Source organism: Myotis nattereri, assembly GCF_964212035.1.
Source record: "Myotis nattereri genome assembly, chromosome: 2".
Classification (NCBI taxonomy): domain Eukaryota; kingdom Metazoa; phylum Chordata; class Mammalia; order Chiroptera; family Vespertilionidae; genus Myotis; species Myotis nattereri.
Window position 1 is genome coordinate 9,233,540 of NC_138076.1, and position 65,433 is coordinate 9,298,972.

At 41.3% G+C, this 65,433-nt stretch overlaps 1 protein-coding gene across 1 annotated transcript; it reads right to left on the minus strand.

Annotated features, from left to right (window-relative positions):
• Positions 1-21,800: 21,800 nt before the first annotated feature.
• Positions 21,801-54,861, minus strand: LOC308514062 (cytochrome P450 4V2-like). The gene is made up of 11 exons (XM_081084103.1): positions 54,603-54,861; positions 47,304-47,416; positions 45,826-45,911; positions 44,898-45,088; positions 44,448-44,517; positions 42,648-42,774; positions 40,407-40,592; positions 29,065-29,167; positions 24,721-24,855; positions 24,449-24,628; positions 21,801-23,068 (listed from the first exon to the last, which is right to left on the minus strand). The coding sequence occupies exons 1-11, from the start codon at positions 54,814-54,816 to the stop codon at positions 22,896-22,898; spliced, it is 1,578 nt and encodes a 525-aa protein (XP_080940229.1). The 5' UTR covers positions 54,817-54,861; the 3' UTR covers positions 21,801-22,895.
• Positions 54,862-65,433: the final 10,572 nt, after the last annotated feature.

Below are 65,433 nucleotides of genomic sequence, written 5' to 3' on the forward strand. Positions count from 1 at the left end.
TTAAGAAGAGGAGGAAGAAGAAAAAGGTAAAGATACAAGTTATGAACAACAAATATGCATCTATCAACAAGTGAATCTAAGAATCAAGTGAATAAATAATCTGATGAACAGAATGAACTGTTGATTATAATAGAATCAGGGACATAGAAAGGGAATGGACTGACTATTCTTGGGGGGGGAAAGAGGTGGGGGAGCTGCGGGAAGAGACTGGACAAAAATCGTGCACCTATGGATGAGGACAGTGGGTGGGTAGTGAGGGCGGAGGGTGGGGCGGGAACTGGGAAGAGGGGAATTATGGGGGGGATAAAAAGAGGAACAAATATAATAATCTGAACAATAAAGATTTAATTTAAAAAAAAAAGACTTTTATTGCCAACCATTTTCTCCTGTTTCAACATAAAGCAGCATCCACACGGAACAGAGACCAATATCTTTATTAAATGCCCAAGTAAAAGATGAGGTTGTGTTTATTTGTACTCATTTCCTGAACCCAGCCAGATTTGATGAAATCTGGATGTTTTTCCCTCCAGAGGAACTTTAACTCTTCAGTGGCCTATTGTGTGCTTTGTGAAGAACCCAGACCTCGTGGTTGTTTTTCAGCCCCTCCATCTTTAGCCTTTCCTACCACTGAGTGTCTCTGAGTGTGGAAGAAAAACTCCATCTCTCTTAGCAACTTTTCTATTTTTCTACTTAACCTACACAATATTTTATAAATGGTCACTTCTGTGTGAACGTACTTCAGCTTAATGTAGCACACCTGGTATCAGTATGGTTATCATGGGCAACTTGGAAATTTGTGTTACATAGATTTAAAATATATATATATATATATATATATATATATATATATATATATATATATATATATATATATATTTCAGAGAGGAAGAGAGAGGGAAAGAGGGATAGAAACATAAATGATGAGAAAGAATCATTGATCGGCTGCCTCTTGCATGCCCCACACTGGGGATTGAGTCTCCAAACTGGGCATGTGCTCTGACCTGCAAATGCTACACATTCCAACTCACCTTTGTGATTCTATATTCCAGGCATTGGTATAGAAAATGAAGAAGAGGCAGTTGGGGTGATAGGTGCAAATGGTTCGACAGACAAAAGCATCTGGAGTGATGACTCTGGCAACATCCACATCGGAAAATGCCATACTTTGGAACATGTTCATGTGGCAGCCTGTGAACTCACAGAGGGAAGGTGCTACTCAGGAAATGACGCAACGCTAAATGTACATGTACTTGGTCACCACAACTAAGGAAATTATGGCTATTCACAGCACTAAACATCTTAAGTAAAAAAATGTCAACATCTCCCCAACCTTGTTTGCTATTTTGAAGAAGGAAAAATTGGTCCAACTCTCATACAAGACAGATTCCTATGTCAGAGAAATAAAATAGCTCAACTTATGCTCATAGTTCTAGTCTAACAAATGCAAAATATATAGGATACTCAGCATTGGTTCGTATTTTCTTCATATTACCTTGACTCTGAATTCCAGGCCTTAGGAACATACGGTTTTGTGTTATATTTTCTTGAGTATTGTGCAGAAGATTTTAATAAAAACAGATTAAGAAAAATACCAGTCCCTGCCAGTGTGGCCTAGTGGGTGAATGTCAATCCATGAACCAGGAGGTCAAGGCTCGATTCCCTATCAGGGCACATGCCCAGGTTTTGTGCTCAATCTCCTGTAGGGGGTGTGCAGGAGGCGGCCGATCAATGATTGTCTCTCATCATTGATGTTTCTATCTCTTTCTCCCTCTTCTTACCTCTCTGAAATCAATAAAAACACATTTCAAAAGGAAAAGAAAGAAAAATATCAGTTAGCTAACAAAAATGCCATGTGCCCAATGAAATTAGAACAGAAGAAAATTCACTTTCATTATTCTTATTTAATGTTATTGTTAATCACATTTTGTGTTTATATTATTGTACTCAGTTTGATAGCACATAAATTCTATTAAAATTATAGAATTTAAGTAACAATGATAGCAATTGTGCGAGAGAAAAAAAATTAATTTAAATGCACTAATTTAGATCAGGAGAGAGCACTTTCCATAACATAATTATCTTCAAAGAGGCAGGCCGGGAAATTAGACTTCAACTATTGAAATCTTTAATAGACTCTTGAAACTGGGAGAGAACTTACAGGTCATCCATGCCAACTTATAACTACATCCTTTCAAAGATATCCCCAGCAAGTTGTCCAAGTTTTACTTAGACATTTACATTGATAAGGAGCTCGCTACCTAATGACAAAGGCCCATTTCTTTCTGAACCACTCTTAGTATTAGAAACTTTTCTTATTTTCTTCATGAAAACATTTACCTAGATCTCTCTTACAAAACCACACAAATTAAACTAATTTCTTTCCCAATGGCAATCATCAAAACACAGAAAAAATTAAGACAGTCATCCTGGCTCTTTTTCAAGTAAAATATCTTTAGCTTACTCCTTTAACCATTTTTAAAATTTCCCATCACTTCTTGATACTTTACCCTCCTGGTTATCCTCTTTTTGTGAATGCTGGTCCATTTGCGGCTCGGGTTCAGGATCTGAAGAAGGGGCTGTGCACAAATGAATACATTAGAAAAGAAATATGAATTTAGAAGGCATGGGGGAGCCAGGTAGAAACTTCCCTCTAGTGGAGAAGCTCCCTGAAAACTTGGTCCTCTCTGCTTTTTATTCACTTCAATACACATTTGCCCTTTAAGAATGCAAACAGGCATATCAAAGGTAAAGTTTGAGAAATAGTAGAAGGATTATCAGGTTATGGAATTGCCCTGAGCCATTTGGCCACCAGCAGAGCAATATTATACTGAATATCATATTAATATGCTAACTACTGTTGGTCTTAGCCTTTGGCAACTTTTGAAGTGAGAATACAATTTTTCAGTCACACCCTGAATGGAGAATGACTACCATTAGATTCAGTGTTTCTTCAGGGATGATGAAAATGTTCTGGGACTGCATAGTGGTCACTGTTGAACAATTTTGTGAATACAGTGAAAACCACTGAATCATAGATCTTAACAGATTTAAATTTATATTATGTAAATTATATATCAAATTCTAAAAACTATGAAAAATATATACTATATTAAAATATCACACTTGAAGAAACAGAAAAAAAGATATGCATATTAAAAATTGAAAATCAGTACCATTTGAACCAATAAATCTGCTACACATTGGGGGAGAGGGGAGGGTGGTACTGGGGAAGAGAAGGAACAAATAAGAAGAGAAATGCATTGTTGCTGACTTCCCAATCTTCCATGGAGGGGTCCTAGCCCAGCACCTACTATAGGGCTTGGTACAGAGTTGTCACTGGATACTTTATAGAATTGGCTATCAGTGATTTGATTTCAATAACAACTTATCATTCCTGCCCCGATAGGCTAAATAAGGTAGAACATCATGGCAATTTTCTGCAGAATTCAAACTGAAATTACTTGTATGTCTGAAACTACAGGGTTTCATGGATTCCTTATGCCAGAATCACGTGACTAAACAATGGACACCACCAAGAAATGACCATCTAGCTTTCTCTGCCGTATCACTGCACTAGCCTCCCATTGCTGCTTTAACAGATGACCATCAGCTTAGTGGTTTAGAACAACACATCTATTATCTCACAGTTCTGAAGAGGAGAAGTCTGAAATGGGTCTTACTGAGCTGCAATCAGCATGCTGTCAGAGCTTCCCTAGCCTTTCCCTTCTGTCACTGCATTCCTTGGCTCATGGACCCTTCTTCCATCTTCAAATCTCTCTCTCTCTCTCTCTCTCTCTCTCTCTCTCTCTCTCTCTCTCTCTTTCTCTCTGACTGATCCTTCTCCCTCCCTCTTTCTCTTATAAGGAAGCTTGTCACTTCATTGGGCCCATCCACATAATCCAGGATCATTTCTAATGTCAAAGTCCTGAACTTAGTCACATCTACAAAGCTCCTTTTGCCCTATCAGGTCACATAATCATAGGTTGTGAACTCATTTGGAGAGCTCTTCTCTGCCTACTACAATTATGTAGTGAAAGAGTAGCCATGGGATTACCAATTTCTGAGAGTGCACAGTACTTTCGGGAGAATCCAAATGTCATGTTTTCCAGTACCTTTATACTGGTTGGTGTTCCGGATGGACTGTGCTTTTAATAGGCAGTTGTTTCTGAAGGTGAAGAAAGGAGGTTACTTTCATCCATTTCATGTTGAAATGATCCATGGTCCGTGAAAAATAAACAAAATAATCTAAAAAATGACTGGTAATGAAATAAACATCCTCCTCCTCTAAAGAGGAAAGGTTAAGGAGAGAATGCAGTAGGAGAACCTTATTCTATAAGACATTTTTCTACTGAACCTTCATTCCACAAGCACAGGTATCTGCAAACCAAATGAAAATTACTCTCTTCAGGGAAAATGACACCAAAAGTAAGTATATAAGGAGAGTACTTAGGTCTAAAATCCCTGTTTAGTTTTTAGTTGGAAAATGAAAAAGGTTAAGAAGAATGCAATCCTATACAATAAAAGGCTAATATGCAAATCGACCAAATGGCACAACGACTGGTTGTATGACGTGCACTGACCACCAGGGAGCAGAAACTCAACATAGGAGCTGCCCCCTGGTGGTCTGTGTGCTCCCACAGCGGGAGCACCACTCAGCCAGATGCCCTGAGCCAGCCTCACAGATGGTGAGTGCAGGGGTAGTGGCGGGAGCTTCTCCCACCCCCACGGCAGCACTAAGGATATTCGACTGCCTGCTTAGATCTGCTCCCCATAGGGAGTGGGCCTAAGCCATCATTTGGACATCCCCCGAGGGTTCCCAGACTGCAAGAGGGTGCAGGCCAGGCTGAGGGATCCCTGAGTACACAAATTTCGTGCACCGGGCCTCTAGTTCAATCATAAAATCACTCTGGCAAAGAACAAACACTGAATTTTGCTCACTAGTCCACATTGTGAAATGTTTGCCTGGCGTAGGTGAAAAATTTGCAGTGAATGTTATTGGTGCACCTTTTTGGGCATTCTTCAACACTTTCAACTTTAGGCACATTAAAATTGACTCCTCTTATGTCAATTCTTTCATAAATGTCGCTATGGCAAACTGAACAAATAAGATGCATAGAGCAAACTCAGTTTCCCTTCTAGAAGCAGATCATCAAATTGGACAGTGTAGTTTTCAAGGGTGATATTCTGGTTTTGGAAATTGCCCTATTCATTAGGGGATTTAGAATTTTTATTACATCATTAAATGACCAAACTGCTTGAAATGAACACATTCCAATATGTGTTAGAGTACTGGCATGGAAAGGGGTTACTTTCCTTCTAAAACTGCAAGGTGTGTTCAGCAAGACAGGTAATACTTCCCTGAAATGGTCAATGAGCCGTGGGAGAGAGGCAGTAGCAGTGAGGCCCTGCTACTGTGCGCTAGGCAGTACCTCAGGAAAGCCTCGACCTCTTGCATTGAGTGAAGGAGCTTCTTATCTCTTTGCCTATCCCTTGGTTTTCAAATACTCCTCTCTGGTTGCAAACTGCATCTGTAAGCCCTGTGATTGACATCTATATGTCACATCATTATCATAAAATGTGGAGAGTTCTTTACAAGCATAGTGAAACCATTTCCCTCCTTGCTTTTAGGTTTTCTTAAATTCCACTTAACCACCCTTCCAAATCAAATGTATCTTATATTTTTTTAAAAGACAGATAATTTTTTTTACAGACAGGAACCAAATTTGAGTTAGGTTCTGTTTTTCCTTAAAGAAAAAACATTTATTGTATGTATTATTCCACTCCTAAGAGGTAAAGTTGAAAAAGTCCTAAAACTGGATTTAATGGTGGGAATGACAGAAAACACGCAAAGGATTAGAAATACAATATATTGAGGTGGGCAGAACCGTGGACTATTCACGGTGCTTCACACACACAGGAGTTTGCAGATTGCAGAAATAGAATATCTTATCAATTCTGCTGCATATGAGAAAAGAAACAGGCTAAGGCTTGGGATGGGATACTTCCAGACCAAAACTTTTCTTTATGGTTAGTTTAAAGCTATAAACCTACTTCTAAATGTTTTAAACTAAAATTGGTCCTGAGTTTAGAATCTTCATTTGCCTGGAATCATTTTTCACTTTAATTTTTTTAAAAGTTATTTGGGGAGAGTTAAAAGGGAACATTAAATCAAGCTTTGTGAGTAGGCTAATGGCGGGGTGGGGGGGGGGGCAATAAGGAGAATTGAAAAGGCACAATATTATTTTTCTTTAAATTTCACTATGATACCATAATTAAAAATAATGCTTACTTGCATAATTTACACTGAATTATATTAAGATATAAATGTGAGCTTATAAATTAGGAAATGTACTCCTCCTATTGGCTGAGTCAGGCCACCATGTTATAACTAAGGGCTGCTTACTTTACAAACAGCAGGCACAAAATGTTGTGTGCTGAGGGAGTGATGTTAATGGGGGAGGAAAGAATGGAAAGTTTGTAAACATCTGAAATTTGAAACTACGAGGTTAACTGTAGATAGGAAACATAGAACAGCAAAGGTGAAGAGGCACAACATGATTATTTTTAGTGTCTGCCAACCTGTCATTTAAGAGAACCTTTTTAGTACTTTTTTGTTTTCTGATCGGTCATGTGAGAGTTACAGGTCATTTGAATTAAATCTATGAGGATAGGGTTGGGAATTGTTTCCCAAGACATTAGTAGCAATAAGCATCAGCATTGAGGTTTCCTGGCCTCCTGGTCCTCACGTTTCTTCTAAGCAGTGTTATTTTTAGCAAGAATTACAGAACGCAGCCCTTCAGGGTGAGGGGTTAGCAGGGTTTCCTAACCTTGGCACTGTTGATATTTGGGGTACAGTCTCTTTGCTGGAGGTCTTCCTTGTGCCTGTGGAATGTTTAGCAGTATCTCTGATATCTACTCACTGGATGCTGATAGCATCATCCCCAAGTTGTAACAACTGAAAAAAGTCTCCAAACACTGTCAAATGCCCGCTGGAAATGTGACAACATCGCCCCGGGCGAGAATCAGGAAGCACCACTGGGGTGACCCCCTCTGTGTCCTCTTTAAATCCGCAATCAAGGGAAGACCGCTGTCTGGGTGTGTGTTTCCTTTCTGCAACTCTTACCCTAAAGTGCTAGCCTCATAAATAATAGAGGCGCGCTGAGCAGGTGTGGGCTAAAGACAAGAAGATACGTCCAGAGCACTGCCCCTCTCTGTCACCTTCCTCAGCGCTCCCTTCCACACATCTGCGGGAATATGGACTTGGCGCAGGAGCTACTCCTAGGGAGACTCATTATTCATGCAAATTGAGCTGAGGAATCCACACCTTACCACTTATTCGATGACCACATTGCTTTAAGGAATGTCCAGAAATTGCACTTCTCCGTGGCACTCTTGGCAGAACTCCTGTAACACTGTCTTTCCAGAAGCAACCAAACCTGTTTTTAAAAGCAGCGTCACTTAGGCAGTAGAGTAATAAACACACATTGAGCCCTAACTGGTTTTGCTCAGTGGATAGAGTGTCAGCCTGTGGATTCAAGGGTCCCAGGTTCAATTCCGGTCAAGGGCATGTACCTTGGTTGCAGGCACAACCCCAGTAGGGAGTGTGCAGGAGGCAGCTGATCAGTGTTTCAAATCTTCTATCCCTTCCCCTTCCTCTCTGTAAACAAATCAATAAAATATATATTTTTAAAAATAAACACACATTGAGGAAATGTCTAGCATTTTTGTACACTAATCAATAGAGTCAGCAATAAGAAAAACAGGGCAGCTTCCCTGACAGTTGCTGGAAAGAATATTATTAGAGGTAATACAATAATATTTAATGGTATTTGTAATACCTAACTTCAGTCTTGTTTTCCTTTACATTCACATTTTTAAGTAAAGAAAGTCAATTATATTGAAGAGTTAATGACTTTTCCTGAGGTCCTAAACTTTTGGTGAATTAAGTTCCTATCTGGTGATTATTTTTATATATGCTTTCATTTACTTAAGAAATAATTTCCTCCTCACCTATGTGGCTCAGGAGGTCACAGTTGGATTCCAGATCAGGAAACATAATCCGGTTACAGGCTTGATTCCCAGTAGGGAGCATGCAGGAGGCAGCCGATCAAAGATTCTCATCATTGATGTTTCTATCCCTCTCTCCCTCTCCCTTACTCTCTCTCTGAAATCAATTAAATAACAAAAAGTATATAGCCCTTGTCAGTTTGGCTCAGTGGATAGAGTGTCGGCCTGTGGACCAAAGGGTCCCGGGTTCGATTTTGGCAAGGGCACATACCTTGGTTGCAGGCCCAGGCCCTGGTCAGACCATGTATAAGAGGCAACCAATCCATGTGTTTCTCTCACATCAATGTCTCTGTCTTTCTCTATCTCTTCCAGTCTCTCTAAAAAAATCAAAGGAAAAATATCCTTGTGTGAGAATTAATCACAACAAAAAGAAATTATGTCAGTCATGAGAGTTGAATCTACACATGGTGTTTATCTTGCTTATAACTCCTTCTCGTCCACACCTGATGAAAGACTTTTTTCCATCTTTAATGTCAATCTTTATATATATATATATATATATATATATATATATATATATATATATATTATTGATTTTTTACAGAGAGGAAGGGAGAGAGATAGAGAGTTAGAAACATTGATGAGAGAGAAACATCGACCAGCTGCCTCCTGCACACCCCCTACTGGGGATGTTGCCGGCAACCAAGGTACATGCCCTTGACCAGAATCGAACCTGGGACCTTTCAGTCCACAGGCTGACCCTCTATCTACTGAGCCAAACCGGTTAGGGCCTTTAATGTCAATCTTAATGGTAATTTCATTATTGAGAAGTATTCTACAATCTAGCTCAGCTTTTTATTTATAAAGTTATAGTCTCTCACATCCAATATGGGTTTTCTGTACAAGTTTAACATGTAGAATCAAAGGATGATTGTCTAATTCCTATTTTTTTTAAATTCAAATGCAGTGAAGAGTAAAAAAGAATTATAAAATTGGACATGGGAATGATTAAGAAACATTCAGTCTGGACATTGATCAAAATTAAAGAAAAGAACAATCGAGCTATGGCTGTATTTAGGCAACTTTATGACCTAATAATATTTTTAATGTTATTAGTTCATATTTTTTCAGTGTCCTTACTTTTCCAAATTACCAGTTAAAAATATATATTCACTCCCCCTATGTACTCTCAATGACCCAACTGTCTTATTATAAGCACCATTCAGTCCAGGCCCCTCCCAAGGTCACAAGTTCTGGATCTTATTCTCAACAAAATGCTTGCTTTCCATTCTATTTTCCTAGGACTGTGCTATTGGCAGTTGTGACCATGAGTTCTTGAGCAGGTGAAATGTACACCTGTTATTAAATCCCTTCTTGAAACAATCGCTTCACCCAACGATTCACAAGCATTTTCCTTATAAACCTTTGATACAAAATGACTACTTTCTACTACTTTAAGTGAATGCAGCACTTGTTTAGAATGCAGTTTCCAGGCCAAAGCGACTTTGGTTCAGTAGGTCTGGGCTTCAGCCTAAGACAGTGGTTGGCAAACTGCGGCCCTTTGAGTGTGGCTCTTCCACAAAATACCACGTGCGGGCGTGCACATACAGTGCGATTGAAACTTCGTGACCACACTCAAGGGGCCAAAAAGCCACATGTGGCTAGAGAACCACAGTTTGACGACCACTGGCCTAAGAAATTACTTTTGTAAGATCCACTCTAGGTGATTCCTTGAACCCCATTTGAGAAGCGTACCCCTGTGAGATGCTGCACCACTTTGCACACAACTGCTTCCATTTTGAAAAATGACTGGCTTCCTCAATAAGGAAATATCACCTCTTACCTTCTATCTGTGCTGTTAGTTATACTTGCAGGGAGAAAGCTGAATAGCAAACACCTGGGGTGAAAGGTGCACATGACCTGGCAGTGATGGGTGCTCGGGGTGTACATGGCGGTCACATCCCCGCCTCTGAAGAAGACATTCTCATGTAGTTGAGATAGGCATCCTGTGATATTATCATTGAAAAAACACACGTCAATTTGAAACAAATGCAAATAATGCTTTTAATAGAAATGTATCTGTGTCCTGATGCTTCTTAATTCCTCGATGGAATTCCCAAAGATCTGTGCAAAATGACCTTAAGTATAAAGGCAGAATAAAACATATTAAGGCCACTATTTGAACAAGGTATGATTAAAGGGTATTTTATGGGTACTTCCATATGAAAAAAAACACTGGGGTAGATTTTTATTCAATCATATAATAATTTGCACATAAATTACTGCCAAGAAAACTCACTCCTAGCTTGGCTTCTCCCTGTTGCCTGACATGCTATGAAAATACCATGTCTTAAAAATAATCATGTATATGGTCTCTTTTCAAAACACTTTCTTAACAAACATCCCCCTAGATTCTCACAAGAGTTCTGTAAGGGAAGCTGGAGACAGGCTTGGCGAGGTGCATCTGACTTTCTCTTTTTTTAAGAAAGCAGTTAAGTAACTGGGTTTTGGGGCAGCACCGACTTATCCATGATCCACAGGGCTAATGAGTGTCCGGGACATAAACCCGGCCCTTTCGACTTCCCATCTTGTTCCCTTTTATTGTCCAATATTAAATGTTCTTCCTCATCTCAGTTTAATCAAGCAAATTAACCGTTATTGGGCATTTATTACTTTAGGCATGAGGGCAAGGCAGTGCTGGCTCAGTTTCTACAAGCTCTGTTTTTAGATAATTTAAGCAAGTGCATGTATATGCCAAGCTGAAAATACATTTGGAGGTGTTTGCTGTTTGGAATTGTTCATAGTTCTAAAGTGCCCTGCATCCCACATATTGTTGTTATCTTTACTCTTATACTCTTGGGTTTACCTGGAAAGGCCCACTTCAAAGTCTGCTTAATAAGCCTTTCCAACCCCAGTCGTGCGTTCCCTCTGGCTGGTCAGCTGCCCGCTAACCACAGGATATTCCCGTAACAACCTTGTCCATGGCTTAGGGCAGCAGCCACGCTTCAACTTTAACCATGTCTATTTTTGTATGGTCTTTCAGGGAATGGACAGCCTAGACACATGCATTTCATTGACACTCAAGTTTAAATTCCCTCTGTACTGTCCAACCCCTCTGAGGATTCTAGCCCTGGGCTCTATTATGACACCCAACCTAACAAAATTGCTTCTCTCCCTCTCAGAGGTGTGGCTAAGATGACTTGCCTTTGGGTAAGGTTTATATTTAGGAAGAGCAGAGAGCTCTTTAGGTTGGAGCTTCTGGGAATACAAGTGCCAAGTATGCAGGAGTGGCCTGCTTCTTAGGCGATTGGTGCTTTCGGCTGATTCATAATTACTAAGCTACCACCTTCCCCATCTCAATGCTCAGAAAGGGTGCACACAATGAGTGGTGTTAGCTGAGAACCCCCATTCGGGGCCTGAGCCTTTGTCAACTGCCAGGTGAATTGGCTGTGGGTAAGGCAGCTAGAAATACACTAACGTTAGAGAGAAGCAGAAAGAAAGTTCTAGTGAGTGTTCTTGTTTATCCTTATAAGTTGGTGATGATGATGATGATGATGATGATGATGACGACGACAATTTGATGAGAGGCTTTTTGTATTGTATTTTAGAGTGTCTGTAAAACAATGTTACACAAGTTATCTCATAACATAAAGTTATGTTATATCACTTTGAGCCCTGTGTCCATAGACTTTGGGCTATTTGGTTTTGTTTAAAAAAATTACATAATGAATAAGGACAAGAAAAGCACTCTGATTTTTAAAAAGTGGGTGAAGAATATGAAAAGGTAATTTGAAAAAGTAAAACAAGCAACTGATTAAGTACATGAGAAAATGTTAAGAATCATAAATACAGACAAGTTTAATCAACTAGATACCATTTTACTCACCAGAGTAGCAAACATTTTAAATGATCTAAGTTTTCTGTGTTGAGGTACTGACTTTAGTTGCAAATGATAAAAAAAACAAACCAAAAGCCTAGTTCAAAGTTCAACGTAACTGATACAAATGAAATGTACGGGCTCAGACCCCAGAGCCAATGGGGAATCTGGATTCAGGCAGACCTGGGTGTGGGGCTCAGCTGACCCTATCATAACACCATTTGTCTGCAGACGATTGCTCTGTTTCAGTGTCGCCTTTGCTCCACATAATGGCAAGACCGTGTCAGAGCCCAGGCCTCTGTGTGCTCCCAAGCTCAAGTCCAGTTTGAAGGGAAAAACAATCAGTATTATCTCTAGAAGTGCAAACAATAGTGTTGTTGCCAGGTGGTGGCCCTGAGCAGGTCACCTCAGGCAACAGGCTGTGTGCACTTACTGGGTCAGGCCTGCCTGGATCACAGCCACAACCACATGGACCCTAACTGGGAGGCCGCAATCTCCCAGAGATGATTTAGGCGACTGCTCCAGGGAGGTGAGGAGGTGCCAGGAGAGGAACAACTGATGAATATTCCAGCCAGCCTAAGTGGGGAAATGATCCCTCCCATGTGCTAGGGAGAAAGTCAGAGCAAGAATAGCCTTTCTGAAAGTGAATTTCACAATGTAGAGCATGAAACCTTCCAAAATACCCACACCTTTCTACCTTATTTCTAAAAGGTTATTCTACCAAAATAACTGAATATGTGTGCAGAAATCTGCATACAAAAATAACATGAATGGGGGAATGCTAAGCTTCAAATAATATGACATACCAACTCATGCGAGAAGATAGCTATGAATAGGAAACGTGAGTAATAAAAATATCTATGATTAATAACATCTTTGTTAAATGTGTAAGTAGGCGTGAAACTAAGATGGCGGCATAGATAAACACCGGGAAATAGTCGCCTCCCACAACAATTGAGAAATATCCCAAAGGACGGAGCAAACACCGCCCAGAACAACAGGAAGGCTGGCTGAGTGTAATTTCTACAACTAGAAGAAAAGAAAAGCACGCTGAGAGCCAGAGGAGCTGCGGAGGCTGAGTGCAGAGGTACGGCGGCGGCTCGCGCGCGCGCGGAAAGGGGGTGGCACCTGAGGACGCGGCTGTCTTTTTGAATCACAAGCTCCCGACTGCTCTGAACTCCGGTTCCGGGAAGTCTCTGGGGACCCAGGTCTCATACGGGGAGAGGCTGGTCTGTCAGGCGGCAGCGGGCGAACTTGAGGGCGGATTTCCCTCAGAGGTGCTTGCAGCCGTTACCGGGACACTGAGACTCGCGACTCTGGGCGCGGAGAATCAGCCATAGCTTCTTTCTCCGCCCTTTTGACTCCCTGAGACCCCGCCCCACCCAGGCTGCAGCAGAGGCTTTTGTATATGAATGTACCTAACTACAGCCCAGCCAAGCAGACCCGGAACTTCCAAGAGAAGGCCCAAGGCCCCGCAGCGGCTAGCATTGCTTCACAGCTGAGCCTCTTCGTGGCGGCTCCGGCTGTGTGGCCTCAGGCAGGGGCTGAATTAGCACCTCCTTAGATCCAGGAGCCACTGTACCCAGTGGTCAGAGGGGGACCATTCTCCCACTTCAGACACAGCTGCTTCCCACAGCCAATTGGCCTGGAGGTCAATTCCTTCCAGTGATCCTACAACAACCAAGGCACCAAGAGTGCACCAAGAGTGTCCACCCCAGGTAACTGGGGAGGCTGAGCCACTGGGCCCTACAGGACACCTGGCGCCCAGGGCCACTCTATCAACACAGGGAAGCAGCCAAAATGCGGAGACAAAGAAACAGGTCACAAATGGCAGAAATGGAGGAAAGCAAACGACTGGATATAGAGTTCAAGGCCACGTTTATAAGGTTTTTCAAGAATTTTATGGAAACCGCCGATAAATTTAATGAATCCCTCAAGGAGTATAGTGAGACCATGGAGGACATGAAAAAGGACCAACTAGAAATTAAGCATACACTGACTGAAATAAAGAATAATTTACAGAGATCCAACAGCAGACAAGAGGATCCCAAGAATCAAGTCAAAGATTTGAAATACAAAGAAACAAAAAATACCCAAACGAAAAATAAAAAAGAAAAGAGATTCCAAAAATATGAAGATAGTGTAAGGAACCTCTGGGACAACTTCAAGCGTACCAACATCAGAATTATAGGGGTACCAGAAGGAGAGAGAGGGCAAGATATTGAAAACCTTTTTGAAGAAATAATAACAGAAAACTTCCCCCACCTGGTGAAAGAAATGGACTTACAAGTCCAGGAAGCGCAGAGAACCCCAAACAAAAGGAATCCAAAGAGGACCACACCAAGACACATCATCATTAAAATGCCAAGAGCAAAAGATAAAGAGAGAATCTTAAAAGCAGCAAGAGAAAGACAGTCAGTTACCTACAAGGGAGTACCCATCCGACTGTCAGCTGATTTCTCAACAGAAACCATGCAGGCCAGAAGAGAGTGGCAAGAAATATTCAAAGAGATGAATAGCAAGAACCTGCAACCAAGATTACTTTATCCAGCAAAGCTATCATTCAGAATGGAAGGTCAGATAAAGAGCTTCACGGATAAGAAAAAGCTAAAGGAGTTCATCACCACCAAACCAGCATTATATGAAATGCTGAAAGGTATTCTTTAAGAAGAGGAAGAAGAAAAAGGAACTCTTACCATTTGCCACAGCATTGATGGAACTGGAGAGCGGATAAATACCACAAGATCTCACTTATTTGTGGAATATAATGAACAACATAAACTGATGAACAAGGACTGATCCAGAGACGGAGAGGCATTGATTGGACTGTCGGGCCTTGGAGGGAAGGTAGGGGAGGGTGGGGGCAAGGGGGAAGGATCAACCAAAGGACTTATATGCAAGCATATAGGCGTAACCAATGGACACGGACAACGGGGGGGGGGGGGGTGAGGGGATGAGCGGGGGGGGGGTAGAGGGTACACATATGTAATATCTTAATCAATAAAAAAAATATTAAAAAAAATGTGTAAGTAGACACATGTAGAAAAATAAATGAAAGATTAAACAAAAGACATTTAAAAGTAGCCATTTCTGAATGATGAGATTATAGACAATATGTAGTCTCTCATTTTCTGCTTACTTGCACCTTCATTTTCCTAGCATGAACATATACAATTTTTTTTCCATAGAGAGAAAATTCTGGTAGCCATGGTCCAGGGCATCTCTGGCTTCTAATCCTCAGCATCAGTGGATTTGTGCGTAGTGATGATTATGGCTCAGAAGAACAATGACGAGTGAGGGGACAGATGGAGAAGAGTTGCGGTTTAGAAAAAAAAAGCTTCTTATTGAAGAAATTATCTCTTTTTAGAAACACAACCTTTACCCAGGAGGGTTTATTTCAGCCATACATCTGAGAAATAAGTAAACAGCACTGTGGTGCCCTCATCCTAAGTCAACATAGACTCCAAATCCACCCCTAAGGGCGGCACAGACAAAACACCGCTCTACCAGGATTCATGGGAAACAGTGTCCATACTCATCCTAATTCCCTGAAAATTTCATGGACTAGAGAGAGAGAAATAAGGTCAAAACCACTGGTTTGTTGAAACTAGAGCTATTCAAATGCATGGCTTATTGAATTGAATTTAAAACAGGGACTTTCAATTTTGAAATGGTTCGCAGGTTGCCTATAAGAATCAAAGTATGTACTGTGTACCTATTAGGATACTCAGATTGGACGCAGGCACTTTAAAATGCCGGGCACTCTGGAACATTCAGACAGAGTTGATTTTTAACTAATGTTGTAGAAGGCTGATTGTTTTCAAGCTGCTTTGCAGGGAGTCCTTTCCAAACAGAAGTTTCTGCCAACACATACCCAGAGACACTCCCGCTCCTGGGCTCCTTGCCCTGAGGGGCCTGGGAAATACTGAGCATTCAAAGGACATGTCCTGACTTTTTAGGGCCTGGCTCCTTCCCCAAAGCTCTGTGTTCAGTAGCTTTTTCCAGTGGTGCCCGGTCCTTCCTAACTTCCCTCCCACACCCTAAACTGGACGTCTTGTAGATAATCCACTCACCACAGGAGACTGTAGCAAACAAGCAAATGAAATAAGCTGCTTGCCTGGAGGGAACCATCCTAAAAGAGAAAGCAGCACATGTGTGAGTGCTGGGTGAGGGCTATTGAACATGAGCCTTAATCTAAGTGACCTAGAGTTTCTCCTCAACGTGTGGATGGTGAATCAAAGCACACAATTACCATATAGAGAACATGGGTTTCCTACACATTTTGTGCTCCCGGACTCGACACAAGATGCAAATTGAGACATCCAGAGGAATAATTGTGTTCATTGCTCCTTTGTCACCTGTATTGTTCGTAATTATGGAAAGGGAGTTGGTAAAAGGGAACTAAACAGTTGTGAATCCTCTTGATTTGAGCAGAAAGAAAATTATTGTAAATAATGGCAATAATATCCCCAAGCAAAACTCTCAAAATATTCAAGTGCATGTATTCATTTTTAAATCAGTCAATATTCTTAGCATTTAAAATAGCTAACACTTAAATATGTCCACATATAAGAACACCAGTTTCTTCAACATTTTCTAAATAGGCAGGCAATTAAAATAAACTAGTGGCTTCTTTATAACGTAAAAACTAGACTTAATTTTTTTAAAACCTGCTTTATTTGGAAGCAATGGGAATAATAGAAATTCTCTACCTTGCCAGGGTCCAACCCCAGTGGGTCCAGGGGTCCCCAAAGGTGTGGACGGAGTCGGCAAAGAAGGAATGACACGGAGACAGCGTTCAGTTGATCAGCAGCCTAGCCAGGATCTCTAGCCAAGTTCTGTTCTGGATCTCCAGAGAGGTTCTGCTTAGGATCTCCAGCCAGGTTCTGTGTCCATGTTCTCTTGGTAGGTTCTCCAGGTTCTCCAGCCAGGTTATGTAGCCATGTTCCCTCGCTAGGTTCTCCAGCCAGGTTCTGTCCAGGTTCTCCAGCCAGGTTCAGTCACCAGGTTCTAGTCAGGTTCTCTTGCCAATTTCTGTAGTCAGGTTCAGTCCAGGACCTTTTCCATGTTCTCTCCAGCGAAGTTCTTTTGTCTGTAGGTTCTGTGTAGGTTCTGTCTTCTTCCTTCTGTCTTCTTAGTTCTGTCTTCTAAGTTCTGAGTCTTGCTGTCTTGTTACATCTGTATTTATACCAGTTGATTCAATCCTATCAATCTCTATTACAAAGGTTAGGGAGTTTCTTATCTCCATTCCAGGGAGTAAAGATTATGTAGCTTAAGCATGATTGTTCGTAGTTAAAGTGATTAATTACCTGCCTGGCACTTAGTTGAGGGGTTTTATTCCCTCCCTAACTTCAGGGGAAAATCCCTACCTGGGAAAACAACCTTTCTCAGAGACCTTGGTTAAAACACATAGTGCCAAGAAGGTGAGCAAACATATTAAGAACAGTATGCCATATATGCCACGTCCTTTGAAACAGCAAGGATGGACCGGCTCCCGGCACTACCTGAAGGCAGAGCTGCTTCCGAGCTTCTGGGCTGAGGGTCTCCTGACTCTGACAAAGGGCCACCATCAGCAGCCTCCCCGCTGGGAGGGAAGCAAACACAGCCTCCCTGTAGGCTCTGTTTGCTTGCCTTCACTATTAATACCTTCCTGCCAAGTTTCAGCATTTTGTCCTGTCAACATGGTCCATGAACATGCCATTCCTGTGTCCAACTATCCTATATAATAAAAGCGTAGGTGGCATCATGCGACATCATCACAAGATGGCCGCCCCACGTCGTCACAAGATGGCTGCCACAAGATGGCTGGCAGGGGAGAGCAGTTGGGGGGACCAGGCCAGCAGGAGAGGGGAGGTAGGGGTGACCAGACTGGCAGCGGAGGGCAGTTAGGGGCGAGATCAGGTCAACAGGGGAGAGCAGTTCGGGCGAGATCAGGCCTGTAAGGCAGGGCAGTTGGGGGTGATCAGGCTGGCAGGGGAAGGCAGTTGGGGCAATTGGGCCATCAGGGGAGGGCAATTGGGGGCGATCAGGCTGTCAGGGGAGCAGCTAGGTGTCAATCAGGCTAGCAGAGGAGTGGCTATGGGGCGATCAGGCATGCAGGCAGGCGAGTGGTTAAAAGCCAGCAGTCCCGGATTGCAAGAGGGATGTCCAACTGCCGGTTTAGGCCCAATCCCACAGAGATCTGGCCTAAACCAGCAGTTGAACATCCCCTATGGAGTCCCAGATTGGAGAGGGTGCAGGCCAGGCTGAGGGACATCCCCCATGCATGAATTTTGTGTACCGGCCTCTAGTTGAATATATTAACTGTTTCACATTGGGGCCATACAATTAATATGCAGGTTTCCTTTTTGAAAAATGTTCGTCACATTCCCCCATTCTTTGGAGTCAAATGAAGCTTAAATCTCATCTAACAGGACTTTCTCCATTGTAATTACCTAGCTGCACAACTGAATAACAGGTGGGTGTGGATAGCTGAACCTGAAAGGGTCTTCTGGCAAATGGTACCTCTGCCATTAGCAAAGAATCTAATAACACTGAAATTTAAGTACGAAAGGGAGTTGGTTGATGTCTAGGTCCTGCTCCCTGCTAATTCAGAAAATAAGATGTAACACGGCTGACAAGCTACAATTCCCAGAATAAATCTTACCCAGTACTTCTTTTTGCAAATAAAGTCTTACTGGCACACAGCCATGTATTTTCGGTCAGATATTATGGAGGCTTACTTTCACCCTATAACTACAGTGACAGAGACAGTAAAGCCCACAAAGCTGAAAATATTTGTTATCTGGCCCTGCCTAGGTGGCTTAGTTGGCTGGAGCGTTCTCCTGTAAACCAAAATGTCGCAGGTTCAAATCCCAGTCAGGACACATACCTGGGTTGTGGGTTTGATCACTGGTCAGAGCACATACAGGTGGCAAATGATCAATGTTTTTCTCTCACTTCTATGTTTCTCTCTCTCTCTCTTTCTCCCTTTCCCTCAATCTCTAAAATCAATAAATATCCTTGGGTGAGAATTTTTTTTAAAAGTAAGTTGGAAAGCAGTTTAGCACTCGTGGCATAGAGTTTGGTCTTCTCTGTCAGGATACCTTGACTGCAAAAAAACATACTGGTTTCTGAGGAGCCCATTTCTGCTCAGGAAGTTCTATCTTATTTTAATTTTTAAGAAAAAGTCTCCCTATCCAGTGAAATACACCTCCTTGCAACTTCTATCCTTCCATCCTAGATTTATCTACTCCATCCACACAAAATAATTTATTCTCCTTTTTGTACTTTTTAAAATATTTAAAGACATAACCATTTTCCCACTAAATCTCCTTTGTTTTCTAACTATTCTTCAAAATTGCATTACATCAGTTTGGTTAGAAAGTTAGATTTTCAGGGAGTTGATGCTTAAGTAAATAATGCATATTGGTGTACTGCAGAACTCTGTTTATTAAAAATGGAGGATAACAAGACCAATAAAATAATTTCTGGTTGTAATGCAGTAGCATATTTCAAATATGCAAACTGTGATGCCTTTTAGGTTGAGGGTATCAATCAAGACACCAGCAATTTCTTTTTATTGTACTTTACATTTACTGAGTCCTACCTTTCCTGATCTTAGTCAACTTATGTTTCATGAGCATAAAGGCTGTACTAAAAATCACATTTCCATATAGAAACCTGATGCTAATATTTTCTTTTTTTCAAAAGAAAAGTTGTCATAGTGTTTAGACATGATTGTCTTATTTGAAGTATGGTGTTGGAGGAAGGCTCTACAGATACCCTGGACCGCCAGAAAGACAAACAAGTGGATCCAAGGGCAAGTTAAACCTGAAAGATCACTGGAGGCAAAGAAAACAAAATAAAAGACAAAACTGAAGCTGTCTCACTTCAGGCACATCATGATAAGGCAGAGGTATTTTGAAAAGACAATAATGCTTGGAAAAATCAAAGGCAGCAGGAAAGAGGAAAATCAAATATGAGATGGATTGAGTACATAAAAGAAGCCCTAGTTCGCAGTCTATAAGGGCTGAGCAGGCAGTTCAGAACATGATATTGTGAACATCACTCATTCATAGGGTTGCTAATGGTTTGTAACACACACACACACACACACACACACACACGCATATCATGAGATGCTGGAAATACATTTTGATCTTCTAGATATAGTCCAGGAATCTACTTATTTGTGAGCCAGGTCAGTCCTTGGTCCAGAAACTGACGTTCCACAGTTGTCTGTGACAATGAGCAGACCTTCAATTCAATAGTCCATCATCCAGAGAGATTTCTCGATGATAAATCCCTGGGTACTCAGTGGATGCTTGGGGGTTTTGCTCATTCCCAGGTAGTCCTAAGAGATTTCACTTTCTCCTTTCTGTTAAGCAAAATATGTTGGTCTTTCTAATTCTCTAGTTTATTTTTCAGAGTCAGGAAATCTCAAGATCAGTCTATGATAACTGGGATAATTTTGTTAGGAAGTCTGAGTGAGACTGAGGACATTAACTCAAAGGTGCCATTGCTTTTATTACTTACTAGAGGCTCAGTGCACAAAATTCCTACATGCGCATCCCTCAGCCCACCTGCACCCTCTCACAATCTGGGACCTTTTTGGGGATGTCCAACTGTCAGTTTAGGTCTGATCCTGCTGTGGATCAGGCCTAAACTGGCAGTTGGACATCCCTCTCCCAATCCATGACTGCTGGCTCCTAACTGCTCACCTGCCTGCCTGATCACCCCTAACTGTCTCTGCCTGCCTGTGTAATCACTCCTAACACTCTCCTGCCTGCCTGATCACCCCTAACCACATCTGCCTGCCTGCCTGACCACCCTTAACCACTCTACCTGCCTGCCTGGTTGCCCCTAACCACATCTGCCTTGGCCCCTGCCACCGAGGCTTTGTCATTTCGCTGTCTGGTCTAATTAGCATATTACACTTTTATTAGTATAGATTATGAAGCAGTCACCCACTATCTTTTAAAGTTATCTGTTTCAAACTGACATCAATTCTTAGCATAAAATGTAGCACCCATGTCTAAAATATAGTTTATTATTCTTAGGACACCTCATTCAAGCAGGAGCATGATAGGTAATAGGGACACAAACAGATATTTGATCTCCTTATTTTAAAAAGTCAGCATCTTCATGTTGCTACTGCAGACTATGACATACTTTCTCCATTCCAACTCAGTTTAACTGTCACAGTTTAAGAGTTTCCAATTAAAATATGAAAAATGAATTTTTCTGGGGCCAAATGGAGATTTTAAGCCAAAATATAATAGAAAGCAATGCTTTGTTTAAATTTAATTTCAAGTCTAGTGTAGGGTCACTAAATTTTTTTTAAGCCAAGGTTTAAATGTAAGTGCAGAAAATTGACAAGTAATACCAATTTCCAAGAATAAAACTTCAATTATCCAAAATCATCTGGGGATGAATTTTCTATATATATATCTACTTTCCAGATAACGAAGTTTACCATATCTTGGAAATCATTTTCAACTACATCATATACTTTCTTGACTTTTTATCAGCAATATGTGGACCAACTTGTCTGCACTGAGGGTCTTTGGGATGATAAAGTGCGAAGAGATGTTGACCCTGTCCTGAATGCCCCAGTCCGTAATGCTTGTCCGATGGCTTTGGTTGAGTCACCTCTTCCTTTGATAACCATTAAAGAATATTTATTCCATTCTCTTAGTTTGTTGCTTCTACCTGCTATTGCCTTGAGAAAACTAAAGACACAATCTCTGTCCCATGCACCAGAAGGTCACAAGTTTGATTCCTAGTCAGGGCACATACCTAGGTGTGAGTTCAATCCCCAGTTGGGAGGTGAACGGGAAGCAATGGATCAAGGTAGCTCTCTCACATCACATCAATGTTTTTCTCTCTCTCCCCATTCCTCCCACTCTAAAATCAATTTAGAAACAGAAACAATCTCATTAAAATTATTTATTAAAAGAAGTTTTTAAAAGTCACTGAACAAAGGAGTAGAAATATTATCAATGGAATTGAAATTCAGGGACTTTGTATCACTTACCAGCTTGACAGGTATGTTCTGGACGATTGAATTTCCCAGTAGTGTAACCCTAAACTAAGTGCTGGATTACTATACATGTGCAGCTTCTCTTCTCCTTAATGATGGGAGAATTCTAGAAGATCTGTGTTTTAAAGATACACCCAGTTATAGACCCGAGTTTCATAAAGCAATAGCATATTGTAGTAGAGATTTAGAGTTTAGCCTCTATCTACTTCCAGCTCTGTCACCCCGTAGTGGTATGACTTTGGATCGAAACTTACCCCTGAATGATCTTATCCCCTTCAAATGAAAAGGAGTATAACCTGATAATGTCTAAGGTGCTTCCAGCTCCAAAGGCCATTATGAGGGATTGGCGATCACCAAGAGGAATCTCTCCTGATAATATATGATGTGTAAAGGTAATTGTGATGTTATGTAGAATGAAATGAAATAAAGGCCATAAGTACACAGTTAAAAGGGAAATAGGAACAGAACCTATGAGTCAACTTATAAATGATCTGTTCTCCTTGGTAAAATCTGAAAAGTATCATCATCATAATTATTCTAATAACTGATACCACTGATATAATTTTTAAAACCTAAGCTCAAGCCTAAGTATTTAATTAACCTTTTCAAATGAACAGTATATGTATATATGTATATTTGTGTTCAACAAGAATACCTTAAAAAATTCGGGAACTTCAATTAACATATCCTTTGGGTCTGTCAATTGAAATTGAATTGGCCTACGGATCCCTCTGTTGAGAAATGTATGTTTCTTTGGGTACAGACATCAGTTAACTCACCTTTGGGATCAAGAGCAAGGGTAAGATAATGGTGGTGATGAAAATATAAAAACTCTCTCTTTGGTAGTCTTGACCCCAAGGTAAGTGGGGATAACAAAAAATTAGGTGTAGGTATTAAGACGATTAAATTCATGATCTACACATTGTAAATGCAAAGATTCTCTTAAAGAAGACCTTATTCCTACTAAGGCACAGCCCAATAATGGAGTTAGGATGCATCTGCGTTTCTCCTCTTCAACTTGATCCAGATGCCATTAGTAGGACGAAGAATCAGCTCTCCTGCCAGACCGAGTTCTTCTCTTTTCTGGTTGGATTCTACCCAAAAATGCCTCAGGATGCATGAAAGAATTACCTTTTCTTCCATCATGGCAAACCTTTGACCTTCAAATTAATGTAAATAACATAACTTTAATTACAGATCTATCTCAAATGAGAGAAAGAACAGGTTCTATTAGAGGAAGCAAGTGATGTTAGATTTTCACAGTAGGCCCTGGGAGAACCAGTATCACTCACGATGCTTCCTAATAATAAAGATTCTTGAGTGCCCTTCCCGGCTCCCACCCAGTGCATCTGAATAGCTGTGTGGACAAAGAATCCAGCCCATGCAGCACCCAGATGAATCCTGGGCTCATTGAAGCCTGAGAACCACTACTCTAGAATGCTCTCCTCTGAGCCTTTAATGCAGTTTACTATAGAGTTACCAGGCCTCATTGCACCAGTGCCTGCATTTACATAAATAAAATGCCAGAGGTACTAAGCCAAAAGTGTTTATAATGCATGGCGGTGTGCAATCATTTTGTTTAAGTACTTCCACTGGTCCTATGGTGAGCATTCTCAGTTTTGGTTTTGAAAAAAGTAATTCTTAAAAGCAATAGAAACAGGTTAAATAAACTAATTGTTATAAATAAGCTTTCTACCATATAAAGTATATTCTACTTCAATCCAAAGATCTACATTTTAAAACTCTACCATGAAACTTGTTATGCTTTATGTTATGGGCTGAATGGTATTCCCCCCAAATTCATCTGCTGAATTCTTAACCCTCAGTACCTCACAATGTGACTGCATTAGGGGATAGGGCCCTTAAAGAGGTGAGTAAAATAAAATGAGGACCTTGGATGGGCCCTAATCCAATCTGACTGGTGTCTTTATAAAAAAAAGAGAGATCAAGCCCTGGCTGGGTGGCTCAGTTGGTTGGTATGTCATCCCATTCACCATGAGATTGTGAGTTCAGTTCCATCAGGACATATACTTAGGTTGTGGGTTAGATTCCTGGTTGGGGCACGTATGGGAGGCAACCAATCAATGTTTCTCTCACATCAATGATTCCCTCTCCCTCTAAAAATCAATAAAAATGTATCCTTGAGTGGGGATTAATTAAAAACACACCCACACCCACACACAGACAGAGGAATAAACTCTTTCTGTGAAGACAGAGGGAGAAGACATCTATCTATAAGCCAAGGACAGATGCCTCAGAAGAAACCAGCCCTGCAGACACCTTGATCTTGGACTTCTGGCCTCCAGAATTGTGGGAAAATAAAATTCTGTCATTTAAGCTACCCAGTCTGTGGTGCTTTGTTACAGCAGCCCTAGAAAACTGATATACTTTACGACAGTCATAGTAAAGTGGGGAAAAAATATAACAGCTAGTTTTTTTAACAGACTTGTATCTGAGACACTACATCTCAAAGACACTGTTGTGAGAAATCCCCTGCCGTGTTCGCCTGAAAGGTCAAACCGATTCTGATGGATACAAACCTATACAGTTTCTGGGTCCAGCAGAGAAGGGCACATATGCGTATGGATGGCGTCCCATCGAATTCTCGGGAAAGAACCGCTCTGGCTTGAACTCCTCAGGGTCTGGGAAGTACCGTGGGTCTCTATGCAGTGCGTAGGGAATGATGAGTATCTGAGAGCCTTTCACGACGTTGTACCCCCCTGTCATGAGATAGTCGATATGTCATGAGAACAGAACAAGACAGACACAGAAAAGTCCACTCTGCCCACTACTTTCATGAAAGAACTCTCACCAACATCGCAATCTTCATTAAGTTCACGGGCAATTATAGGCACAGAAGGAAATATACGAAGGGTCTCCTTAATAACACACTCCAGATATTTAAGTTTCTTCAGGTCTTCTAAGGTAACGGGGCGATCAGAATTCCCTGATCAAAGTAAATACATGGAATAAAATAAATGAAAGAACGATTTGGGCTTGGTGGATAAGACATCAAAAAAGAATATATTATAACATCAATACACTGAATGTTAAATACCAACAGCAAAAGTAAAATTCTTAATAGTATAGATAATCAAAATAAAATGAGAAAATAATGCTAAGTAAAAAAAAAAAAAGATACAAAAGGTCACGTTGTAGCATTAAATTTGGAGGAAGTACTCAGAGAAGATCAATCCATAGAGACAGAGTGTAAGTGAGGTGCTGCCAGGGGCTGGGGAAGAGAAAATGGGCAGTGGCTGATTAATGGTGCAGGGTTTCCTTTTGGCTGCTGACATGGGTTGGAATTAGACAGAGGTGACAGTTGCATAACATTGTCAATGCATGAAACTATAAGTTTAAAACATTTAATTTTGAATTCTCAGCGTCTCTTCAGAAGTGAATCTTCTCCTGGGTCAGCTTCTTGGACTCTCCCCATAGCCTGGCCCCCAAACACCCTCCATTCCCACCTCAGAGAGAAATCCAAATGACTTCTTGGATGTGCCAACAGGAGAAAAAACACAGCACAAAGCCACCGAAAATACTGAGAAAGCAAAAAATGAGACAGACCAACTCAATGAACAAGCCAGTGAGAAGATTCTGAAGGCGGACATATAGCAAATCCTGCCAACCACTGTTTCTCAGAAGAGGTAGGAATTGATGGCCTAAAACCCAAATTTTCAACCAACAACATTTGGAACCATCTCTATGCCTGCACTGCTTGGGGAGATGCACGGAAAGGCACTGTGTTATTTAACCAGAGTTGAAGTACAGAATGGAAAAGTAATACAGCAGGTCACAGAACAGATTTTCATTTCGATGAAAACCCTTCCTTGGAAAATAATTGCACCCAGAGAATTTCATCTGAGTGCAAGCCGTGATGCATTTTCAAAGTCCACGAAATATCTGAAAAGGATCTGATGAAATGTTCAAATCCAATGCAGGATAAAGCCAGCAGGAAGAGACCAAGAAACAAAAATCTGGTTTATGGCCATTCTGATGCAGATGCAGGTAAGGTGGGAGATCATCGAAAGTTGTATTTGCCAAAATCCAATTCATTACTACTTGCTTCCTGATATGGAAGATGAAGATGGGGAATGAGAAGAGAAGAAGATGATGATGGAGGGGGAGAGGGAGAGGATTGAAAGCTACCAACGAACAAGCTGATGAGGATGAAGGAGAAGATGATTAAGGAACACGGATGGATTCCAACCTTCTTTTTAAAAGTTTTCTCCAGTCACTGGGAGCAAGTTACAGTCTGGGGTTTGTTTTGTTTTACGCTTAGGCTCAGTCATTCTGCCCTTGAAGTCTTTTCTCTCCCTTACATCCTGGTTCTCAACTTATTTGGGGGGAAATACCTTGAGCAGAATACAGTGGGAAAAGAATCTCTAACGCTTTCTGTTCCAAATTCTTTTTTTTTTTTTTTTTTACTTTTAAAAGTATTTTTATTTTTTTCCCTTGATTTTAATTTTTTTTTCTTTATTGACTAGGGTATTACACATGTGTCCTTATCCCCCCATTGTCCCCTAATCCCCCACTCATGCCCTCACCCGCCTGGTGTCTGCATCCATGGGTTAGGCTTATATGCATGCATACAAGTCCAAATTCACTTTTATCCCTTCCTATTAAACTTTATGGAATCAATGCCCCTGTGCTCTGTGGGAAAGAAAAACCTTCTGCTTAAATTGCTCCGCTAGAGACTGGAGGCTCAGTCTGCACAGTAGTACACAGAATTCTAACTTGTTTCCTCCCTTCTCTGTACATTGAGCACACAGATTACACTGTGTCTCTGTGAATGTGGACAGTTAGCATTTATCAACATATACCTGTCTACTTTCTCTTGTAGGGAACATTTTTTAAACTAAAAAAAAAAATGGGTTTATAGAAGGACAAAGGGTAGTTATGAGATGTTTGGGTTAGTTAAGTCGGCATTTAAACAACAAGGCTTCCCCTTTGGTATGTTTAATTGTGACATTTAATGGACTTCCTTGCAGTTTAAAATGATACTTTTAAAATAAAATTTTAAAATACTTTAAAAATAAAATTTAATAAACTTGAAATGAGAAAAAAATAAAATAAAATTCTCTCCTAATAATGGCCTGGGCCCTGCCACTCAATAGGAGAGTAGCAGTCCTGCAGAATCTTATTTGGAATCGTCATTCTCTATTGTAATCTTGTTCCTGTTTATTTAATTTTTTTTTGTTTCACTGGAAAGAAAAGATATTGATCAATTTTAAACATTAAAAGTGTACCAGTTGCTTTCTTATAATGAATCTAAATGTGATGTCTACCTCAGTAAAAAAAAAAGAAAAAAGAAAAGAAAAGAAAAACAGGAATGAATACTTACATTCAATATCCAAAGATCAGTTGCTCAAAAAATTTTTAGAACTAATACTGGAGGTAGAAGAGAAGTGAGGCACAATTAGCAAAAGCATGAGAAGCAGCAGAATAAAAATTCTAGCAAAAATGGTGTCAATTATGTGAGATCCAAAAGTACTTATGACACCTACATTGTGCTAGAAATTGTAAAAAACATGAACATGGGAACACATTCCAAAAGACTCTGGGTTTCTAGAATACCCAATTTACCCACCAGAGGCAATCTGAGAGAAATACAAAGTGATACGGGAAAAGTGAAATGACAGAAACAGAGCCCAGAAGTTTAGATCATCTCCATTCTATAAAATAAAGTCTTTGCTCTTGATATGAAAATCCAGTCCTCACACCATCTGGACATGAAATTACTTTTCCCACTTCACACCTCAATGGGTTCTAACAAATGTTCTGAATTCCACCTGTCCTTTGATGCTTACTATTATCTTCTGACTTCTCCACTTTGCCATTGTGCAACTGAAGCCTCTCTTCCTAGAATGTCTTCCACATCCTCCTCCTCTTTTCCTTTATTATTCCTTCTCCACTTTGCACTAGAAAAATACATCAGATACCAATTTGTTGGTTGGCCAAGCCAACCTTTACCTTTCTTTTCCCAGCCATGGGAAGCCATATGACATCTGAATAAACAAAGGTTTAAGTCAATGGTACAATGCAAAGTTCCTTTGTGGTAGGCTGATTGTGACCCACAAAAAAAATCATGTTCTAATCCCTAGAACCTTTAAATATTACCCTTTTTGGGAAGAATAATATTTCCAATAAAATCTTTTGAAGATTTTATTAAGGATCTTAAAATGGAGAGATGATCGTTAATTATCCAGTTGGGCCATGAATGCCATCACAAATGTCATGATAAGAGGGAGCTGAGGGAGATTTGACTCACACCCACAGAAGAGAAGGCCATGTGAAGATGGAGAAAGAGATTGGAATGATGTGGCCATAAGCCAAGGTATGTTGGCAGTCACCAGAAGGAGTGGATTCTCCCCTCAGGCTTCCAAAAACTGCAGCCCTGCCAACACATTGATTCAACTCAGAGATACTCATCGAGGCCTTCTGGTGTCCAGAACTGTAAGAGAATATATTTCTGTTGTGCTAAGCCACCCAGTTTGCAGAATCGGTGACTGCAGTCAAAGGAGACTAATATTATCCTTCATCCCCCCTCCCCTTTCTTATTGCCTTAAAGATAAGCATGAGACCCAGAACCACAATCAAGAAAACAAAATCCATGATGATGAAAATGACAGAGAGAAAAAAGAGCAAGCCCCGGATTCTAACAACATCCCTACAGGCATCAGCCTAGGACCCCTTACCTACAGGTTACTGGTTGTACAAAAGAAATGTATGTCCCATCAGCTTAACCCACAGAAATCCTATATGGAACAGCTCTCCTTGACCCTGCTAACCAGCTTCACCTCTCCTCTCTGCTCTCTGCTAGCCCTTTCCTAATATCACCCAAGCACACAGCCATGACTTGATACTTTATACACAGTGTCTGCTTCACCTATGAAGCGTGAGGTCCCTGAGGACAGTGACATTTATCAGTGTAGCCCCTGCATCTAGCCCCGTGCAGTGACAGGCCAAGCACCGTAAACAAATAGATGAGGTCTTGCAAAAGACATTAGGCCTGGAAGGGATCCCATATGGCAGCCTTCCTGCTTATTACAGTGTCTTTAGAACAGGCCCAACTGCACATTCTTAATGAGGAAGAATGCCATTTGCTTCAGTGACTTGGGACCTTCAATGTAAGTAGTGAAAGGGCCATACATACCAAACACTTCATCCAGTTCATTGCCTAATTTTTTCTGGACTTCTGGATAGCAACCCAATAGGTACAAGGTCCAGTTCATTCCAGCTGCAGTTGTGTCATGGCCCTACAAATGTAAGAGAAAAAAAAAATAGCTTAGAAAGCAGAGTTCTATTGAGAAGGTTAGGGATGCAAGCTCTATTTTGAATTGTCTCTGGATTTGACAGCTGTGACCTGACCCCAGACAGAACAAGTTAATTTTATACAGTATTTTACCTCAGTGGGGAACAAACCAATGAAACAATCCCTTCAAAGGGGATGCCTCTGGGTACAGGGACATTCAATACGACAGAGTCACATACTTGGTGAGAGTGGCTGGGCTGGGCTGACAGGAGGCATGCTGAGGGAACTCCGTGTGCTGGACTGTTTTTGAGGGGAAAAAAGTGTGACTTTCCTGAGCCAAGTTGCCAGATCTGCACTTCTCCACTGTCCCCCATTTGTACAGTAGGGCGGACACCAGGCAGCACATGGGTGGTTCTGAACAACAGTCTACACATCAAGAAGTTGATAAATACCCCAATTTAAACCTTGCTGAGTTTGAGGCAAAATACCATCATTTTGTGGAAAGGAACTCAATTATTCTTCACAAAAAAACCATGGGAGCCCAGCAGGCCTGGTTCAGTGCTTGAGCATCGACCTATGAACCAGGAGGTCATGGTTCGATTCCTGGTCAGGACACATGCTTGGGTTGTGGGCTCAATCCCCAACAGGGGGCATGCAGGAGGCAGCCATTCAGTGATTCTCTCTCATCATTGATGTTTCTGTCTCTCCTTCTCCCTTCAATAAAAATATATTACTCTGAAATCAATAAAAATATATATATTTTTAAATCTCCGTGGGATACATGATACCGCTATTCACATTTTAGAGATGACAAACTGAACCCCCAAAAGATGCTACATGACTTTCCCAGGGCCCGACAGCTTCATAGGAGGTGGAGACAAGAGTAGGACCCTCAGAGTTTCTGATGACAAAGCAGAGTCCACACTCTTCACCTCGGGGAGCGTGGAAGATCCGGGGTGAGGAGACTCCTGCTCCAATACTGAGGGTTGTACCCTGGGCGACCTTCTTCTCTGTCTGTTCATTGTCTTTAGGCATCAGCCCCTTATTTCCTATCCTCATCTCACCAGGACCCTCCACATGCAAAATGGTAAGTTCTTCAGGAAAAAAATGTATTTGAAAAATAAAAAATAATATTATAACTCTTACTGGTCCATTTACCCTATGCAACACAAGTGACCATTGTAATATTTCATCTCCTGGAAGAAGTCTCTGAAGCACTTGTTTTAGCTCCTAAGTGGAATTGTGGAGGACTTTTCTGCAATTTTAAAAAATAAGTTTATAAGTCTCTGATGTTGTCATGATTGTATTTTCTCACACTTGCAATTTCTTTAAAGAAATGACTCTGAACTCCAGACAAAAGCTTGCCCATGTCACTCAGTTGTTTAGCAAAGTCATAGAGGACATGCTTTTGCTAAACACTTTTAATAGCTTCTCTTGAATTTGAAAATGAACTTCCTGTTTTATTTTTGTCTGCGACCCAAAAGCAGCAAACACAAAGCACAGAGCCAACAAATGCATTGGCGGAACTTCGCAAGGCAAGAATCCACCAGACCAGGAGCATAAAAGGCCTGGCATAGACATAGAAGCATGGAACAGATTGTCTGTTCCATATCAGAGGGAAGGAGGGGGTGGGTATGTGAGTGGGTGGGAAGAGATCAACCAAAGAACTTGTATGCATATATGCATAACCCATGGACAGAGACAATAGCGGGTGAAGACCTGGGGTGGGGGGCTGGAGCAGGCTATAAGGAGTTATTGGGGGAAAACGGGGGAAATATGTAATACTTTTAACAATAAAGATTTAAAAAATAAAAATAAAATGAAATTTAAAAGTAAAAAAATAAAATAGAAGGCCTGGCAGCAACAGCCTGCATCCTCTTACGGAGGAGGTCAGAATATTGTAGTTGTACATGCTATGCCCACTGTTTCATGAGAAGAAGGAAAAAATTAGAACTTCAAAGAATGTTAGAGCTGCAAGAAAGAGGTTGTTAGTCTGGTTGTTTTTGTGGAAGTGAGAGGTTACTGGTGGGAGAAGGATGTGTATGTGCAGGTGTGAGTGTGTGTGTATGTGCAGGTGTGAGTGTGTGTATGCATGTGTGGGTACAGGGGCCACTTCAACATCAGACACCAGCCAATATCTGTTGCACAAGAATGTGCCGGGCAGGATGGCTGGTGCACATAGAAAACTGTTCACCTAGTCCTCACAGCTGTTCTGTGTGGCCGTGTTATTACAGCGAGGACACAGAAGTCCCGAAAGGGAGAGGAGTTGCCGAGGTCACCCTTCTAGTACAGGTCAGAGCTGGGATTTGGCCCCACAGCCTACTCTTTAGTGAATTAGATGTCCATTTTCTGCATAATGTTTATTTTCTATAAAGTGATCTGCTTAAAATAGAATTTTAAAACCGCTGATATAGTCCATCTTTCCACTTTCCACACAGGGAGACTATGGCAGAGATCTGCAATGACTGGGCCTGTCTCCTCTGGCCAGTCAGCACAGACCTGGGAGAGGTCAGGTCTGTGGACCCTTCACACTGCTTGCTTCCTGCTACAGGGCACAGAGCTTCCTCCCTGGGGAGGCACTGCACCCAGGCGGCTGCAGGCAGAGCAAACACAATCCATGCAGTCTGCCATCAAAAACTGATGGCTTTGCCTTTCCTCCATTTCCAGGATATTCCAAAGGCTGCTTCTTAAAACCATTGCTTAATCTTTATTTGGTAAGCCACATGTTAAAAGCTTTTCTCTTTATAATATTTAATGTAGTTAAAATTATTTTTGCAAAAGAATCGTCTTTTTGCCCAGCTGGTGTGGCTCAGTGGTTGAGTGTTGACCTATGAAGGAGGACGACACGGTTCAATTCCTGGTCAGGGTACATGCAGGAGGCAGCCAATCAATGATTCGCTCTCATCACTGATGTTTCTATCTTCCTATCCCTATCCCTTTCTCTCTCTCCCTAAAAAAAATCAATAAAACTATATATTTTTAAAATTTGTCTTTTTTTTTTTAATGCGAAGACGAGCAATCTCCTTAGAATCACAAACTGTTTAAATTCTCTACTAGAAGGAGCTGGGAAGATGGTGGCTGGCAGGATGGAGGTGAGGGAGAGGGTGTGATTGAGTGATGAAGTGACAGGGGAGTCTGTGGATGTGTGCAATGTGTGTGTGAATGAGTGAGGGACAGTTAAATCCAGCAGGAGTACCAGAGGCTGGCAGACCAGGCTCTCCTGGACAGGGAGCCCCTACCACTGCTGCAGGCACTCCCCCGGCTGTGGGGCTCAGGCAGGGAGCCCATGCCATCTTGAAGGGGAGAGGGGCCTCCTCTAGGAACTCATCAGCACCACCGCCCAGACTGGCCCCCCTCCCCCACTCATGTTCTCATCCCCCTGTTGTCCATGTCCATTGGTTTGGTTTATATCCATGCATACAAGTCCTTTGGTTGATCTCTTCCCCTTACCCCCACCCTCCCTTACTTTCCAACTGGGGATTGATAGTCTGATCACTTTTTCTCTGTCTATGTAGTTCTCTATATTCCACAAATGAGTGAGATCATGTGGTATTTATCTTTCTCTGACTGGCTTATTTCACTTAGCATAATGCTAAGTTCCATCCATGCTGTTGCAAATGGCAAGAGTTCCTTCTTTTTTACAGCAGCATAGTATTCCATTGTGTAGATGTACCACTGTTTTTTAATCCACTCATCTGCTGATGGGCACTTAGGCTGTTTCCAAATCTTAGCTATGGTGAATTGTGCTGCTATGAACATAGGGGTGTATATATCCTTTCTGATTGGTGTTTCTGGTTTCTTGGGATATATTCCTAGTAGTGGGATCACTGGGTCAAATGGGAGTCCCATTTTTAGTTTTTTGAGGAAACTCCATACTGTTCTCCACAGTGGCTACACCAGTCTGCATTCCCACCAGTGTGCAGAAGAGTTCCTTTTTCTCCACATCCTCTCCAACACTTGTGATTTGTTGATTTGTTGATGATAGCCATTCTGGCAGGTGTGAGATGATACCACATTGTTGTTTTGATTTGCATCTCTTGTATAATTAGTGACTTTGAGCATGTTTTCATATGTCTTTCAGCCTTCTGTATGTCCCCTTTTAAAAAGTGTCTATCTAGGCCCGTTGCCTATTTTTTGATTGGATTGTTTATCTTCCTATTGTTAAGTTGCATGAGTTCCCTGTAAATGTTGGAGATTAAACCCTTATCGGTGATATCGTTGGCAAATATGTTCTCCCATGCAGTGGGCCTTCTTCTTCTTCTTTTTTTTTTTTAATATATTTTATTGATTTTTTACAGAGAGGAAGGGAGAGAGATAGAGAGTTAGAAACATCGATGAGAGAGAAACATTAATCAGCTGCCTCCTGCACATCCCCCGCTGGGGATCTGCCCGCAACCCAGGTACATGCCCTTGACCGGAATCGAACCTGGGACCTTTCAGTCCGCAGGCCGACGCTCCATCCACTGAGCCAAACCGATTTCGGCAACAGTGGGCCTTGTTGTTGTTTTGTTGATGGTTTCCTTTGCTGTGCAAAAGCTTTTTATTTTGATGTAGTCCCATTTGTTTAATTTCTCTTTAGTTTCCATTGTCCTAGGAGCAGTATCAGAGAAGAAATTCCTTTGGCATATGTTTGCGATTTTGCTGCCTGTGGATTCCTCTAGTATTTTTATGGCTCCCAGTCTTACGTTTAAGTCTTTTATCCATTTTGAGTTTATTTTGTGCATGGTGTGAGTTGGTGGTCTAGTTTCATCTTTTTGTATGTATCTGTCCAATTTTCCCAACACCATTTTTTGAAGAGATTGTCTTGACTCCATTGTATGCTCTTGCCTCCTTTGTTGACTCTTAATTGGGCATAGTGGTTTGGGTTGATTTCTGGGTTCTCTACTCTATTCCATTGATCTATATGTCTGTTCTTGTGCCAGTACCATGCTGTTTTAAGAACAGTGGCTTTGTAATACAGCTTAATATCTGGTATTGAGATTCCACCTACTTTGTTCTTCTTTCTCAGGATTGCTGCAGCTATTCGAGGTCTTTTTTTGTTCCAGATGAATTTTTGGAGCGTTTGTTCTAGATCTGTGAAATATGCCGTTGGTAATTTAATGGGGATTGCATTGAATCTATAGATTGCTTTAGTTAGTATGGACATTTTGATGATATTGATTCTACCAATCCATGAACACGGTATGTTCTTCCATCTGTTTATGTCTTCCTCTATCTCTTTTTTCAGTGTCCTGTAGTTTTTCGCATATAAGTCTTTTACCTCCTTAGTTAAATTTATTCCTAGGTATCTTAATTTTTTTGGTGCGAAGGTAAATGGGATTGCTTTTTTAGTCTCCCTTTCTGTAAGTTCACTATTGGTGTAAAGAAATGCCATAGATTTCTTGGCATTAATTTTGTATCCTGCTACATTGCTGAATTCATTTATTAAGTCTAATAATTTTTTGATGGAGCCTTTAGGGTTCTCTATGTACAGTATCATATCATCTGCAAATAAGGACAGTTTTACTTGTTCTTTTCCAATTTGGATGCCTTTCATTTCTTCTTCTTGTCTGATCGCAACGGCTAGTACTTCCAGTACTATGTTGAACAGGAGTGGTGAGAGGGGGCATCCCTGTCTTGTTCCTGTTCTTAGGGGAAATGGTTTTAGTTTTTGTCCATTGAGTATGATGTTGGCTGTGGGTTTGTCATATATGGCTTTTATTATGTTGAGGTATGATCCTTCTATTCCCACCTTGCTGAGAGTTTTTATCAAGAATTGGTGTTGGATTTCATCAAATGCTTTTTCTGCATCAATTCATATGACTATGTGGTTTTTATCTCTCAATTTGTTTATGTGATGTATCACGTTTATTGATTTGCAGATATTGTACCATCCTTGCATCCCTGGGATAAATCCTACTTGGTCATGGTGTATGATCTTTCTGATGTACTGCTGGATCCGATTTGCTAGGATTTTGTTGAGGATTTTGGCATCTGTGTTCATGAGGGATATTGCCTGTAATTCTCTTTCATTGTGTTGTCTTTGTCTGGTTTTGGTATTAGGGTGATGTGGCTTCATCGAATGTGCTTGGAAGTGTTCCTTCCTCTTGAATTTTTTGGAATAGTCTGAGGATATGTTTTAGTTCTTTCTTGACTGTTTGGTAAAACTCCCCTGTGAAGCTGTCTGGATGCGGGCTTTTGTTTGCTGGAAGCTTTTTGATTACTGCTTCAATTTCTTCCATAGTTACTGGCCTATTGAGATTTTTAGATTCTTCCTGATTAAGTTTTGGAAGGTTGTATTTTTCTAGGAATATGTCCATTTCCTCCATGTTGTCTAGTTTGTTGTAGTAGAGTTGTTCATAGTATTTTTTAACAATTCTTTGTATTTCTGTGGGGTCTGTTGTTATTTCTCCTCTTTGATTTCTGATTTTGTTTATTTGGGTCCTCTTTGTTTCTTGGTGAGCCTGACTAGAGGTTCATCAATCTTGTTTCTCTTTTCAAAGAACCAGCTCTTGGTTCTGTTGATCTTTTGTATTGTTTTTTTTGGTCTCTATGTCATTTATCTCCACTCTGGTCTTTATTATTTCTTTCCTTCTGCTTACACTGGGCTTTTCTTGTTGCTCTCTTTCTAACTCTTTGAGTTGTAGGGTTAAGTAATTTATTATCATTGTTTCTTGTTTTTTGCCATAGGCTTGTAGAGCTATGAACTTCCCTCTCAAGACTGCTTCCGCTGAATCCCATAGGTTTTGTATTGTTGTGTTTTCATTGTTGTTTGTTGCCATGATGTTTTTTTATTTCTTCTTTGATCTTCTGGTAACCCAATCATTGTTTAATAGCATGCTATTTAGTCTCCATGTGTTTGATTTTTTTGGATTGTTTTTATTGTAGTTGATTTCCAGTTTTATGCCATTGTGATCTGAAAAGATGCTTGATATGATTTCTATCTTCTTGAATTTGAAGAGACTTTGCCTGTGACCCAATATATGGTCTATCTTTGAAAATGACCCATGTGCACTTGAGAAGAATGTATATTCTGTGGCTTTGGGATGAAATGTTCTGAAGATGTCAATTAATTCCATCTGATCTAGTGAGTCATTTAGGATTGGTGTTTCTTTGCTGATTTCTTGTTTAGAGGATTTGTCCAATGGCGATAGTGGGGTGTGAAAGTCCCCTACTATGATTGTATTGCTGTCAATATCTCCCTTTATCCCCTCCAGAAGTTTTCTTATGTATTTGGGTGCTCCTATATTGGGTGTGTATATGTTTACCAGAGTTATTTCTTCTTGTTGGATTTCTCCCTTTAGTATTTTGAAGTGGCCTTCCTTATCTCTTTTTATGTCCTTCACTTTGAGATCTAATTTGTCAGATATAAGTATTTCTACACCAGCTTTTTTTTTCATTTCCATTCGCCTGAAAAACCTTTTTCCATCCCTTCACCATCAGTCTGTGTGCTTCTTTTTTTCTGAGGTGGGTTTCCTGTAGACAGCAGATATATGGGTCATGTTTTCTTATCCACTCAGTTACTCTATGTCTTTTAATTGGAGCATTTAATCCATTTACATTTAAAGTTATTATTGATAGGTACTTGTTTGTCACCATTTTTATTCTTTACCCCTGTGTTCCTTCTTCGTTTCGTATTTTTTTTTTTTTACAGCAGACCCTTTAGCATTTCTTGCATTGTTAGTTTGGTGGTAATAAATCCCCATAGTCCTTTTTTGTTCATGAAGCTCCTGATTTCACCCTCAATTTTGATTGATAGCCTTGCTGGGTACAATATTCTTGGATTCAGACCCTTCCTTTGCATGACTTTGTATATTTCCTTCCATTCCCTTCTTGCCTGATGCGTTTCTGTTGAGAAATCAGTCGCTAGCCTAATGGGGGATCCTTTGTAGGTAACTTTTGTCTCTCTCTGGCTGCTTTTAAGATCCTTGCTTTGTTGTTAGTGTTTGCCAGTTTAATTATAATGTGCTTTGGCGTGGGTATATTGGGGTTCATTTTGTTTGGGACTCTGTGAGCTTCTTGGATTTGTATGAGCTTTTTCTTCCCTATATCAGGGAAATTTTCTGTCATTATTTTTTCAAACAGGTTTTCTATTCCTTGCTCAGTTTCCTCTCCTTCTGGCACTCCTATTATGCGGATGTTGTTTCGTTTTGTGTTGTCCCAAAGTTCTCTTAGGCTCTTCTCCAGCTTTTTAAATTTTTTTTTCTAGAAGCTGCTCTGCTTGGGTAGTTTTTCCTACCTTGTCTTCTAGCTCACTGATGCAGTCCTCTGCTTCTTCTAGTCTACTGATGATTCTTTCCATTGAGTTCTTTATAGTAGTGATGTCATTTTTCATATCTTCTTGGTTCTTCTTCATTTCCTCTTGGTTCTTACACATATTGTTGAATTTGTCTTCCATTCTTTTCATCCACCTTATGACCATTTCTCTGAATTCTTTCTCTGACAGGTTGCTTGCCTCCATTGCCTCCATTTTGTTTACTTCCTTTTCTGGTGATGCCTGTTTTTCTTTCATATGCAGGCTGTTTCTTTGTCTCCCCATGATCTCTCTTTTTTAGGTGTTTGGTTATGTAGTTCTCTCTTTGCTGCATTGATTTAAAGGCACAAAATACAACACAACAAGGCACAAAGCACAAGGCACTGAACACAAATGTATTCACGATACTAATAACCCCAAATAAAGGTGACCACCAGATCAAAGAGAATTAGGGGATAAGGAAGAAAGAAGAGAAAAAGAAAAAAGAGGGGGAAAAAGGAGTGCCAAATGAAATTGGGAAAAGGAAAAAAAAGTAAGAGAGAAAAGAAAGAGAATGAAATAGAAGAGGGGAAGAAACTATTTATATGTGGAGAAAACTCCTATAGAACAGCCACTAATCCCAACAAATTCCAGAACAGAATGCAAACTACAAACAACAATTGATATCAAGTGAGGCGAGGGAAAACAGGCGAAAAAAAATAATAATAACCAGAAAAGAAAAATAAACAAGCAAACAAACAGAAAAATAGAAAGAAAAAGCAAAACAATCTCACAAACAAGCATAAAAACACCCCAATATACTGATCAATCAAGTAAACAACAACCAAATGACAGACAGGGAAAAAAAATTTGGACAGTGAAGAAAGAGAAGAGAGAGGTGTATATGGATTTAGAGCAGGGGATTGGAAATTAGATATATAAGTAGGGTAAAATTTTAACAGGGGGTAAAAAGAAGGAATAGGGAAAATCTAAAGCAGGAATAGGGTAAGAGAAACAGGACAACAAAAGGGGAAAAGTGAGGAGAGTTTTGGTGTAAAGGTAAAGTTGAGGTAGAATAAAATGAAGCTAAAGGAAAGATGAAATTAGAATTTAGAACACTAATCCCAAAATAAGATAAAGAGAAAATATAATGAAACTTTAAAAAAAGGTAAAATGGTAGTAGTAATAATACTGGTTAAAAATAAAAATGGCCGAAACCGGTTTGGCTCAGTGGATGGAGCGTTGGCCTGCGGACTGAAAGGTCCCAGGTTTGATTCCGGTCAAGGGCATGTATCTGGGTTGCGGGCACATCCCCAATAGGAGATGTGCAGGAGGCAGCTGATCGATGTTTCTCTCTCATCGATGTTTCTAACTCTCTCTCTCTCTCTCCCTTCCTCTCTGTAAAAAATCAATAAAATAAAAAAAATTAACAATAAAAATAAAAAATAAAAATGTAGTAATTAAAAAGGTAAAATCAGGTGATGAAAAAAGAAAAAAATTAGTTTCTTAAATATAAGGTGAAAAAATAAAATAAAATAAAAAATAAAAATGTGCAGTAGTGAAGGTCCTTCAGTTCCTCTACTCTTCTGTTTGACATGCCTTAGTCCTGTCAGGTATTCAGGAGAGTGTTGAAGTTCCCTGTGATACACTGTTCCTCCGTGTTGTAAACCACAGTACTGATTTTAAAGCAGGCAGTATTTGTTTCCCAGACTGCCTTTATTTGTGTTTACAGAAGAGCCAGTTTGTGGTTCAGCCTCTGGGTGGCTGTTTTTCTGGATTGACCTCCAAGGCTATAAGTCCTCTCTAGCCAATAGTTTAGAAGAGCTGTTTCTGCCACAGAGCTGTTTCTTTGATTGTTACTCCCAGCTCTGATTCCCAGGTTCCACAAAAACAACTTTTCCCTGAAGTCTCTGTGAGTGACCCCAATTGGGCCATCCTTTGTATTGGGCTTAATAATCAAATGCAAATATTTAAGGGGGAGAGAGAGAGAAAAAAAAGGGGGGGGGGGCCTGAGGAGGTGCACGGGCTCTGGCAACCCTCCACCTTCCAGCTCTGTGCACAGTCTCTTCCGCACATCCTCTCTCCCCTGGCACTAAGCCGCCAGTACACTGGCAAAATCCGAGGCTGCCTTTTTGCACCCAGTCCAGCTATGGGCTTATTTTTAGCATTCCCTTCTGGCAGCAGCCCTGTGAGACCCCTTCCGCATTCGCGGATCACTCTGGCCCCAATGGCTGCGGACCTCGTGGGGCACAGACTATGCCTGTGGGCGATCCTTTCTCCAACCTGAATTGCAAACTGCACCCTTATCAAGGCAAAATCTGACCTTTCCGTGAGGAGGAGCAGGGCTCCTCTGAGTCCATGTATTCGCGCTGCTTTAGATCCAGTGTTTCTGGGTCAGTAGCTGATTCCTGGATGCCGTGGTTTCAGGGTCTCTAGATGTATACGCTTCCAAAAACAACCACTCAAGATGGCATGGACTCCGCGGCTGAGGCAGCTGTTCCAGGAGAGTTTTCAGCCGCAGTCTCCAACAGCCCCCTTTCTCCGGAGTCCTCTCTGCCTTTGTCAGCTGCAAACTGTCTCCCAGCTGAATTTCCTCTGCCTATTTGGGCTAGATGTTACTCGGGTTCAGCTGCTCACCCTATCTGCTCCGGGACAAGGCACGGGACACATCTGTCTATACCGCTGCCATTTTCTCCCCTCCCCATGCTAAAAACTTTTTAAAAGAATTCCTATAAATTAATTTTTTTAAGTTGAAAATAAATTGAGAACAGATCATCCCTTATACAAAGGATCCCAACATATTTTAAAAGGAGGCTACAAATAATCCTACTATTTCATGTTATTTCTAATTTTACTATTAAATGCTTAAACATGTCTAAGTATTAGTGCTGGCTATTTCTTCATCCTTAGCAGTTTTAACTCCCAAGATTAAAAACAACAACAACAACCAAAAAACATTATCTTGTTATGTACCAGGAACTATAATTTGTTTAATGATGATACCTGAGACTAACAGGACAACACAACATACCTCAAACATAAAAGTGTCCACTTCTTCTCGAATAGCCTCAAGGCTTAGCTTGTTCCCTTCATCATCCATCACATTTAAAAGCAGGTCGAGAAAAGCCTTGCGTTTTCTGTTGGAGAAGGTGGTGCCCTTGTCATCACTTTTACCTTCTTCATCTCTCTTTACTTCATTGGCCCGTTCATTGATGACCTGTATGATTTAAATGATCACATGCTTTTGTGTGGAATTTGACATGGCCTAATAGTCCATTTTCCTGTGAAAATATACTAGCTGCTTTAACAGATTTTTTTTTAAGCCTTTCCTGTTCTGTCTCACTCAACTGGAACCTAGGGTTTTGTGTAAATTTGGTAAAGCTTTCTATGAACATATTTAAGGCATTATTTGATAAGATTTTTAAAAACAAATTTAATGAAAGACAAATACATCATTTCCAAGGACTATTTTTGCAAACTTTCCAACATGGGAATAGAGTAGTAGTCTCCTGAATAGGGCCCAGTGAGTTGAAAGAGCTCATGAGAAAAAGTTGGGGTGGTGGAAAGAACACGATCATTATATAATAGACTAATTATAGGTAATTCTAATTACATGTTGTATTGGAGAAAAGATTCACCCTGTACGCTTGCCGCTTCTTCTGCCTAGAATGCTCTTGCCTCAGAAGCCAGCATGACTAGCTTCCTCCCTAGTTTTAGATCTCTGCTGCCCAATGTCACACTGACAGGGTCACTGCTACCCTAGTCCCTAGCACTCACTCTCTTCCTAAGCCTGCTTTACCTTTTTTTCAATTTCACTTACAACCTGGCATTGTATTTGTTGTTCAGTGACTTTCTCCAACTTCAATGTAGCAGCAACTTTGTGTTTATTCATTGATATATTTCTAACCTTAGAGCCCTGCATGGCATTTTAAAAATGTTCATCAGGTATGTGTTGAATGAATAAAAGAATGAAAGCCCAGGAGCTTAATTTGGTTACACATTTCAACTTTCTCCTCTTTTCAGGCAATTGTCCAAACCTGCTTCCACTTTGCATGAACAGATCCCAAGTTCCATAAAGACAAGCACCATGTCCTCTCTTTGATTCTTGGTGGAACCCCTAGTGCCTGGCACTCAGCATGCAATTTTTGATATTATCCATCCAATTTGGAATTCATTCATTATTGATACTGATATTACTGCATGAAATTTGAAGACAAGTATAATTATACAAATAAAATATAAACTATTCACCGTTCACCTTTGGCCAAGCAATTATGCTATACTCCACTGAGAGCAGCTCACTCCAACATCTCATTCATCTAACTTCTAGGGACTCTAACCACTTGATCTGGAGGCAGTACTTCATTGTGAGGAAGCAATGCCATCATATTTTAAACTAAAATTTACATCAAATGATAAATATAATTACATTTTTCTCTGTACATTTAAATTATAATGCATGTTTTCAATTGAAGTTTGCCTTTTCATAAACATACTTTTAACATAAAGATAGACTATATCCAGGAACTTACTGTTTCCTTGTCATTAAAAATTAAATAGTAATATCTAGTTAATTTTTATCTTTTTCAGTTTAAGATACTGCTATAAATGCCCTTTGTGCCGAAACTGGTTTGGCTCAGTGGATAGAGCGTTGGCCTGCGAACTGAAAGGTCCCAGGTTCGATTCTGGTCAAGGGCATGTACCTGGGTTGCGGGCATATCCCCAGTAGGAGATGTGCAGGAGTCAGCTGATCGATGTTTCTCTCTCATCGATGTTTCTAACTCTCTATCTCTCTCCCTTCCTCTCTGTAAAAAATCAATAAAATATATTTTTTAAAAAAAAAATTTAAAAAATAAAAATAAATAAATAAATAAATACATAAATAAATGCCCTTTGTCTTTGAAAACCATTGCCTAATCCAAATATTTTTTCAGAAGATTCTTATAGCAAAGATCCCTGTGTCTTTATTCTCTGAGCATGGCACCCAGTTTGTTAATAAACTATCATAGCTCATATCACATTTTGTAACTATTTATTTATAGACAACCTCCCCCAGTAGACTAACCTCCCCAGTAGGGAACATTAATGACTGGGTATGTTAACAAACACAGGAATCATACACTTAAAAAGTTCTAGAAAGTGATAGTGGTAGAGGTTGCACAACATTGTTAATGCCCCTAATGCCACTGAATGGCACACTTAAAATGGCTATTATGATAAATTTTATGTTATGTATGTTTGTCCACAATAAAAAAAAAAAATGAGGACTTACATTGGTGGTAAAATTATGTAAGATCTTTAGGTTCTTTTTGTGGTCCCTTCCATCTTTAAACAAAAGGTACAAAACGTCATGCCAGAGCCAAAACGTCCTCATTCTTCGATGTACCAAATCACTCATACTATAAACAGGATGCAAATGTATCAGCTGATATATCAAAAATGTGCATTACTTGAGTACCTATTTGGTGCCTGGTATCAATGAGGGTAATATGTGGCAATGATGATAATTCGTCTCAGTGGCTACTAAGAGCTCTATGCTTAATGCTCAACAATGAACGCATGGGTTATTACACATCCAAGGAAGCTTAAAAATTAAATGGGTCCTTTAGAGGAATGAAGAATATATTCCAAAACATCTTTATTAAATGGCCATCTATTTCTCCAAGAAGAGTTCCGGACCTCCCCGAGCTGCCTGTAGCTCTTATACCACAGGGTGGGATGAAATCTGTCTGTTTAATGTCCACACATTTGCTCGATCACTCCTCTGGCTGTCCTCTTCTCCAGTAAAGTGTCCCTCTGTCACATCCCTGCCCCGAGGCCCTCCCGCAACATTTCCAGTGATGGAGCAGAAAGACCTAGACATGATCTTCTCTTTAAGAGCAGCTTACAGGCAAATTCTGCAGAGTGGCTTTTCCTGGTCACTCAATCTGTGGGCCCTATTGCTGTTTTCTTCTTGAATATCAACTTTACTTATTTCATTCTAGAGGTCCAGTGCATGAAAATCATGCATGGGGGGGGGGTGGCTCCCTCAGCCTGGCCTGCACCCTCTCTAATCTGGGAACCCTCGGGAGACGCTTCGGGGGACATCCCTCTCGCAATCCAGGATCACTGGCTCCTAACCGCTTGTCTGCCTACCGGCTTGATCGCCACCTAACTGCTCCCCTGTTGGCCTGATGGCCCCCAACTGCCCTCCCCTGACAGCCTCATGGCCCCTCATGCCCTTCCCTGATGACCTCATGGCCCCCAAGTGCCCTTCACTGCTGGCCTGATCACCCCTAACTACGTCTGCTTCATACCTACCAGCATGGCTTTGTCTGGAAGGAAGTCAGAGGGTTGGGAGATGTCCGGTCTCCCTGTCTAATTAGCATATTACCCTTTTATTAGTGTAGATACTTATTTGTTTCAATTCTCATCTCCCTGTTATTCTGTCCTGTGGACCAGTATAAAACTAGTCAGTATCTTGTGTTATGAATGGCAAATCTTATATGCTAATATGTGTTAAACTGAATTGGGCAGTGGACTTAAACACAGAATTCCTCAAATCAAATCCTGGACCTGCCTTGTAATAGTTGAATAATCTCAAGCAATTTTTCAAAGTAAATATGACTACTTAAATTAAAAAATAATACATACTCAGTGCAGAAAATATGGGAAGAGAGAATTAATAACAATGCAAACAAGAAAGAGAAGCAGCTAACACAAAACAATATCATAGCTAACATTCTGGAATGATATCTATAAGTTTTTTAATGAATAATTTTTTTATACCTAGTGGTTATCATGCTAAAAATATTGTTTTTATCTTTATTTTATCACTAAGCATCATAATGTAATTTCTCAATATATCATAAAATAATCATATAAAATTATACCATAGCCCGGATGTGTCATAATTCATGCAATAAATCCTTTACTGTTAAAATACATGCATAAATGATTAGGTTGATTTTTAGTGCAATATTTCATTGTGAAACAATGAAAAAGATACAACACAGACAAAATATTATTAGCGATATTTTTTAAAGCTTGAATCAATAACTATTTTAAAAATAATTAGAAGGGCTCCGTTTACCTATAAACTGCACGGACATACTCAGAATCATCATTAGTCTGAGCATCAATATTCTTGCCCATAGCCGTTTCTGCAAAATATGGGTGAGAAGCAACCATTCAATTCATGCACATGCCTTGTGTTTATTTTCCAGTGACAAACACTTCAAAAAAGAGATAAATTCTTATATATTTTAGAATTGTTCCTTTCCCCTTTCACTCTTGCACCTTTTGTTCCTCCTCCTCCCTGTTCATGCTCCTTCTTCCCTCTGACCTTCCTGGCAGGTTGGCTCTGATCCAAGCCCTAGCAGTGGGTACTGCTTCTCAGGAGCCTAATTTAGTGGAAGGACTGCCCCAAAGTAGCCAATATCCTTTCCAACCCCTTCATTTGCCTTCCCAGTGAAATGTTATTTTCTATTTGGGCCTTTGTATGTTTACACCATAGCTCTAGAAACAAATCCATGGGACTTACCACAGATTATATCTAAGGCACAAAGAGTGATGTAAAAAAAGCAGTTAAATTTTTCTCCGTCAACATGTTTTTCAAGCTTATTAACCAATATGTTGGCTTGTTCATTCATGACATCTAAGAAGTCTTCCAGAATGGTAAAATGGAAAGTGGGTGTTAACATTTTTCTCCTGGAGCGCCATTTGTTTCCAGTACTAGAAATACATGACATGGTTACAAAGAAGAGAAAAGCAACATCCAAAGCAAATAAAGCTTAGTCAATACAACAAATTCTTCTTAAACTACAGATTTCCAAATGCTTTGGTCAGAATGTCAAGGCGAGATTCATATACAGTTACAGGATGGGCATATTTTAGATATCCTTCTATATTACTAATATTTAAAAGAGCACTCAACAAAACTGAAAATTTTAAGAATTTTTCTAAATTTCTAAGTTCTGAGTTTCCAAAAATGAGAAATTTCCCCCCCTTTATCCAACCTTAACCCTCTGAAGATCAAGGAGCTCCATGAGTCTTCAAAGTCTCCAAAGTCCCCACCGAAGTCCTGCTTCCTCTTTCTCAGTTGATGGGGTCCTGTTGCTGCATGCCAGCTCCAGGACTGAGGTTACTGTGCTCCAGGTACTTCTCTGAGGATGACTGCCTTTTTCATTGAATTTTCAAGATTTCCCTGCTCAAAACTGCCCTGTGCTGTACTCCATTTCTACATTGGGACTTTCTAACTCTCCTTGGAACACTGGTGATCATCATTATTGAATACCATGGCTGGAGATTACTCTACACCCTGGGTTCCTGTCTCTCACAGGCCCATTATCAACCAACCTTTAAGCTTCTCCCTACTACCCGACTGCATATTCTTGCTATAGGAAAACTACCCCGTGTCAATGCCTGACATGTTACACACAAGACAGCTTTACCGATTTACACTGACTTACCTTGTAAGAAGTCCTAGGCCAAGCCATGGTTGTAGGAATGTGTACAGATAAGACTTGTCAATTTGCTTTGAGCTAGTTAAAATTACCTTAGAAAGAGAGAAAAGAAAAATGAGAGATAGAGATATGAAAGCAACCTTAATTATTAGAATACTGGGCTAGAACACAACTACTTTCTAAAGTAACATTTCATAACAATTACTTCTTGGTGGTTCATTTTCATTACTATGAACTCAAAAAAATTCAATCAGAGTTTGGAGCATACAACTGTCTCTCACTCTTGGACACTAGCTGGAGTTGACGAATAGGAAAATGTCCAAGATAATTCCCTGACTCCTGCTATGAATTAGGAGCCAAGTGCAGTTGTTTATTGAGGGTAGGAGTGAGGGAAGAGAAGGTGGGTGAAGCAAAGAATGACCACATTTAGGGAGGTGGAAATCACAAGTTCATGATCAGGTAGTTGATTTGGAATCATTCAAGTTGCATAGTCTGAAAGCAGGTATGAAGCTCAGGATTGAGGCTTATACTAGGTACACATTTGAATGTCTCCAGGATATAAGTAGCATTGGGAACCATGGGTATAATTGGGTGCCTGGAGCCAAAGTAAAGCAGAAGGGATGAGCATATGCACAAAATGCCTCTCAGGATCTTGCTGCAGTTCCCTACGTTGGACAGACCTCTATCCACATGTACTAAGCCCACTTACACTAGGCCAGCAATGGCTGACATCCCACATGTGGCCTCTCGCTATCTCCTCTGGAACAGTACATTGGGCAGTGTGGTGCCAGAGACACTCTAAGAGTTTTACCACAATGAGTAAGAAAGATGTATCCAAGCCCAGCAACCCTAGGAAATACTGCTGTTAATTTTGCTCCATTAGGAGGTTTGCTTATCCTATTTTTACTTCCTGAACCAAATCCTTTGTCATCAAATCAAAATATAATACCCTCAATGTCACGATAATAAGTATAAGAAAGGTAAACAATTTTTAGGAGTAATTTCAAAAGAGTGAATTAACAGTATCTTCCCCATCAATATCAGATTAGTGTTCCCTTTTAAAAAATTAACTTGAAATAATAAAAGTAGAATGGATACTTTGAGCATCTTCAGGGAAACACTTATATTTTATTAGTCTTATATTTGTGTAATCTTAAAACAGTGCCTTGGCAGTTGATATGAGCTCACCTTGTAGAATAATTTATTTATGGTTCTGTTCAACTGAAGATTTCCCAAAAAAAGGGGACAAATATATTACTTGATACCAAGTGTGTATAGACATTTAGAAGCTGCTACTCTTCCCAGAACTCAGACTATATTTGGAAAGCACTAAATGGAACCTTCACAGCCTTAGATATTTAATGGAATCCTCATTGTATTGAATTCAATTAAATATAAGGACATATATTTGCTGTTTATTCTGATGAGATTCTCACATCATCATATATACAGTGGAACATTGATCATAGTCACCATAGACTCACCTCTATAGTTTCAGCTTTATACATGGTTATTGCTGGTACTGTGCCAAACCAGAGTTTTAGCATTGGCACATGTCTGTTTTCTTCAGTGAAATGAATCAGGTGCTGGAAAAACTCTAGGAGAAAATATTGATTTTTAAATAAGTTACTTACTGTGTCATTTTTGGGTTTTTACTCTTTTTACTTTTGGCAACTCACTCAATACCTCCAAGATCTTTCATATATTGAAGCTAAACCACACATTTGTCCTTACTAAATTATTAATGAATGAATTATGAGGCTAATTTAATTATGAATGATTTATATGCAACAACCTGGTTAACTGAGAAATGCCAAGCACTGTGGCTGTTTGTGGTGACCTTATGACATGCCTTCCCCAAGGACACCGAGGTTGTTCAGTTTCTCCTGACCTGCACAGGCTACTCTTCTGTAGAAAGGGATGCCTGTCCAAACCCCACAGCCCTGGTAGATAGATGCTCCCTTTCACCCTCTCTAAAGCAGTATTGAAGTTCCTCAACAAATTGAAATTAGAGCTAAGATATGATCAAGCAATTCCTCTCCTGGGTATTTATCTGAAGAACATGAAAACACTAATTCAAAAAGATATATGCACCAAAATGTTAATTGCAGCATTACTTACAATAGCCAGGATATGGAAGCAACCTTAGGTGTCCATCAATGGATGAATGGATAAAGAAGATGTGATAATATTAGCAGAGCTGGCATGGCTCCACCGTTGAGTACTGACCCGGTCAGGCCATATGCCCGGGTTGTAGGCTTGACCCCCAGTGTGGGGCATGCAGTAGGTAGCCAATCAATGATTCTCTCTCATCACAAATGTTTCTCTCTCTCTCCCCCTCTCTTCCACTCTGAAATCAACAAAGAATATATATATTTTTAAAAGATAAAATATTGTCATTTGTGATAACATGAATGGATCTTAAGGGTATTATGCTAAGTGAAATAAGTCAGACAGACAAGGACAAAAACAGTCTGATTTAACTCATATGTAAAATATAAAACAAAAAGTAACAAATGAACAAATATAACAAAATAAAAACAAATTCAAGGATACAGAGAACAGAATAGTGGTTACAGAGGAGAAGGAAAGTGGAGAGAGGGCAAAGTAGGTAGATGGGGTTAAACAAATGGTAATAGATGGAAACTTGACTTTTGGTTGTGAGCACCCAAAAGAATATACAGACATCAAATTATACTATTGTACACCTGAAATTTAGATAATGTTATTAACCAATGTTACCTCAAGAAAAAAAATAATTTTACAAAAACTCTTCTCTTTTACTAATCTTTCAACTTCTCAAATGTCTCAGGGCCTCTACAGAACCTCTTCTCTTTGTAGAAAACTCTTATTCCTACTGCTTTTTGTCTAATAAGACTTAGTTATTCTTCAAATGTCATCTTAAATGTGATTTTGCTGCAAAGTCTTCTCTGATATTCTTAACGGGATTTCTGATAATATAACTTCCCAGGTTGGCTTCCATTTCTAGTACGGGCACCAGATCTCAGTATTTCTAAAGACTGTCCTACAATGGAATAAACCAATTCTCCTTGGAGAAGTCATTGATTTTAGGTCCACCTCTCAGAGAAAAGGCCTGGCAATGGTTAGACAGAGCCCAAGTCAAACAACACGAGGTCACGGGAGGACTGGCTTTCTAATTAGGTTAGGAAATGAGGCACTCTCCTGAGATTGCTGGCAAAATCCAGGGAGGGAGGGATAAGGAGAGCAGACTAGCTGGGAGGCATGTGGTACCCAGGCTTCTTCTAGGCAAAGGGAATGCCCCTTGACAGCAGCGGGACTAATGCCCACAGAACTGTGAGGCTACTAATAGAGATGACACCTGAGATTTTATTTCTCTTTTTTTTTTTTTTTACTAAATCTTTATTGTTCAGATTATTACAGGTGATCCTCTTCCCTCCTCCCCCCCCCACCCCCCGCCCTGAGCTCCCCTCCACCTGGTTCCCACCCCATGCCCTTACCCCCCACCACTGTCCTCATCCATAGGTGTGAAGATTTTTATTCAGTCTCTTCCTGCACCCTTCACACCCCCTTCCTGCTGAGAATTGTCAGTCCACTTCCTTTCTATGCCTCTGCTTTTATTATATTCACCAGTTTATTCTGCTCATCAGATTTTTTTGTTGACTTAATTTTTAGTTTTGCTTGTTGATAGATATGTATTTGTTGTCCCTTTGCTGTTCATAATTTTTATCTTTACCTTTTTCTTCTTTCTCTTCTTAAAGAATACCCTTCAGCATTTCATATAATCCTGGTTTGGTGTTGATGAACTCCTTTAGCTTTTTCTTGTCTGTGAAGCTCTTTATCTGACCTTCAATTCTACATGATAGCTTTGCTGTGTAGAGTAATCTTGGTTGTAGGTTCTTGCTATTCATCACTTTGAATATTTCTTACCACTCCCTTCTGGCCTGCATAGTTTCTGTTGAGAAATCGGCTGACAATCGTATGGGTACTCCCTTCTAGGTAACTGTTTTTCTCTTGCTGCTTTTAAGATTCACTCTTTGTCTTTTGCCCTTAGCATTTTAATTATAATGTGTCTTGGTGTAGTCCTCTTTGGATTCCTCTTATTTGGGGTTCTCTTCACTTCCTGGACTTGTAAGACTATTTCTTTCATCAGGTAGGGGAAGTTTTCTATCATTATTTCTTCTAATAGGCTTTCAATATCTTGCTCTCTCTCTTCTTCTGGCACCCCCATAATTTGGATGTTGGTACGTTTGAAGTTGTCACAGAGGCTCCTTACACTACCTTCATATTTTTGGATTCTTTTTTCATTTTGCTTTTCTGGTTGGGTGTTTTTTGCTTCCTTGTATTTCAAATCTTTGACTTGATTCTTGGGATCCTCTAGTCTTCTGTTGGATCTCTGTATATTATTCTTTATTTCAGTCAGTGTATACTTAATTTCTGACTGGTCCTTTTCCATTTTTTTCATATTCTCATTAAGATCCTTGAAGGTCTCATTAAGTTCCTCAGAGGTTTGTAGAAGTTTCTTCAGTAACCTTATAACTGTGGTTTTGAACTCTAAATCCAGTAATTTGTTTTCCTCCATTTCTTTCATTTGTGACATGTTTCTTTGTTTCTGCATTTTGGCTGCTTCCCTGTATTGATAGAGTGGCTTTGTGTGGTAGGTGTCCTATTGAGCCCAGTGGCTCAGCCTCCCCAGTCACCTGAGGTGGACACTCTTGGTGCACCCCTTTGTGGGCTGGGCGCACAGTCTTGTTGTAGTTAAGCCTTGATTGCTGTGGGTATCTCTGGGAGGAAATGACCTCCAGGCCAATTGACTGCAAGACCCACTGTGTCTATAGTGGAAGGACTGCTGCACTGGAGACACCCTTATGGGGCAGGACTTGCTTCAGTGGGGCTTTGGAGCTCACTGAGTCTGCCTCTTGAGTGTGTCACATTGGATGTGAGGAGTTGAAATCTGATATGTGACCACTGCGTACACTGGCTCCTGAATCTCCAAGGAGGTGCAAATTTAACCACTGTGTGAGTCCACCCAGCAGGAGCTACTGCAAGATCTGCAGATTTCTCCTCTTTGTTTGGGGTTTGGGATTTTGGAGCTCTCTGACCCAGCTTTAGTTTGTTAGGTTAGACCAGCCGTGGGCAAACTATGGCCCGCAGGCCAGATCCGGCCCGTTTGAAATGAATAAAACTAAAAAAAAAAAAAAAAAAAAAAAAAAAAAGACCATACCCTTTTATGTAATGATGTTTACTTTGAATTTATATTAGTTCATACAAACACTCCATCCATGCTTTTGTTCCAGCCCTCCGGTCCAGTTTAAGAACCCATTGTGGCCCTCGAGTCAAAAAGTTTGCCCAACCCTGGGTTAGACTCTGCTCTTGGCGCCTCCGCACCTCCTACACAGCCTCAATGCACTTTTTTGTTTCCTTCTAGTTTAGAACTTCCACTCAGCCATCTTTCCCGTTGTTCTGGATGATAGCTCTTTTGTCTTTTAGTTGTAGTTCTAATGTGGTTTTGGGGGGCAGCACGTACAGGTGTATACCTTATGCCACCACCTTGGTTCTCCACACCTGAGATTTTGATGGGGGGGTTTTCCATATGGGAATTTGGACCCCAAGGACAGATCGAAATAGAATAAAAAAAACAAACAAACAACTATTAAACTTTCCAGCTCTTTCTCGTGCCAATAAATGTTCACATGCTCAACTACTCCTTCTCCCATCCTTCAGCTTCCCTCAACTCTGGGCTTCAGGGAAAGCTGCTCTAAGTGCAGCGGGAGAGACACTAAAGTGCAGGGATGTCCATTGTACGTGATACTGAATAAACAGTAATAATTGTTTCAAGCGTTTGCACATTTGGGCACCTCAAAACCTAATAATGAATCTTCTAAAATAGCTTAACATTTATTCTGTCATACTTATTTGCTGTGGAAGGTAATTAAACATCAGACCAGAGCTAAGGGTTTTCCATGCCTTATGTCTTTTATGCTTCAACACAGTCAGATAAGAAACACTATTACAGAAGCTAGTGAACAATTGAGGAAGTTGTGCACAGCTAAGTAGTTGCACAATATCACAGCGCTGGTAAATATAGGCCTGGCTTTGTACCCAAGGCACCCAGGCACACAATGTGCCATCTTCACCATTACATCACACCAATTCAAATTGCCTTCCAGTCAAACCATTGCCTAAATAATTGTGAAAAGAGCTAGGTCAGATCAACAGTGTCAAATATATGTAGCATGGCCATAATCACTGCCTTGGTCTGATCTGACAGAGGAGACAGGGAAATCAAAATCCGTGGCTTGAAGGCCTCAGGTGGGCCCCATGGCAGGGAGCAGCTGGGGAAGACAGGTGTTGACAAAAAGGACTGAAAAAGCAAAAGAAAGAGTTCAACAGCCTAGTTGGAAGGCCATTGCAATTCTCCAGGTGAGACTTCTGAGGCCAGAATGTGGATGGTGGCCACACAATGAAAGGCACAGCCTCTTGTACAAGACACAAGGGTGTTGAGGGTGGGGAATATACCTTTAAATGTTGTGCTATGCCCAATTTTGCTGAGCTCAATGCTGGGCATAAAGGAGGGCCTCAAATAAGTGCATGATTGACAATGAAAAAATGGACTCAAACCAAGTTCTGGACAATGGTCTAGAAAATGCACGCATTAAATGTAATCCTCAAAGTAACTGTAATATAGTGACTTTTACAAGTAAAGGGTAACACACTCTAACTTAAAGAGTTTTAAACAACTTGTCAAATCCAAACTGCCAGAGGCTAATACCAACAGTAGTTAGTGTATTAATACAAAAAGAGACCTTGGAAGGCCAATAGACTTTGGTATTCAACAGGGCTGAAAATCAGCATGATATTGCCCTGCTCTTTGCTCAATGGCTCAAGGCAATTATCTAACCTGATAATCCTTATACTGTTTACCAAACTTGACCCTTGTCCTGCCTGTATGCATTTCTAAAGGGAAAAAGTGTATTCAAGTGAATAAAAAGCAAATTTAACCTAGAAGTCCCTGTGCCTCTCCAAAAGAGAGGTCTCCATCTGGCCCCCATGCCTTCTAAATTCATATTTCTTATATAGTATTTTCATTTGTGCATTGGCCCCTCCTTCAGATCCCAAACCTCTCCACAAAGGTTGCAGCATCAAACAATTTTGTTACAAGTAGAAAGGGAGCAAAGGTTGGTCTCATGCCCAGATCCAGTAGTTGTTGATGCATAAAGAAGTCCCCTTGAGAAAGATAATGTGTTAACATTCTCCTCTCTCTGGAAGTAACTATAAGGAGCATTACTTTAAAGAATCCAGTAACTCAGTTTGTTTTGAAATGGATCTTATTCACTAGAGATTTCAATTCTATAGGAAAATTCCCCCAAAACACTATGATGAGATTTCTTAAGTAGATCGTTTTCTGTTGGGAGGAGGGGTCTATATTTCTACCATTATTTTTAATATTATAAAGCCTTTGGGTAGAAGGGAAGATTAGCTCTGCCTTTAGTGTTCGCCATGATGATGTTTACAAATGTAGTTTTCATATATCAAAATTTGCTGCATCACTTGCAGCATTAGTTGCATTGATCTCTGGTTAGTTAAAAGTTTACTTGGATTTCTTCTGCCAGAAACATTTTCTGTATTTTGGTAACACTCTCCCATGAGGCCTCATGTCTTCCTGTGAAGTTGAAATGACAGCATTATTTTTACTTGGAGAAAGGAAAGTGGAAAAGAAATAACCCTTTAAGCTTTGGAATTGATGTTCAGTCTATAAATCATCTTCAGTTAAAAGGAGGGGTGATTGGATTCTAGTTCTGGGCTCATTTTAAAATATGTCATTTGGGGCAAATCTTTTCAGTTCTGGGCATCTCAACTTATCCAGCCACGAAGATCAAGTGCTAAGATCTAACTCACCCTCCCTCATGGGGGATGCAAACATCAGGGACTTTTAGGAGCTTTCTAACTTAAAGTGACCCCTCTACCCCTATCATAACAGAACATAAAGCTGTCTCTTCAAAAGATGATTTCAATAAAAAACCAATTCACTCCTTAACAAATAAGATTTCTGAAACTTGCTGTATGACTCTTGGGGCAGACCTTGATGAATAACATCATAATTCATGTTGTTATGTAACCTCCTTAGAAGGGCCAAGGAGGAATGAAAGTTGTGGTCAAGTCTTGTGATTTCTGAAGTGAGAGGCTCTGGTCTCAAGTGCATTTCTCGTCCCCCATTTGACAGGGGGGGGGGGGGGGGGGAGAGAGAGAGAGTTATAATTTGTGTCTGCCTTTACGACTTTAACAGTTAAGACAGAAGAAAAACCAGGCAGTGTTTTTGTTGTTGTTTTTCTTATTAAATATACTTTTATTGATTTCAGAGAGGAAGGGAGAGAGATAGAAACATCAATGAGAGAGAATCATTTATCAGCTGCCTTCTGCACGCCCCCCACTGGGGATTGAGCCACCAACTCAGGCATGTGCCCTTGACATGAATTAAACCCATGATCATTCAGTCCGCAGGCCATAGCTCTCTCCACGGAGCCAAGCCGTCTAGGGCTGCAGGCGGTGTTTTCAGATAGCAGCAGCCAGGAGTTGGGAAATGAGAAGAGAAAAGGCAGAAGGACGGGAGTTTAGAAACACTGCACTTATGTGTGATGAAAACTGGAGAGAACTGGGAACCCATTATCCAGGGGGTGATAGAGTTGCCCCTCACCCAGCAGCCTGCAGCTCCAGTCCTGCTGCTCCAGGCGGGGAAGCGGGCGGTTCCCTGCAAGGGGCCCAACAGCCCATGGCGGGATGTGGCCAGGCGCGCAGTCCCTTACCTTTCCCTCCTCTCTCCAGGATCATCACGTGTCCCACGAAGGGGTAGGCGCCGGGAATAGTGGGGATGGGCCTCATTTGCAGCCAGTTATGCGCATAGCTCGCCATCATCTGCAGGAAGCTCAGGATGAGGGTGGCGCCCGCCAGGGTGATGGCGCTGAGCGCGCCCCAGAGCAGCAGCTTCTGCCCGACGTACACCAGCCAGACGGCCACCATCGCGCCAGCGGTCGGCTCTGTGCGGCGACTGAGACACAGAAACTTGGGGCCAGGGCGGGGTCCAGCCTCTGCCCTTCAAGTGCGGGCCCTGGGAGGAGTCCCGACATTCCCGGGGGCGGGCGCAGCGGGCCGGGCGGGCGGGGGAAGAGGTGGCGCCCGGCCCAATCGCCTCTCCCTCCTCCCGCAACCCGTAGGCAGCAGCCCAGGCGCCCAGGAGCGGGCCTTCCCTTGCAGGGACCGCCCTGCCCCCTGGGGACGGGGCTGGAGCCTCCCCCACTCGGAGGAAAGCACCGCCGGGTTGTTGTGCCGACAGACGCCTAGTAACGCGCACGGGCCTCTGGTTCCAGCAGAAACGAAAGCCTGGAAGCCCGAGTCTGAAGGCAGAGAGCGCTGAGAAGACACGCAGGCCCTTGAGTGGCGGGGGGAGGAGAATGGGGTGCAATTTAGGGCAACTCAGGATGGAGAGGCGCACTGGGGCAGCGGTGGGCTGAGTTCCGTTACAGGAGTGAGCGGTACGTTTTAGAATGGAAATAAAGGGCGCCGGGTTGGAGGTTCGGTTTGGGGGGTTAGTTTTTCCCTGGCTGGGCGCCTGGCCTCATGATGCTCCCTTGAGCAACCAGGAGTGTCTTCTGCTCTCCTGGGACTGGCTGCGCGCGGGAGGTGGGTGCATCCTGGCTGAGCATCAGGGTCATTCAGAGCAGCTCAGTACTTTGACCTGGCACTCCAACCTGAGGGAGGAGGTAAAGTTCATCGGCAGGTCACGGGAGAGCTGAATCATGTTCTTGTGATCCCAATGGTTTCCAAATTATCCTCGGGCGGGTAGGAGAGGATGAAGGGGAAGGTTTGTGGAAGTGGGAGAGATAAGAGATGCTGGCAGAGCAGGGTTTGGACAAGGAACAGTAATTATGAAGTAACTCTCAGAAGACAAACCACTGAGCCTATGGGAGGAAGGAAGGAAGGAAGGAAGGAAGGAAGGAAGGAAGGAAGGAAGGAAGGAAGGAAGGGAGGGAAAGGGAATAATGGTGAGGAGGGGTAATGATGGTGAGAAGGAAGCCCAAATTCTGCCCATGACTGTGTTCACTGACTAGGAATTTTCCTTCTTCAGGTAGCAGGACCCCAATCCTGACTCTCGTTCTCTTTTCTACAGGGGATCCTTTCTACAGAGGCGCCGGGCTAGGAGTGTCCCTCTCTAGGAGCAAGTCTATAGTGATTGGGAAGGTGCCAAGGAAGATGACCTATAGTGAGAAATGCCCTGGGTCCTACTTTGCTCAATTCCCTGCGTTTTACTGGCAGCTCTGGTACAGGTTGCAGGGCCTCTTCTGGGAGAATCATGCTTAAGGCTTTTCTCCAACTGATTTTCTTTAAAAGTCATCCATCTGTCCTGACATGGACAAAGGTTCAGGAAATAGTAAGTGAAAGGTAAAATTTAAAGTTGCAGAACAGAGTACTTAACGTAATGCCATCTTTGGGGAGAAAAAAAGTTTAGTTCTCTGCAGCTAGACTAATGTCTGGGAGGAAAAACACTGGTCAACCTTATGGTATGTCCATGGAGAAGAAGAACTTACATTCTTTATTTTTTTCACTTTGATATTATTTCATTTGCTTAAGACTTTAAATATATTTTCTCTAATATTTTAAGTAGATCTCATCTCTCTAAAAGTCTATCACAGCTATGAACTCATGGGATTTCTTTATATCTGACTCTGCTCATCTCTGTGGACAAAACAAGGAATATATAATCACTACCCTCAAGAAGTGGAGAAGGGGGAGGGCGGAGTGCTTCAGGCAGCAGCCAACATGAGCAGGAAGTGCTCCGAAGCAGAGAAGGGTATGATGGGTTCAAGAAAGTGTGCAGGGGACCCCTGCTTGGAGCACAGGGTGGCTCAGGGTGACCAGGACAAGACAATGTTAATGTTCACAAGGAGCATGGAGCCAACTTGAATGACCTTGACTCCCAGGCTTAGAAATTGTATTTTTATTTTGAAGGCAATTTGTGGCTGATAAAGAGAGCACTGAGGATTTTATGAATCAGGTTAGTGGGGCTCCATCACAAGAGGCTGGTCAGCTGTAAGAGCCCAGAATCAATCAGATAATTAGCAGTTTAAACACTGAGAGTGCATATTCTAGAAGTGATACCTCTTGCATTGAGCGTAACCTAATGTATTGAGGATTTAATTATTATATGAAAGAAACAACAATCTTTAAAACACATCTTTGCAATCCTGAATGGTACTCTATGAAAATAGTCCAATGTTCTGACTTCATACCCCTCTACGGCTACCTGATTGGTTGCTAGGGAAGAGGAACAATGAAAATATGAGAAACATGGAAGGTTCTGGTGTCCTTGCATCAGGACAAAATTAGCCCAGCTTCCCTGCTGCCTCTAGTTTCCCTCGCTGCTCACAGATGTTTCCTTCGTTTTGGCTCTTCACTGTGTGCTGGTGTGTTGCACGCTGACAACTGTGTGCTCTTCCCTCTTCCAACATCCAAGGCCCTGGCTAGCCTTATCAGCCTCGCCTCTCCTCTCCCATAAGCACATGAGTGTTCTTTCCCCCAGTTAGTGCTGAGTGGGGTGGCCGCTATCCGCTGTGCTTGTGTCCTGGGGCCCTCACCTGACACCTAGTGTGATAGGAAGCTGCTTATTCCTCACTGTGGGAAGAGAACGTCCCTTCTCTTCCATCTCAGTGCTGAGCACACCCTTGAAGTAGAAAAGTGTCCAGGACCGATTGTTTGCGGGGTTTGGATTTAGAAAAGGGATCCTGACAGCATGTAGACATCACAGGTCGAAAATAGGTTAGTGCTCTACAAGGAAATACAAAACTTGACATTCCCAATGGAAATTAACAATTGCTCAGAATCCTGTTTTATTACTAGCCACAAGACTTAAATATATACTCATGAATGTCAGTTAATTTATTCATATCCTTCCCCTGCCCCAAGTCAGAAAATATATCTCATGAACATCCTATATAATAAAAGCCTAGGTGGCGTCATGTGATGGCGTAACAAGATGGCTGATGTGACGTTGTCACAAGATGGCCACCCTCATGTCATCACAACATGGCCGCCAAAACATGGCCTCCCTCACATCATCACCAGATGGCCACCACCAGATGGCCAACAGGGGAGGGCAGTTGGGTGCGACCAGGCTGGCAGGGGAGGGCAGTTAGTGGCGACCAGGACTGCAGAGAGGCCAATTGGGGGCAAGATCAGGCCAGCACGGGAGGGCAGTTGGGGGAGCTATCAGGCTTATAGGGGAGGGCAGTTCAGCGTCACCAGGCGTATAGGGGAGGGCAGTTGGGGGCCACCAGGCTTGTAGGGGAGGGCAGCTGGGGGCAAGATCAGGCCTGCAGGGGAGGGCAGTTGGGGGTGACCAGGCCTGTAGGGCAAGGCAGTTGGAGGTGATCAGTCTGGCAGGGTAACAGTTAGGCATCAATCAGGCCCGCAGGGGAGTGGTTAGGGGGCAATCAGGCTGATAGTCAGAAACATTTAGGTGCAATCAGGGCGGCAGGCAGGCGAGTGGTTAGGAGCCAGCAGTCCCGGATTGTGAGAGGGATATCTGACTGCTGGTTTAGGCCTGATCCTTTTGGGCCTAAACTGGCAGTGAGACATCTTCCAATGTGTCCCAGATTGGAAAGGATGCAGGCTATGCTGAGGGACACCACCCCTGCCCCCATGCATGAATTTTGTGCAATGGGCCTCTAGTCCATATATATATAGGCAGCTACCATAACGGCCATAACGACCTAACAATGGGTTGCTATCATGCCCACTGGGGCCACAAACCACCTCGATCAGGGAGTGAGGCAGGTGGTCAACCTTGAGGCCCCCAACCTCTGCCGGCCTGCCCCTGATTGGACTCTCCCACCCCAATTATGAGCTGGGTTTGCCAGGCAAAGCCCCCACCCTTCCTCCCCAGCCAGCCGCGCCCCCATCAGCCTGCCCCTCCACAATAGTCCCGCAGCCCCTCCCGCTGCTGGCCCACCCCTGATTGTACCCCCCACCCCAATAGAGGGCAGGGCAGGGTGGCCAACCTCCTGAAGCCCCTCCCCTTGGCTGCCACGCCCCCTAACCACACCCCACCCCAATAGGGAGCAGGGATGGCTAGCCAACCTTCTGCAGCTCCTCCCCCCGGTTGGCCATGCCCCTGTTGAGCCCTCACCAGCCTGTTTGGCCTGAAGCCCTTCCCCTGGCCGACCATGCTCCTGATCGGCCCACAGCCTCTCATGCCGGTCAGCCATGCCCCCAACGGGCCCCACCATCCTAATTGGCCTTCAGCCCCTCCCCCTGGCCATCCCCACCCCTGATCTCCCCTCCATCCCAATAGGGGGTAGGGCATGCTGGCCAATCTACTGAAGCCCCTCCCACCACCTGGCCCCACACCAGATCGGCCCCCCAATCCCAATCAGGGGCAGGGCCAGTTGTCCAACAACCCATGGCCCCTCCCCCAGGCCTCTGGCCCCAATCGGCACCCACTACCCACCCTATTCAGTGGTGGGGTCAGCTGGCCCACTGCCCACAGCCCCTCCCCATGGCCATCCCCACCCCTAATTGCCTCCCCCAATCCCAATCGGGGGCAGGCCTCACCAGTCAATCACCCATGGCCCCTTCCCCCAGGCCTGGCTCTGATCTCAGGCCCTGATTCAGGTGGGCCACAGGCCAACCTCCCGCCATCTCCTCCTCCCAACAGGCCTAGCCCAGAACTGTCCTGATTGGTGTCGGGCCCCATGGATCCCACCCATCCACGAATACATGCACTGGGCCTCTAGTTAATGGATAAACCCTGTCAATATCTTATTTTGTAATCTTGCTCAGAACTGACCCCACACTTCTATGGATCATCACACTCATACACTCTATCTTTCACATATATTTCCTCAGATTTAGCAAAACGAAATGTATTCTGTGAGAAGCCACATCCCACATGGCTTAGGGTTCAGGATCTAGAGAAGGACTGTGTGAAAATGATGAGACTAGACAACAAATATGAATTTGGAAATGGGGGGCCAGGCGGAGAGTCTTTCTGAAGAAGAAAGGCTTTGCTGGTAACCAGGCCCTGCCAACCTTTTATTCAATTTTAGATACACATATTGCCCTTAGGCAGGTAATTCCGGTAGCAGACAGACTATCTTAAAGGTCAGTAAATACTAGTAAAGATTTACTTTGAGACTATTTGTTTCAGGAAATTGCTTGAACCACCATTGTCTCAACTAAACAGTTGGTGCATAGCTTTGGCCCTTGCAGGAGCTCAAGATCCACCAGCATTCTGAGTTCTTTGTTTACACTTTCCTGATAGCATAGATAATGGGTAGCTTTCCCCATCTCCCCCTTTTCATTTTCTTAATAAATCTTGAAAAGTGAACGCTGCCTGAATGGTTTGAGTCCTTTTAAGACTCTTCATTCCACATGTGCAGACTAGAAATAAACATATAAGAACAAGAATGAGACAGGCAATAGTGGTTATGCTAAGAGGCAAATGTAAGGAGATCCAGTGGAATGGATTAAATTCTTTCATGTCCTTTTTAAATTGTTGCCAGGCATCTAAAGAATTAGTTTGTAAGTTTGCCTGGGATAATTGTACAATATGCTGTTGTAATTCTAAAATATCAAGGGTTGTGTTATCTTTAACCCAAGCACCAAGAAGGTGATTTTTTATTGATTCCCAAGGGTATAAGGTACTATTATAGGGAACAGGGGCAACACAAATCTGGGACAAATTATAATGACACTGCAAAGGTATTCTTTGCTCTAAGCTGTGGATTTTATCACCCATCCACATGACTGTAGACTTTAGTGCCAATAATTCTATCTCAAACTGGCTGTTAATTCTTTTTTGTATAGACAAGGTCTTAGTTACATTTTCCTTAATTTGTTGTACAAACTGAAAAGTTTGAATAGTTTGTACCATGGATAAAGCAGCAATGCCCACAGAAGAAAGTAACATTACGAGGGCAAAGATTTCTGAAATTAACATTCCAATAAATCTTTTTTGGCGTTTTAAGATTTTTACCAGATCATGTGACAGTTGGTAGGTTTGATGAGATTCCCAAGGTTTGCTTAGGTTAGTAGGAACCCAAGCGAAAGCAGGCTGTTTTAAAAGCCTGAGGGAATCTTTCTGGAATGTGGAATTAATACAATGTGATAATGTGCAGCCTGTGCATGACACTTTGCTTGTAGCATTAAGGCGTATCTGGATGGCGCCTGAGAGAAGTACAAACAGATCAAATCCACAGGCGGTGGCAAATACTGTCTTATTGGGACTTCCCCATAAGGTACAAATGGAATTATCTGAGCTATAGTTAAAACTATACCATTTAATAGGTGCAAGTGCAGCAGCTGATTTCTATTGCGTATTTTGTAGGGGCCAATTGTCATGTTGTCATTGAGATCCAACAAATCCTCCTCCATGCCATGAGATGGAGTGATTAGCTTCAACATATAGATAGGATGTGGTCCCCTTCCATTTTATGGTGCTACTGTTATTACACACAGAACCACAGAACCGTAGGGGCTCTAATGTATAAAGGAAAAACTGTAATTAAGTTTGCTGCTGGTGGGGTAGTCACTATAACAGTCTTGCCAATTAATTTCTTCCTCAGTGGGGTGCCATTCATAAGACTTTTTACATAATGGCTTAGTAAGGTTACATTTTCTGTACCTCTCCCCAGAGCAAGTAGTTATAACAGATGTATTTGGGCTTTTGCTTTCCCCTCCTTTGGTGTCCATGCTAGCCAGAAACCTCTCTTTAATTCTACATACAAAGGAGCTGGGTGGCGAGACCCGTGTAATTATACTTTGCTCATTTACTTCCCTGTCCCACACGTGGTCCTCCTGGATGGCCAAGGTGTTTGGTGTTATTGGTGACTACATTAGGCGGGGGATCAGCCCATGCAAGGGGTCTTATCCATGGTGGGTGAGGAACGTAAGTCCAAAATACTTCCCCATTTGCCCCTGGTAGTATTACCACACAGCTGATGACTGCTAACATGGCAAGAAAGACGTTCTCAGGCGTTCACGGGGTTCTGGTATCCTCACAAATTTGCTCAGCTTCCTGGACCATCTTCTTCACCACCCCCCGGGTGACCTCTGGGCTGTTTGTTGACTGCCTTGTCCTCCTCCCACTCCTTATCTTCAGTGGGTTGTTTGGGGCTGCTGCTATCTGCAGCTGGGGTAGCTGATTGTCTGCAGCTGCAAGGTGTAGACCCAGGTGCAAGGTCCTCATTAATCTGGCCAGTTCCTCCCTCAGATCCATGTTGAAATTTAATATTTCTTGTGCGAATCCACAGGGGCTTGGAGACGTTTTCTGGAAACACACACGCGTATCCTCAACCAAATGTTGACAGGGGGTCGGGGCCCTTCCATAAACCAGACTCGGGATCTTTCCATTTAACCAGACCATTTTCCTTTGGCTTATTCTGACACCAGTGTATTTCCAAGGGTGTCTTGCCATCGGCATCACAAGTGAAAAAATTTAAAGTAAGTAAGCCTTGGTGTAGTCTACTTACAGGTGATTTCTCCAAAATCCCCCCTTTTTTGTTTTAAATAATATTAAGAGGCTTTTGGAAAACCTGCAATGTGCTGAATTTTCTACTTTTTACAAAATTGCTGGAAATGACAGCTTGTGTCACTGAGTCATTTTAATTGAGTAGCAAATTTTTTATTTCTTTCATAAAGATTTTTAGATAAGGTCTTAACCAATTAATGTCCTTTGATAACTTCTAAAAAGTCATTTAAGGTTTTAAGGCAATTCTTATATTTCTACTTTTTCAGGCCTAATATACTTACTTTTTAAAAATATATATATATATTTTATTGATTTCTTACAGAGAGGAAGGGAGAGGGATAGAGAGTTAGAAACATTGATAAGAGAGGAACATGGATCAGCTGCCTCCTGCACACCTCCCACTGGGGATATGCCCGCAGGCCGATGCTCTATCCACTGAGCCAAACCAGTTAAGGGTTGACTTTTAATTATAGTTTCCAAATATCTAAAAGGAATTTCTCTTTATTTCCTCCCAGAGTGATCTTTAAGCTACATTTAGGGGGTTTCTTTTAAAAACTCCTTTTTTTGAACAGAACAACAAATGTGGTTGCTCCCTAGATGCTGGCCAATGCAGCCATGCATATGTTCCAAGTAAAAGTAACTCTCTTTTTATTTATGGTGTCTCATTAATGGTGAGTTAATGCTTGAACAATAATTTTTAGTTTACTTTGTTAATAGTAACAGAAGAAATTTAAAAATTTCTCTTTTTTATTAAGCTTAAAATTTACATTTACCCAGCATTCTTTTTGGCTAGTGCTCATTTGCATATATAACTTGATAAGGGTAGTGATCTAGTCTTTGTTTAAACTTCCCTGAAATTTTATGGCCTTTTTACAACTTTTGTAAATAGTTAACTTTAGAATTTCTTTGTTTCTTTCAAAATTCTTTTTTCTCTTCTCATCATATTTATAACCTTTATACATTTTATACTTTCAAATTAGTCTTCAAACCTTTTTATGTCCTTTAAAAATGCATTTTTACTCTAATATTCTTTCTTTCTATTATTAACCTTGTAAATACCTTCAGCTATCTGTATAGAACTTTTTCCTCCTTTTCCTTTAAAATGTATGTCTTGCCTTCTATTATTAAAACTATACAATATTTAAACCTTAATTCTCCAATGATAATTAAAAGTAAACAGCCAGCATTTTTTAGATTGACATTTATCAACATAAATTTTGTAATTATTCTAAAAGATGTTTATTAAATTTAAACCAGTTTTTATATTAAAAATTTGGTTCAAGTCATAGAATTAATCCTCCTTTCTTAATTAGGCCAATAAAGTATTACATCCTAAGTTGAAATTTTACCATACATAGTATACATGAGGACTACAATATATTTTGAACTACTACTTTCTTCAGAGTAAATTTAAGAATTATTTTTCTCAAAAATGAATTTCTAAACTTTATGCATTTTATATAATTTCTTCTAACTTAATTTGAACTTTAAACTTTTAGAAGCCTCAAATTTTAGGAGGCAAGTTAAATACTTAGCATTTCTCAAATTAGTAATATTTTTACATTTTTAAGGATATATTTTAAATAAAATACAAGACATTTAATTAATATATTCAAATTTATCCTCTAGATTTTTTATATGAGGTAAAGTCAGGTTAATATTTCAGTATTTTTGTCATTTTAAAATACCTAGATATTTAATAATTTTATTATCTAATTCAGCAATGTCTTAAAGTTTTAAGTTACCAAAGATTTTCGAAAAACTATGTCTGAGGCTGGCTAAAAAAGCAGGGGGAGGAGAGAGCAGGCCCACTTGAATTTTAAAACTACTATATTTTTCCGTAGAGATAACATTTTCAGGTTGTTGCTGCCACCGGGTTCTCCGCTTTTACAGGGAGAAAAGCAACTGGATTTTTATCATGAATATGTTTATAATTATTACTGAGAAGCTTTACCACAAATTCTCCATTTAGTCATATCTATTTATTTATGTTTTAACAACTTTGAGATTTTAAAGATAATTACTATCCAAGGCATTTCCTTTTGGCAAATTTCGTAACAGAGATAAACTTACTTTCAGTGGCTTTAATGTTAAAGTATTACTTTTTGTTATTTTATAAAAACAGGAGTGCTTCCAAGATTTGGGAGGCAACTTTGGAATGCGGTACATTATTATTAAAAATTACCATTATTACGGAAACATTAATTCTATTGCCCAAATACGGCCTGTATATTTTCTTGTGTCATTTTTGCCATCTTTTAACGAAAAAACAGTCTTGGGTTTATTCTGCAGTATCCATGAAAAGATTGGGGCTCAAGAAATCACCCCAAATCGGGCGGGGCATGCACATTTTCTTAAACTTGCTTTTTTCTTTAAGGGGACAGAAATCCCAGACGCATCCCTAAATTCTGAGAAATGTTTCCTTTGTCTAAATTTCAAATGACGGACTGGGAAATAAAAACATGGCAAAAATGAAACAAGTTCTGACCCCACACTTTCCCAACATTCAACATCTAATGTGCCCTCTTCAGGAAACCAAGGATTATGTTCCATAATAATATGCAAAAACTGTAAGAGAATACCTTCTGACACTTTAATTCCTTTATCCTTGAGCATGTTACTAACTAGTTCAGCTGTCAGGGCCCCATCTTATTTCCAAGTTCTTGGGTGAGGCGCCCGCTGTGTCATTTTTAGTGGCATAGTTTGAACCTGGCCCTGAAGGGGGAGGAGTGGGCACTGCTTTTCCCAGTCCCCTCGCCGGAATACAGGTGTTTGGGGTTTGTTTGTTTGTTTACCAGCCTTCCCTGCTGCCAGGGAGCTGGCCGCCCCCTGCCCTGGCACAGTTGGTCTTGTCAGACTAGATAAGTTCCAGCTCTTTTGGAAGCAGAGTTATCTCCCTCTGTTCAAATTCCTCGCCCTCAGCCCAGAGCCTGGCCAGTGGGGTGAAGCTCAAAGGGTGATGGAGAAATTGGTCAGTGTTTCTTTAAGGCAGGTGTCCAGGAGGGGAGCCTGGGTACCTATTGTGGACACAGCCCTGAGCTGCTGGAGCTGCAGTCCAAGCCCAATTAGCAGGGAGCCAGGCAGGGTTTTTGTTTAGCTTAGCAACCGCCCGC

What these genes read in the sequence shown, in the direction of transcription:
- LOC308514062 (XM_081084103.1), bottom strand. Translation starts at nt 54,816, where the DNA reads ATGGTGGCCGTCTGGCTGGTGTACGTCGGGCAGAAGCTGCTGCTCTGG. An exon ending in GGCCTAGGACTTCTTACAAG is followed by an intron (nt 45,089 to 45,825) that starts GTAAGTCAGTGT and finishes ATGTATTTCTAG; the next exon opens with TACTGGAAACAAATGGCGCT. An exon ending in TGCCTTAGATATAATCTGTG is followed by an intron (nt 44,518 to 44,897) that starts GTAAGTCCCATG and finishes CATATTTTGCAG; the next exon opens with AAACGGCTATGGGCAAGAAT.